The 53083-nt window shown below is 41.3% G+C and overlaps 2 protein-coding genes and 1 long non-coding RNA gene across 4 annotated transcripts in view; 1 reads left to right on the plus strand and 2 right to left on the minus strand.

The window, feature by feature from the left end:
• Positions 1–9038: 9038 nt before the first annotated feature.
• Positions 9039–18027, minus strand: LOC148360301 (uncharacterized). The gene is made up of 2 exons (XR_015851315.1): positions 17996–18027; positions 9039–9309 (listed from the first exon to the last, which is right to left on the minus strand). It is a non-coding gene; the product is annotated as an uncharacterized LOC148360301 (long non-coding RNA).
• A 2485-nt stretch (positions 18028–20512) lies between these two features.
• Positions 20513–42144, minus strand: cnot6a (CCR4-NOT transcription complex, subunit 6a). Of its 2 annotated transcripts, none has more exons than XM_088343887.1 (12): positions 42016–42144; positions 38843–38964; positions 35472–35658; positions 33258–33343; positions 33075–33179; positions 32921–32989; positions 29608–29765; positions 29374–29528; positions 27796–27950; positions 27488–27721; positions 25031–25233; positions 20513–23554 (listed from the first exon to the last, which is right to left on the minus strand). In XM_088343887.1, exons 2-12 carry the CDS (start codon positions 38952–38954, stop codon positions 23336–23338), a joined length of 1683 nt encoding a protein of 560 aa, XP_088200013.1. In that variant the 5' UTR covers positions 38955–38964; positions 42016–42144; the 3' UTR covers positions 20513–23335. The 2 variants fall into 2 exon arrangements, with proteins under 2 accessions (XP_088200013.1, XP_088200011.1); XM_088343885.1 differs by lacking the exon at positions 42016–42144 and adding an exon at positions 40852–40965.
• A 5455-nt stretch (positions 42145–47599) lies between these two features.
• Positions 47600–53083, plus strand: part of LOC148360303 (uncharacterized) — a 24303-nt gene continuing 18819 nt past the window's right edge. The window contains exons 1-3 of the mRNA XM_088343866.1: positions 47600–47792; positions 47876–47893; positions 51252–51557. Of these exons, the coding sequence (XP_088199992.1) occupies positions 47744–47792; positions 47876–47893; positions 51252–51557 (373 nt within the window). The 5' untranslated portion in view covers positions 47600–47743. The remainder of the gene's footprint in view (positions 47793–47875; positions 47894–51251; positions 51558–53083) is intronic.

Consider the following 53083-nt stretch of genomic DNA (forward strand, 5'->3'; position numbering starts at 1 on the left):
CTACTGTACTGCCGATGGGTATCTAGGCTGTAACATTACTATACCCTCTCACATATACTACTAAACTCACTTACACACATTTTTATACTCTCATTCACACTTTTATATGCTTTAACAAGTGTGTGAGAGGCTATAATAGTGTGTGTGGGAGAGTATAGTTGTATGTGTGAGAGACTATAGTGCAGACAGAGTACATAGTATAGAGATGATTTAGTATATATCCATATAGTGAATATATAGTAGTATATAGTAAGTATATAGTGACAGAGTACAGTCGTATGTGTGTTTTGAGGTGTGTGTAGGAGAGTATAGTAGTATGCATGAGAGAGTACAGTTGTGTAGGCATGAGAGTATAGTGGCATGTGTGAGCGAGTATAGTAGTGTGTAAATGAGATAGAGTAGATTATCTGAGAGTATATAGTATGTGTACAGTTTTGTGCACATGAGAGTATGGTTATACGCTTGAACAAGTATCGTAGTGGTGCATGAGAGTAAAGAAGTATGAGTGAGAGTATAGTAGTTTTGTATAAAAGTAAATATGTGTGAGAGACCAAGCGAGAGAGAGAGAGAGAGAGCTATAGAGAAAGAGCGAGAGAGAGAGAGAGAGAGAGAGAGAGAGAAAGAGAGCAAAAGACAGAGAGCGAGAGAGCGACAGAGAGAAAGCTATAGAGAGGGAGAGAGAGAGCAAGAGAGAAGTATATAGTATAGTGACAGAGTACAGTCGTATGTGCGTTTTCAGGTGTGTGTAGGAGCGTATAGTAGTTTGCGTGAGAGAGTATAGTTGTGTAGGCATGAGAGTATAGTGGCATGTGTGAGTGAGTATAGTAGTGTGTAAATGAGATAGAGTAGATTATGTGAGGGTATAGTAGTATGTGTGTGACAGCATTGCAGTGTATGTATGAGAGTATGGAATACGTGTAAGAGTATAGTTCTGTATACATGAGAGCATGGTTATATGTGTGAACAAGTATCGTAGTGAGTGTATGAGAGTAAAGTAGTATGAGTGAGAGTATAGTAGTGTGTTTGAGAGTACAGTAGTATTTGTACGGACCACGAGACAACAACCAGAGAAGCGCAAGAGAAAAACAAGCTGGAGGTTGAAATAGGTCCACTTGATGTTGCCAAAGCCAGGTGCCTCCAACAAAGACACTGTACTTGTATTTATTTATTTATTTCTCTCTCTCTCTCTCTTTTTTTTCCACCCCTTTTCTCCCACTCTCTGTCTCTGTCACTCTCTGTGTCTCTCTTTTTCTCTTCCTTTGTTGCTCTTTGTCTCTTTCTCTCTGTGTCTTTTGCTCTAACTTCCTTTTTTCCTTTTCTCTATTTTCTCTTTCTCTCTTCCTACCCTTGGCGCTTTATTTTCTCTTTTCTCTCCTTCTGTCTTTCTATTTCTCTTTGGATTTCTTCCTTCCTCTCCCTTTTTTTTTCCCCCTCTCTCACGACTTTTTATCTTTTGTTTCTCACGCTCTCTCTTTTTCTTTCTTTGTCCCGCCCTCTCTCCTTTTCCCTCCCTCTTTCTCTTATTTCTTTCTCTCTTTTTCTTTCTCTTTCATCTACTAGTCCGGCCCCCGACAGAATGTTTGTTCTATGGTGTGGCCCCCGAGTTCAAATGAGTTGGACACCCCTGCCGCAAGGCCACCGATCTGGTCCTAAAGGCCTTTTCTTCTAACTGCAACAGAGATTGAAGTCACATTGACATTTATATCTCGCCGTTTTAAAGGGACAGTGTTTATCAATTCACCACTAGATGTCGCTGTACGACATAGTGACCCTCTGGGAGCCTAACGAAGCCAACGTGACACGAAAAAAGCGTCGAGAAACGGGGATAACAGAAACAGCCACCGGCGAGTGCCGTATTGCGGTGGTTCCGGATCGATATTCCGTAAAGGTTTCTGGTGTCTGGGTTTGAACCCGCATTAAAATTCTGAAAGGTGTTTCGGGGGGGTCCGCACCTGGCATGAGAATGAATCTCTGCCCTCTGATCGCTTCTCATTATTCCGCTCGCTATGTAAAAAAAGACAACTTTCGCTTTATTCCGAATAAAGCGAAGCCGACTGGAATAAGCGGCAGTGAGATGAGGAACCCGAGCCTCTTAATCCAATTATTAGCCGTCCAACTAAAGCAGGGGTGTCAAACTCATTTGAACTCAGGGGCCACACCATAGAACAAACATTCTGTCGGGGGCCGGACTACTAGATTCAAGAGAAAGAGATAAAGAAATAAGAGAAAGAGGGAGGGAAAAGGAGAGAGGGCGGGACAAACAAAGAAAAAGAGAGAAAGGGAGAGAGAGGGAGAAACAAAAGATAAAAAGTCGTGAGAGAGGGGGAAAAGAAAAAGAGAGGAAGAAAGAAATCTATAGAGAAATTGAAAGACAGAAGGGGAGAAAGGAGAAAAGAAAGCGCGAAGGGTAGGATGAGAGAAAGAGAAAAGAGAGAAAAAGACACAGACAGAGAAAGACACAAAAAGCAACAAAAAAAAGAGAAAAAGAGAGCCACAGAGAGTGAAAGAGACAGAGACAGAGTGGGAAAAAAGGGGTGGAAAAGAAAGAGAGAGAGAGAAATAAATCCAAGTGCAGTGTCTTTGTGAGAGGCACCTGGCTTTGGCAACATCAAGTGGACATATTTCAACCTGCAGCTTGTTTATCTCTTGCGCTTCTCTGAGTGTTGTCTCACAGGCCGGATTCTATCCCTCAGCAGGCCTGATCTGGCCCGCGGGCCGCCTGTTTGACACCGGTGAACTAAAGGAATAAACGGGTTCTGTTTTGCAGTCAAGATTTTAATTTTTTTATTTATTTATTTTTTTATTATTATTTTATTTTAAAAAAAAAATGTATAAGATTTTTTTCTTTATTGTCAGGAACTCATCTAATACCATAGTGCATTTTCACCGCATCTCTCTCCAACGTGGGGCCGGCGAACATCTCGACCATCGCCCTGTACTGAAAAACACTCACCAGTGCTGGGTCATTGTGATTTTCTAGTAAAATGCGTCATGAACACGCTGTCTAAGGTTGCTAGGATGACTTCAAGCCAGGTGATGGCGACAGAGAGTGACACTTTCAAATCATGCAGCCCATCTTTAAAGAAAATTGAGTAATTCTATATATGCTGTTTATCTTTGAATTTTATCAGCATATTTGGAAAAAGTCATCAAGTTACATGACTTCAATTATATAGTATTCGAATTAGCACGCAACAAGCACTCAAAAAGCCCTGAAAAAGCAAGAATAAAGCAAGCAACAAGCAAAGAAAAAACATGTAAAAAAAAAAAAAAAACATCGCAACAAGCACGGAAAAACACACAAAAAGAGCATTCAAAAACCGTGAAGCAAGCACGCAACAAGCACAGAAAATGTCATGATTTGTCAACTGCCCCTCACTCGTTCAGCCCCAGATGCCACTCGTTCCCCAATTAGTCCTCCTCCTATTTAAGCACGTCATTCTCGATGACTTATGGTCATAACGTCAGCGAACCTCTGCACATGCAAGGCAAGCATTTTTTGACTTTTTGGCTGCCGTTCTGTTCCCGACCTGTCCCCGTATCATATTCAATTTCGTCCCGGTTTCCTGTATCGATCCCCGATTTAAGCTCCGTTCTCCTGTTCCGTCTACCGGTACCCTGCCTGATTCAGTTTCCTGTATAGATCCCTAATCCAAGCTCCGCTCTCCTGTCCCAGCTCCCCGTATCCTGCCTGATTCAGTGTCCCGTATCGATCCCCAATCCAAGCTCTGTTCTCCTGTCTCGGCTACCCGTATGCTGCCTGATTCCGTTTCCTGTATTGATCCCCGGCTACCCGACTTGTTCCAATCTCCAACCACACTCCGTCTCATATCCCGGCTGCCTGACTTTCTTCTGATCGCTGACCATGCTCCGTCTCATATTCTGGCTGCCTGACTTGTTTCCGATCTCTGACCACGCTCCGTCTCCTGTCCTGGCTGCCCGACTTGCTTCTGATCTCAGACCACGCTCCGTCTCCTGTCCTGGCTGCCCGACTTGCTTCTGATCTCAGACCACGCTCCGTCTCTTGTCCTGGCTGCCCGACTTGCTTTTGATCTCCGACCACGCTCCGTCTCCTGTCCCGGCTGCCTGACTTGCTTCCAATCTCTGACCACACTCCCTCTCCTGTCCTGGCTGCTCGCCTTGCTTCTGATCTCAGACCACGCTCCGTCTCCCGTCCTGGCTGCCTGACTCCGATCTCAGACCACGCTCTGCCTCCCGTCCTGGCTGCCCCACTTGTGTCTGATCTCCGACCACGCTCTCGTCTCCCGTCTTGTCTGCCTGACTTGTTTCGATCTCCAACCACGCTCTTTTCTCCCGTCCTGGCTGCCCGACTTGCTTCCGATCTCTGACCACCACACTTCGATCTCCCGTCCCGGCTGCCCGGCTTGTTCCGATCCACAATCACTATCCGGTCTCTGGTCCCGGCTGCCCGACTTGTCTGGTCCACAATCACAGTCGGCTCCCTGTACCACCTGTCCAGTGAGTACTGGATCGCGGTCTTCTTCCTTTCGCCCTGACTTCCCCGATCCCTCAATAAAGCATTGTGTTAAACGTTATGCATTTGGGTCCTCTGCACGTACCGGTCGTGACAGGAAAACACACACACAAAAAAGGACGCAAAAAACATACAATAAGAAAAAACATGCGAATAAACATGAGAAAAAAAATAGAAAAAAGCACGCGACGAGCACAGATGACGTTACTGATTAGGTAAATGTTCCCGTTGCTAACTAGTAACTATACCGGGTTCCATTTTTTAAGCGACCCTCCCGACCCGGTTTAAGAAGATGATGTCGGAAAGGAGCTCCCGCCCGGCAGCCGACTTCTTTTCAATTTTCCGAGCGGTCGTCAGCACTCCGCTTCCCACTTCCCTTTTCCGAAAGCGAAGACGCGCAACTCCGGCCTCTCCGAACGGGAATCGAACACGGTAAGCGGAGCGTGGCCGTTTCCCTCCCGTCCGGCGAAGTCTCGGAAGGCGTTTTTGGCCTCCAGCTCGCCCTCTCTTGCCAAATATGCGCATAACGTCCGCCCATTCCGCACGCCACACGTGACTCCCGTTGATCCCGACGTGGCCTCCTTCCCGTAGGACTTCGGGAATTCATTTCTATATTTTCACATTTCTTTCCCGATTTTTATTATGTATGAAAAACATTTTTTCTTCTTTCTCATAATGCTTTTGGAAACTTTTCTTTTATTTATTCATATATTTCCCAAAAATATGATATCAATATATAGTAGGGCACAGGTGAAAAACAGGCAGCCCGCGGGCCGGATCAGGCCCGCTAAGAGATTGAATCCGGCCCGCCAGACAACAACCAGAGAAGCGCAAGAGAAAAACGAGCTGCAGGTTGAAATATGTCAACTTGATGTTGCCAAAGCCAGGTGCCTCCAACAAAGACACTCTACTTGTATTCATTTCTCTCTCTCTCTCTCTCTTTTCCACCCCTTTTCTCCCACTCTCTGTCTCTGTCTCTTTCACTCTCTGTGTCTCTTTTTCTCTTCCTTTGTTGCTCTTTGTCTCTTTCTCTGTCTGTGTCTTTTAACCTCTTTTGCTCTAACTTCCTTATTTCCTTTTCTCTCTTTTCTCTTTTCTCTCTGACGTTCTATTTCTCTTTGGATTTCTTTCTTCCTCTCCCTTTCTTTTCCCCCTCTCTCACAACTTTTTATCTTTTGTTTCTCATGCTCTTTCCCTCTCTCTCTTTCTTTGTCCCGCACTCTCTCTCTTTTTCTCTTATTTCTTTCTCTCTCTTTTTCTTTCTCTTGAATCTACTCGTCCAGCCCCCGACAGAATGTTTGTTCTATCGTGTGGCCCCCGAGTTCAAATGAGTTGGACACCCCTGTTCTAAATAAAGTTGAGTAAAACGAACGCAATTGGGTCCTGTCTCCGTTCCTGGTACGTGACAGAAAACCCTTCGATGTGGCAGATTTGAGGCAATTTTGCAAAGAAGAGTGGGCCAAAATTCCTCCACATGGTTGTGAAAAGCTCATTAGTTCTAGTAAATGTTTGTTTTTTGTTATTGCTGCCAAGGGTGGCCAGAGTTACTTTTTCACATACAGTAGGGACAGATAGGCCTAGATCACAGGTGCCAAACAGGCGGCCCTTGGGCCAGATCAGGCCCTCTAAGGGATTGAATCCGGCCCGCAAGACAACAACCAGAGAAGCGCAAGAGAAAAACAAGCTGCAGGTTGAAATATGTCAACTTGATGTTGCCAAAGCCAGGTGCCTCCAACAAAGACACTCTACTTGTATTCATTTCTCTCTCTCTCTCTCTCTTTTCCACCTCTTTTTGTCCCACTCTCTGTCTCTTTCACTCTCTGTGTCTCTCTTTTTCTCTTCCTTTGTTGCTCTTTGTCTCTTTCTCTCTCTGTGTTTTTTAACCTCTTTTGCTCTAACTTCCTTTTTTCCTTTTCTCTCTTTTCTCTTTCTTTCTTCCTATCCTTTGCGCTTTCTTTTCTCTTTTCTCTCTTTCTATGTATGTCTCTTTGGATTTCTTTCTTCCTCTCCCTTTCTTTTCCCCCTCACTCACAACTTTTTATCTTTCCTCCCTCTCTCTCTTTTTCTTTCTTTGTCCTGCCCTCTCTCCTTTTCCCTCCCTCTTTCTCTTATTTCTTTATCTCTCTCATTCTTTCTCTTTCATCTACTAGTCTGGCCCCCGACAGAATGTTTGTTCTATGGTGTGGCCCCCGAGTTCAAATGACTTTGACACCCCTGGCCGAGATGGTTTTTGTTCCCTAATAGAAAAAAAACTTTTAAAAACTACATTTTTTAAACCTCTCTGAGTGCTAGAAATGCAAAAACACAAAAATCAGGAATGGGGCAAATACTTTTTTAACAAATACGGACAACTTGGATCATAAGAAGAGTTTTTGAGAGACGACACTGTATTTCCATTTATCGTACTCATTGTACTTCTATTGACCTCATTTAAATGAGTCCAACTTTTCTAAGAGTTCTAAATATTTGACGCTATTTTCCAGTAAAATAAGGAAAGCGATACAAAAAAAATTTCAGACATGACTAAAAATGGTCACCGTCACAAGTTACCCATCAAATCCTACTCAAAGATTCACTCGTATCTGTATACTTGGTGTAAGTATCTGTTATCTGTTATTAACCCCTAAAAAAAACACAAAGTTTACATTCCTTAAATACGGCAGCAAGCAAATATTTGTACTTTGTTTATTTTAAAGGCATCCGGCTGGCGGGAGTTCCACACGGGGGAGTGCAAGACCAGACGCTCCTAATGAGTCTTGCATCACCGACGGTTTGTATTTGGCGGGATCTGCACGCACGCGAAAACTACACAAAAAGTACACGGAAAGTACACGCCTCTCGCCGTTTAAACAAACCTCGACGAACTTTTGAACCGGCGGCCTGGATTAACGAGGTCTAGAGAAACTGTCATTAAGTTCGATTCAAGAACGATCCTGGGGTCCGTATATTGTAGGGCTGCAACTAACATTTATTTTCAGAATCGACGAATCGAAAATCGTTAGGATTAAAACGAATTATTCTTTACTGCAATCAGTAAACGAATTTGCCGCTAGGTGTTGTTTTTTTTTCTCAGAAGGATGCTAGAATTTTCTACGGTGATAAACAAATTAAATTACGTTATTACTTTGAGTTCTGATATGAATTATTGTCAGGTTTTCAATGTAAATCTCTTGAATTTCTGTCTCAAGGTAATGAGCTTGTTTTTATATTACTAAATATAAAAACAATGTTTCTCATACACACACATAAAGTAACGTTTCAACAATGAGTGTAATTCTATCTCTTGTACGTTTATCAATCTTGTATTCTTTTATTTTGAAGTCGTGTTCTTGTCTGTACTGATTCCTCCGACGTAAAATAAACACTCGCTCTCTCGGTTTGGACTCCATCCAGAACGGACGTAAGTTCTTGTCTTCCACCATCATGTATTTTATCTGTGCAAATATAACCACTAAATAGTCTTAATAATGTCAGTACCTGACAATTATTTTTCCTAAGAAAATAGAATCAATGAACCAGGCCGATTGAAATAGCGCACACAATTTATGAACACGGAGAATAAATGATAGGGGAAGAAAGTCTGGAAGTTACTAGCACAAAAAGAACATTTCCATTTTAATGCTAGTTGATTTGTGGGGATTCTGTTGTACAGGAAAAAAAAAACACTTATTCCCAAAAGCCAGCAAACATGGAGTTGAATCTATAGCCGTCACCTTACTTGTTGTCTTGGAGAGATTTGGTTTTGTGCTCCGAATGGTCGCAACGTAAGGCCCACGTGCTAAATTCAAAGCCGCGGTGCAGGCCCGCGCAACCGTCGCGCGAGTTGATCAAGCAAGCAAGCAAGCAAGCCAGACAGGCAGAAAAAAAGAGAGCGGGCTATCGATCAGCTCCTTTTTTTATATGGACCAGGAACGCTTGACCATGTCTCTTTGGGGCGTAATCCCAGATATCTGAGACCACCAGGATCAGATGACGGTGTTTGAGGTTGCTAAACTTGTGAAGTGAGGAATTTGCGTCATGTTCTGTACTCGAGAATGCCCCTCGGCTCTACCGGTCCTAGCTTGCAGCAATATGCGATAAGGGATAGGGGATCCCGGCTGCATGATTTGTAGCGCGGGACCCAACTGCAAAAGAAGATGCAAGGCCCGACAAAAATGTGCTGTGTTGGCCCCTGCTCACTGAATATGCGATCAGGGATAATGGATCGGTGAATGTTGTTTAACCTGCGATGCACTGAGGTACTGAAGTACAAAGCAAGGAGCAACGAGGGATTACAGTATACTGTATATATACAGTTTATAGATAACTACACTGACACAGTTGAATTTCCCCTCACCTATGACAACCACTGACTCTGCCAAGCCAACGTAAGACCCACAATTTGTTCACAAGACCTTTAATTTTCCCTAAAGTGCACACAAGAGCAGGCACACCAGGGCCCCTAGAAGTTTTGTAATCAGAAGATAAATGGTTTGCATATATGTGTCATGTTTCATGCCAGAGATTTCTTGAATTGTGTGCCCCAATCAATTTTTGCCTATCGGACCAATTGGTGAATTTTATTTTGAAAAGCATCCACAGGAACTCCGGCGAGTTGCAGGACTCACCTCCGGTGACTGACGACATCGGCAGTATTAAAAGGCGGGACTCTCTCTCTTTTCTCCTCGCTTGCTACCAGGACAACGGCCTGAAGAGGGTGCCTGAATGGCCTTTGCCCCCCAGGGTAATAGGGACAAAGAAGGCAGAGATTCACTGGCTTGGCCCCCTCAGTGATGCAGGGTTTTCCCATGATTCTCTCTCACCCTCTAGATCAGCTGGAACAAAAAACATGATGGAGTCAACAAAGGGATAGAGAGAGAGATTGTTCTGCGGAGAGGGTGAGGAAGCGCCATGCGACCATGTGTGTGTCTATATATTTTTCCTCTCGACTGATCAATCATGATCAATATCAACTACAAAATCGATAATAAAAAGCTAAAGTACAATACGTTTGGGGGATTGCTTGTATGTGTGTATCCCTTAACCTCACAGGACATAGGGCAGGGGTGTCAAACTCATTTTATCTCAGGGGCCACACAATAGAACAAACATTCCAGACTGGACTAGTAGATTAAAGAGAAAGAAAAAGAGAGATAGAGAAATAAGAGAAAGGGGGAGGGAAAAAAAGAGAGAGGGCGGGACAAAGAAAGAAAAAGAGAGAGAGGGAGAGAGCGTGAGAAACAAATAATAAAAAGTCGTGAGAGAGGGGGAAAGAAATCCAAAGAGAAATCGAAAGACAGAAGGAGAGAAAAGAGAAAAGAAAGTGCGAAGGGTATGAAGAGAGAAGAGGAAAAGAGAGAAATGGAAAAAAGCAAGTTAGAGCAAAAGAAGTTAAAAGACACAGAGAGAGAAAGAGACAAAGAGCAACAAGGAAGAGAAAAAGAGAGACACAGAGAGTAAAAGAGATAGAGACAGAGTGGGAGAAAAGGGGTGGAAAATAAAAAAAAAGAGAGAGAGAGAGAGAGATAGAGAGAGAGAGAGAGAAATATAAGTACAGTGTCTTTGTTGGAGGCACCTGGCTTTGGCAACATCAAATTGACATATTTCAACCTGCAGCTTGTTTTTCTCTCGCGCTTCTCTGAGTGTTGCCTCGCGGGCCGGATTCGATCCCATAGCGGGCCTGATCTGGCCCGCGGGCCGCCTGTTTGACACCTGTGACGTAGGGGCACCTTTTCCTGTGGTGTGTCTTGGGCAAGTACAGCTTACTTCAGACAAAAAGAGGCTTTTTTGGAAACTTATTCCTTGGGAGATCGTGAGCACCACCTGCTGGCCGATTTGGTAACCACCCACTTTGATTCTAAAGCAAAGAAATATCATCTAAAGCAATTCACCCTACATAGATCTCATCTCATCTCATCAACTACACCGCTTATCCTCAGTAGGGTCGCGGGGGTGCTGGAGCCCATCCCAGCAGTCATCGGGCAGTGGGCAGGGGACACCCTGAACTGGTTGCCAGCCAATCGCAGGGCACACGGGGACAGACAACTCACTCGCTCATTCACACCTAGGATCATTTTAGGACCGGCCAATTCACCTGAAATGCATGTTTTTGGAATGTGGGAGGAAACCGGAGTGCCCGGAGGAAACCCACGCGAGCACGGGGAGAACATACAAACTCCGCACAGGAAGTCTGGTAGCTGGATTTGAACCCACGACAGGTTCCCATGACATGAACTGTGCTAACCACTGCGCTGCCGTGCTGCCCCCCTACATAGATATTGAATAATATTTTCATACTATAAAATTATATATGAATGAATGAATGACAGAATCGGAAGATAAATATACATACATATTGATAATATTAAATCGCAAAAAATATCAAAATAGGGTAGCCATTGCTGACGTCAATCGTTACTACGGTGGCCACGGAGTGACACACAGGATTGGACCTCGATTCTACTTTTAAACCGGACGGACTAAACACCAGTTCAGGAAATCACGATCGCCGTCTTTTTCTCTCTTCTGACCGCAAGTCGACGGCACGACCGTCAAAATCGGGTCATCGAAACCAATATTGCCTCGCTTGAGAGACTGCGATCGTGTCATCATAGGACACCTCGGTATTTTCGAGGATTTATAGGCAGCGACGCTACCAAAGCTCCTCAGAAGAGGGCGCCGTTTACTCGACAATCTTCCAAATTCACCTCAAATCCCGATCCAACACCTGACCTAAATCGGATGCTGTTGTCGAAGACTTTGGAGAATCTGGGCGGTTTGGGTCTCTTTTGACAGGAAACACTCTGAAATTTTGTCCCCAACTGCAACATTTACTGATCGAAGTTAGAACACGCAAAAATAGTAGGTTTTTTATTCCCGCCTTTTTTTTTTTTCTTTTTTTTCTTTTTTTTGCAATCACCTGTTGAGTTTAGCCTGCGCGTCTTGGCTGGAAAACTGTCGGGATGAAAGCATGAAGCCTAACCTGGTCCCAGGTCCGATTTGATCCCAATCTGGAAAACAGAACTTTAGTATTTTCTAAAGTTTTCTCAGGGTACGTTCCAAAAGAGGCTATTCTGAGACTCCGAAAGGACCAGTGACTGATGACATCAAAGAAAGAAAGAAAGAAAGAAAGAAAGAAAGAAAGAAAGAAAGAGAAAGAAAGAAAGAGATGGGGAGAGAAAGAGGGAGGGAGAGGGAGAGAGGGAGAGAGAGAGGGAGAGAGAGGGAGAGAGAGAGGGGGAGAGAGAGAGAAAGAGTGAGAGAGAAAGAGTGGGGGAGAGAGAGAAAGAGAGGGAGAGAGAAAGAGAGGGAGCGAGAGAGAAAGAGTGAGAGAGAAAGAGTGAGGGAGAGAGAGAAAGAGAGGGAGAGAGAAAGAGAGGGAGAATGGGAGAGAGAGAAAGAGTGAGAGAGAAAGAGTGAGGGAGAGAGGTAAAGAGAAAAAGAGAAACAGAGGAAGAGAAAGACAAACAAAGAGAGAAACAAAAGAGACAAGGAGAGAAAATGAAAGAGAGACTAAAAGAACAAGAAATAAAGAGTCAGAGAGAGAAAGGTAGAGACAGAAAGACAGAAATATAGAGGAAAATAGAGAAAGAGAGGGAGGGAAAGAAAGAGAGAGCTAGAAAGAGAGAGCAGTAGAAAGAGATAGAGATAGAGAAAAGAGATATAGAGCTCAGGGGAAGGGTAAAGGAGAGAAACAGAGAAAACAGAGAGAGGTAGGCAGAGAGAGAGAAGAGCAAGAGGAACAGCGAGACAGAAAGCGAGAGAAAATGAGAAAGAGACAGAAAGCAAGAATGAAAAGAGAGAAAATAAGAGAAAAAAAGGGGAAATGAGTGCAAAAGAGAGAAAAATAGATTGAGAGAAGGAGAAAGCAAAAGAGAGAGAGATACGGCTTCAGTTCCTCTGGGAGTGGCGCCTGGCTTTGCCAACATCAAGTGGCTCATTTTTCTCTCGTGCTTCTCTCGAAACCCTTCCGGCCCGCATGTTTGACACCCCCGCCCTAAATCCAAGCGGCCATTATTATTGTTGCGCTTGGACGAACAAAAAAAACGAAACCTCCTAAACGTAAAAGCGACTTTCGGGGCTTTCCTCGTTTTCCCCTCGGATTTTCAGCGGCACGCGGCGTCCCCGAATATGCCCGTCCCGATGTCTCCGCCATAAAAGCGAGTAAATAGGAAACAGCCCTGAAACGGCTGGCCGTGAAAGAACTTCCAGGGAGAAAAAAACAAACTGGCACGCATTATGGCCGACTCCGCTAACCTCGATTGAACCCTCAAAAAACGCGAGGAGGCTCGGATCAGGAATTCCAATTTTCGACATTCGGACGTGAAATGTATTCTCGTTTCGCGTATTTTCCGGACTACGAGTACCTCCGGAGTATAAGTCGTCATAAAAACGCATAATTAAGAAGGGAAAAAAAAACATATAAGTCACTGTCAGAGTATAAGTCGCGTTTTGGGCGAAAGTCAAAAACATACACTTCTTAAAAACGACCAAAAATACTACAACAGAAAGCGTAACAACAGAAATACAGGGAGTGCAGAATTATTAGGCAAATGAGTATTTTGACCACATCATCCTCTTTATGCATGTTGTCTTACTCCAAGCTGTATAGGCTCGAAAGCCTACTACCAATTAAGCATATCAGGTGATGTGCATCTCTGTAATGAGAAGGGGTGTGGTCTAATGACATCAACACCCTAAATCAGGTGTGCATAATTATTAGGCAACTTCCTTTCCTTTGGCAAAATGGGTCAGAAGAGGGACTTGACAGGCTCTGAAAAGTCAAAAATAGTGAGATATCTTGCAGAGGGATGCAGGACTCTTAAAATTGCCAAGCTTCTGAAGCGTGATCATCGAACAATCAAGCGTTACATTCAAAATTGTCAACAGGGTCGCAAGAAGCGTGTAGAAAAACCAAGGCGCAAAATAACTGCCCGTGAACTGAGAAAAGTCAAGCGTACAGCTGCCAAGATGCCACTTGCCACCAGTTTTGCCATATTTCAGAGCTGCAACATCACTGGAGTGCCCAAAAGCACAAGGTGTGCAATACTCAGAGACATGGCCAAGGTAAGAAAGGCTGAAAAACGACCACCACTGAACAAGACACACAAGCTAAAATGTCAAGACTGGGCCAAGAAAAATCTCAAGACGGATTTTTCTAAGGTTTTATGGACTGATGAAATGAGAGTGAGTCTTGATGGGCCAGATGGATGGGCCCGTGGCTGGATCGGTAAAGGGCAGAGAGCTCCAGTCCGCCTCAGACGCCAGCAAGGTGGAGGTGGGGTACTGGTATGGGCCGGTATCATCAAAGATGAGCTTGTGGGGCCTTTTCGGGTTGAGGATGGACTCAAGCTCAACTCCCAGTCCTACTGCCAGTTTCTGGAAGACACCTTCTTCAAGCAGTGGTACAGGAAGAAGTCCGCATCCTTCAAGAAAAACATGATTTTCATGCAGGACAACGCTCCATCACACGCATCCAAGTACTCCACAGCGTGGCTGGCAAGAAAGGGTCTAAAAGAAGAAAAACTAATGACATGGCCTCCTTGTTCACCTGATCTGAACCCCATAGAGAACCTGTGGTCCCTCATCAAATGTGAGATTTACAAGGAGGGAAAACAGTACACCTCTCTGAACAGTGTCTGGGAGGCTGTGGTTGCTGCTGCACACAATGTTGATCGTGAACAGATCAAAGCACTGACAGAATCCATGGATGGCAGGCTTTTGAGTGTCCTTGCAAAGAAAGGTGGCTATATTGGTCACTGATTTGTTTTTGTTTTGTTTTTGAATGTCAGAAATGTATATTTGTGAAAGTTGAGCTGTTATATTGGTTTCCCTGATGAAAATAAATCATTGAAATGGGTATACATTTGTTTTTTGTTAAGTTGCCTAATAATTATGCACAGTAATAGTCACCTGCACACACAGATATCCTCCTAAAATAGCTAAAACTAAAAAAGCCCCACTCCAACTTCCAAAATATTCAGCTTTGATATTAATGAGACTTTTGGGTTCATTAAGAACATGCTTGTTGTTCAATAATAAAATTCATCCTCAAAAATACAACTTGCCTAATAATTCTGCACTCCCTGTACAGTGAAAAAAGATACAAAAAAATACTTCAGAAATACTACAAAATGCTACCATGGAAATACAATACTTCAACAGAAATACTACATAATTACCACGACAGCATTACTATACTACATACTAATGAAATATTCCAACAGAAATACTATTAAGAAACAATACAACGGAAATACTAGGAAAATACAACTACAGTAATGCTGCAAAAACACTAAAGATATACGATAAAGATGATACAATGGAAATACTACGAAAATACTACTAAATAAATATGACATAAATAAACAAATAGCGCTACAGCAATCCCATAATCCAAGTATATTGTTAATTATATATTACAGCGAAAATACTACAACAGGAATACAGAGAAAAAAAATACAACTACAAAAAGAAACTTCAGAAATACTACAAAAATGCTACTATGGAAATACAATACTTCAACAGAAATACTACATAATTACCACGACAGCATTACTATACTACATACTAAGGAAATATTCCAACAGAAGTACTATTAAGAACAGAAATACTACGAAAATACAACTACAGTAATGCTGCAAAAACACAAAAGATGTACAACAAAGATTATACTATGGAAATACTACAAAAATACTATTACAGAAAAAATACAACACAAAAACTACAGATATACTAAAAATATGTACTCATTGAAAAAATACTACTGTGGAGATACTGTAAAAATATGAATGTAAAAATACTACAAAATAAAACTACAGTTATACTATAATCATACTACACAAATACTACAAAAATTTGACTGCAGAAATACAAAAAAACTAGTATAGAAATATTATGACAGAAATACTACTAAAATGCTATTACAGTAATAAGGATACTACAGATATACGACAAAAGGTGTACTATTGAAATACTGCTACGGCAGAAACACTACAAAAATACTATTTAAGAAATACTACTGCAGAAACATGACAAAAATACTACAATGAAATGATTTTAAAAATACTTCTGCATAAATACTACATAATCACCACTACAGCATTACTATACTACATACTAAGGAAATATTCCAACAGAAATACTATTAAGAAATAATTCAACGGAAATACTACGAAAATAAGACTACAGTAATGCTACAAAAACAGTAAAGCTATACTTCAAAGATTATACTATGTAAATACTACAAAAATACTACTAAAAAATATGACATAAATCAATAAATAGCCCACCAGCAATCCCATGATCCAAATATATTACTCATGAAATATTACAGCAGAAATACTAGAAAAACACTATTACAGAAAAAATATGACAGAAATACGATACAAAAACTACAGATATACTAAAAATATGGACTCATTAAAAAAAATACTACCGTGGAAATACTATAAAAATATGACGGCAGAAATACTACAAAAATCTGACAGTAAAAATAATACAAAAAACTACTATAGAAATATCATGACAGAAATACTACTAAAATACTTCTACAGTAATAACCACAAGGATACTACAGATATACTACAAAAGGTGTACTGTGAAAATACTACTACTGCAGAAACATTAGAAAAATACTATTTAAGAAATACTACAAAAATACTACAGCAGAAACATGAAAAAACACTACTATGAAATTATTTTAAAAATACTTCTACAGAAATACTACATAATTACCACTACAGCATACAGCATTACTATAATGCATACTAATGAAATATTCCAACTATAATACTATTAAGAAATGATATGGCGGTAATACAAGGAAAATACAACTACAGTAATGCTGCAAAAACACTAAAGATGTACTACAAAGATTATACTATGGAAATACTACAAAAATAATACTAAAGAAATATGACATAAATAAATACATAAATAGCCCTAGAGCAATCCCATAATCCATTTACATTACTAATGAAATACAGCGGAAATACTACAACAGAAATACTGAGAAAAAAAACAACTACAAAAAATACTTGATAATACTACAAAAAGAGATACGTTAAAATACTTCTACAGAAATACTACATGATTACCACTACAGCATTACTATAATACATACTAATTAAATATTCCAAGAGAAATACTATTAAGGAAGGAAATACAAGGAAAATACAACTACAGTAATGCTGCAAAAACACTCAAGTTATACTACAAAGATGATACTATGGAAATACTACAAAAATACTACTAAAAAAATATGACATAAATCAATAAATAAATAGCCCTCCAGCAGTCCCATAATCCATTTATATTACTAATGAAATATTACAGCGGAAATACTACAAAAATACTACTACAGAAAAAAATATGACAGGAGATACAATACAAAAACTACGGATATACCAAAAATATTATGATATAGACTCTTTAAAAAAATACTACTGTGGAAATACTATAAAAATGAATGCAGAAATACAACAAGTTATACTATAAAAATACTACATAAATACTACAAAAATCTGGCGGCAGAAATAATACAAAAAACTACAATAGAAATATTATGACAGAAATACAACTACAGTAATAACGACAAGGATACTACAGATATACTACAAAAGATGTACTATGGAAATACTACCAAGGCAGAAACACTAGAAAATTACTATTTAAGAAATACTACAAAATACCACTGCAGAAATATGACAAAAACACTACTACGAAATTATTTTTAAAATACTTCTAAAGAAATTCTACAAAAAAATCCCTACAGCAATACAATAATGCACCTATACAATTAATAAAATAATACAACTGAAGTAATATGACAAAAATACTACAAAAACACTACCAAAATTGTATTATGGAAATACTCAAAAATACTACTGCAGAAACAAAGACAAAAACACTACAAAAATACTACAGACATAATACAAAAATTACGTATGGAAATACTAAAAAATATACTACTTTAGAAATACAACAATTTCCTTTATTTATGGTAGTTTTTGTAAACATTTCAATACATAATAAAAATATCATTAGTAAGAAATATGTATTCTTTTGTTGTGTTTTTAATATTTTTGGGGTCAAAACGTCGTTTACATAAATCGCATTTTGGCACTCTTGGGTTGCCATACTTGAGTCCTCTCAGTCACGCTAGGCAACACAAACGAACGAGGGTCCTGAACGCACCACGGCCAAGCAAAAATGGCGTCGGCCCCTAATGCAATTTTCCAGTAACATGCTTTATAAAATTGTACGTCTTTGTAATTTAAGGGGTGCAAAATACGATTCTCCCTATTTGGAGTCATAAAGTTTCAAATTTGGATTGACATAAGTCACAAAACTACTGATTAGAAGTATCCAAGCCATCTATAATTGTTTTCTTTCCATTGTATAACGTGTAAGTACTCAAAAATGACAACAAAGCGCTCCAGAATGTATGAATATGGAATAATATACATAATAATTTGAGTATTGTGATATAAATGTGAATTTTTGAAGTTCTATAACTACCTGCTGCTCTTCTAACGAGTTTGTTGCTGCTCACGAAGCTCATATGTGAATCATTAGCGCCCTCTAGTGTTTAGAAGCGATACTGCGTGATCTCTCATGTACGTACGGGTGACTCGTCTTACGACGGGATTCCCGACTATACAATAATGGGGAATAAAAACAAAAACATTTCTTTATCTCTTGATTCGAGGACTTGTTTTCAAATAATGAGATGAAACTATAATTGTTCAGCGCCCTCTAGTGGTTCAAAGTGATTCTAGATGCTGGTTCAATGTACGTACGGTGAGGTCCTCGTTCTACGACGGTGTCTCTTCGGACGCTATTTTGACTTTTGTTTTTTAACATTTTATTTTAAAAATACATAAAATACAATCATTTTAAAACAACTAATAAAATAATTAGTTTTTTACTCACCCAGTGACAAAAATGTTCCGCAATTAAAGTAAATAAATGAAAAATTTAAAAAGTGTTGGTGTTCGGCAGCGGACGTGCTTAGTTAAAAACGTCAACTTTGTTTACTAACAAATTAACAATATTTAGTATCTCGTCAGTGTCACTACTACTTTTTTACGAAATTATTAACTTTAAAAAAATGACACTTTTGTCAATTGGAAATATTCGATTAGTTCCGGGATTGACACTCAAATACGGAAGCCTATTTGGGCCACACAAATAATGGTAACTAAAAATAAGGATAACGTAAACTAAGTTGGACAAATACAAACATGCCAAAATTTGACATTAAAAGCTAGTAGATGCTATCGAACACTTTTTATACGCAAAACAATCGATCGACAGGATATTGTTTTAAAATATGCTTGGTTAAAGGGACAGTGTGTAATATTTAGTGCCTCCTAGAGGTCCAAAACTTTCATTCAGTAAAAAAAGACATTGATTTGAACACATGAAGCGAAACCAATGAAAGTTTTTATTTAAAAAAATAAAATCAAAGGTTGAAGAAATGTGTATTTCTCCTACATAGTGGAATCCCGACTTAGGTGGCTGCCATATTTGTCTGCCGTCTCGTTTTTTTTTTGCTGATTTTTGTGAAGATTAAACGGTGCTTTTTAGTGATTAAATAATGCACACTGGGCCTTTAAAACCAGAAGGGGCAAACTCTTACCAAAACAAAGATCCAAGATTGAATGCAATTATTCATGCGCAAAGACGTGGCTTCTCTCCAAGATAAAGCAGCTAAATGACGAGTTTCAGGGTTCAAATGGTCAAATTCAAGCGCTTTAAAGGACTTGCAAAGCAATTTTTCTTTTTTTCCAGTACCATTAAAAGAAAAAAAACAACGCTGATCAAAAGAAAGAGAACCCAAACTTTAGTTTCAAACCCCAATCTTATTTTAGAACCCTAAAATCAGTTTAAAACCTTAACTTGCAGCCCAAACCCCAGCTCTCCATCGAACACTAACCCGGTTTTAAATCGTGACCCTCGCTCTAAGTTTGTGGAACCCTACGTTCGGTTTAGAATCCTAACATTCATTTGAAATCCTAGTTCCTAACCCTAAATTAACACCTAACTCTAGCCCCAACCCTATTTCAGAACACTAAATTAAATTTTACACACCAATGAGTTGCCTAAACTTAGGTTTTTAACCCAAGCCCCAATCCTATTTTGCAGTTTTACGGAAACGTGGCTCACGTCTAGCATCCCGGACGCTAAGGTGGAGCTACCCGGCTTCAGCGCTGTTAGGGCAGAGACACAAAAGCCTGCGGGAAGCGGACTCGCTATCTAGGTGAACACGAGGTGGTGCAACCCTGGGCACAAAGATTTCAATCTGCTGCAGGGACGTCCAACTTTTGGCCTAGCGTGTGACGTCATCCACTCCGCTGTGGCTAACCTACAACACAGCACCCCGACCGAGGCCATCCTGTTCATCTCTGGGGCCTTCAATCACGTGACTCTGGATACAACACCGCCTGCTTTCTTTATCATCTTATTTTTTAACACAAAGATATTGGTAAGTATATATTCATTTTGCAACAATAAAAGTTTAAAACCCTTATTTGAAGACCAAACTTTAGCTTCTAACCCTTGCACAACACCTCACCTAAGAAACATGGCAATAATTGGAAGCATTTACAAGCACCTCACGTGAGATACAAGCACTTTTCAAACCTCGAAAACACACGAGAATTCAAGCATTTTCAAGGATTTCAAGCATCCGTACGAACCTTGTGGTTTCGAGTAAAAGTAAATGGTCTGCATTAATATAGCGCTTTTCAAGTCATTGAAGACCTCCCAAAACACTTTACAATGTGCTTCACACTTTTCTTTTTCACACTAACTGATAGGGATTCGGTGTCTTCGGAGCCAGGAAATGAACCTGCAACCTCTTAATCCCAAAATGAGTGCTTTAACCCCTAAGCCAATGCCGCCCCAAGTGAAGATGTTTTATTATTTAAATTTGCAAAAAAAATATATATTTTTTTTAATCTGCAGGCTTTTAAAAAGGAGAAAATCAGAATGATGAGTGTCGGCAGGTACGGCTCATAGAACAAAAACGTCTTGAAACAGATAATATAGAATTTATTCTGAACAAGAAGTAGGAAAATACATAGGTAGGTGAAAAGGAAACAAGCAGAACCTGTAGTCAATGAAAGAAAAAACAAAAACAAAGGTACAAAACTAGTCCAAAGAGAATCGAAAGGACGGCTAAGTGTACAACAGAAAACATTGTTTACCATTCAGTTCCTTTTTTTTCTCGTTATTTTCTGTTTTTCAAACGATAAGCGATGATTGGAAAAGAGCTGCCTTGATTTCTCGTCTCGGTTCGCAAACATTCTACGACGTTGTGCAAGAGTCTTTTGTTTTTTCTGGTCTGTTATTAATTTCCATCTTTTTTTTTTTGCTGGTATTTCATGAATGGTAAACAATAGTTGGTCCAGTGCATCAACACAGTGACAGATCAATAAAAATGGACTCGGCCGACCACAGAAAAGACGATCCCGATCATCCCACGACTAGCACGGAGTCGGCGGAGGAATGAGGAAATATACAGGTGAAATCGATGGCGAGTCAGCGCGGTGAGAACGGATGAAAGAAGCTACATTAGTCTCCACCTAAAAAGCCGGGGGAGGAACGGTGAGTATTATTGCCGTTTTTTGGAAAGGGATGCTAATTAATTATGAGTTAACTCGGTCTGAAGAAAGTGTTCCTTGTCAGCCTCCGTTGAGCAGGACTTGGATGGGTTAGGCGGGAAAAATAGGGAAAGAACGGTTACTACGACAAGCTTTGGTGTGCAGCAACAAAAAAAATACGTGATGGAAGAAAAAAAATAAAAAATCAGTCCGTGCCTAAAAAGAAGCACAAAAAAGCAAGGAAAGCATCACAGTCTGGCGACCAGCGGCACAAAAACCCGGCAGCCACCGGCACTCTCCAGCGAGTGCCGGCAAAAGCCGGAATTGCAAAAAAATGACGGGGACGGGGGTGGGGGTTCGAGTCTGTACAACTAAATAGAGGCGTCGCCCTTCCATCCTTCATTCCTGTACGAATCTAGATTTGGTTTGTGGCGCGGCGGGGGGAGCTCGGCGAAGCGCTAAAAAGTAGCAAACCGTACGGTCGCGAAATGCGGTTTTCGTACATCAAACACAATATCGTTTTAGAAAGCAAACATGAGATACATCTTTTATTCACACTTTACAAAAAAAACAAAAAAAAAAAGCTAACCTTTTCATCTACTACAATACTAATGCCATTCAGGAACAAAGAAGAAAACAAAAGCGAACACTCGGGTTTCTTTTGAGTTAAAAACATCCGGCGGGGGGGGGGGGGGGGGAAGAAAACCGACGAGACGGGAAAGAGCTCGGACCGTGACGCTTCCGATTTCTTTGAAAATAAAAGTGGGCGGGGTTCGAGGAGGAGGGGGCGGGGCCTAAGTGCTCGGGGGGGTTTCTGTAGCATCCGAAGCCGGGATTTCGCCAACGTTCCGGGACCTTTTTTCGGGGGTACTCCGATGGCACGGTAGCTGCGAATTCACCAATCGTTTTAAAAAGACACGGCTCGACGGGGAAAAGTGGGCGTGTCCCCTTTTTTTCTCAATCCCGAGATGACTGAAAACAAACGGAGCGGAGCTGTGCTAATGTACAATGACAACTTCATAAAAGACCCTCGTGGGCAGTGGGAGAGTGAGGGGAGGGGGGGGGGGGGGGCACACACACCCGATTGAGGAATACACAACATTGTCACGGCTTGTAAAAACTGAAAAAAAAAAAAAAAAGACATAAAAGCTTCACAAATGTCTCAATAGTATTTAAAAATAAAAGCGGGGAAAGGTTGTTCAGGCGTCCGTCCGACGTTTTTTTTTTATAGTGCAAGACGACGCGGCACCGATGTTGAGCCGATGGAGGGGGCGGGGCTTAAAAACAACACGAGAGTGCAAAAAAATGACGGGGTGCGGGGGCGCGACGGGAAAACGCCCTGAACAACCTCCCGCTCGCGCGGTTTTCGTTTGTACAAGTCGTCGCCGATAAAAATTGAGCCGTATTTTACATACAATCGTCTTCTTTCCGATGGGATTAGAATCGACTCCGGGTACAAAAACGCAAGCCGGGGAAACGAGTCTTCTGTGGTTCATATACAATCGTGGAAAGACTCGAATCGGCGCTTTCGGATTCTGTACAAACGGTGTGAAAAGGGGGGGTCGGGGGGGTAAAGGGGACAGAAAACCGGGACGGTGTGCGGGATCGAAGCAGGGGGGCGGGCGGGGGTCACTACTGGCCATCGAGACAGCGCTACAAACCCGTGTACAAACGTGTGGTTTTTGTGTGTCGCGCGAGACGAAAATACTCGTCCTGCCCCCCAAAAAATTAAGTGCGGGCCCAGAGTGCACCCAAAAACAGTCTAAAATGAGCTCGCTCGCTGTTTTTTTGCGTCTCGCTAAACGGGTTTCGCAGCACCTTTCCCTCGGGGCAGGGGCTGTAGCACCACGGCGGCGACGAGCGCTCGACAAAAAAAGAGAGAAAAACCATCCGGGGGCGCCGCGTCCGCCGTCGTTGCTGGTTTTCGGGTTTATACAGGACGGGCGGACGGGCGAACCCTCTTCCCTTCCGAGAAAAACCGGGCCGGCTAGCGCCCCGTGTGGCGTGACGGGGATGTCTACAGGGCGGGGAGGGGGAAAGACGACACAGAATACACAAAATTGGACTGAAGTGAGGAGTTTAAAAAAAAAAAAGGGGGGGAAAAAAAAGAAAGAAAAATAGAATATCTATAACATCATAGGAAATCCCTGTTGGCCAGACCTCACTGTAGGAATATTTTACAGGTGTTTTTTTTTCGCCTCCTTCTCCGAGACGTCGCCCCCTTCTGGCCCGGCGGAGTGGGCGGGACTCACTACCTGCGGGCGGGCAAGTGCAGGCCGTTGACTTGCGGGGGGGGCAGGTTGGGCAGGAGGAGCTCCAATTGGGTGAAGAGACTGAAGTGGTCGGAGGGGATGTGGGGGTGCGGGCAGCCGCTGACATTGTTCTCCACCAGCCAGTGGGGGTCCAGGGGCCCCAGGATGCCCAGGACGTTCAGCTGAGGCTTGGAGTAGAAAATGTAGTCAATCACGCCCTGTCAGGACGCAAGCAAAAAAAAACATCGAGGCTTCCTTAGAAACAGATTTGGTATCCAAGAGAATTTCGGCATACGAGTTCCATCAAGTTCGCGAGCAGCCCCCGAGGCTAGCGTTCACCCCGCGGGATCTCGTCCAGTTAGAGCAGGCAAACTACTACGGGCAAAAACAAATGTTTCTGTGTGTATGTTCGAGGAATGCTACGGTAATTTAAATTTGAAGTGGACAGTCAGTGCTTACGTATCAACAGTCCCTTGATTTCGTTCCCGTCGACCCCCCCACCCATCGCACAACCTCCCCGTTCACGGCAAGACAGACTATGTGACGATTTTCCTGCGGCATACACTAGGGCTGTGATTTTTCAGACCGCGGGGTTCCTAGAGCTTAATACCTCTTGAAATCATAATGAAGACCAAGTCGATCCAAAATAAATAAATAAATGACTATGTCTGAAGTTGCTATGTGTGTTGTGTGGGTAGACCTAAGAATCAGGTCTTCTCTGAAAAACCCGACTGAAACCACATCACCATTTTGATAATTCCGTAATTGGGTCACGCCGTGTTGTCACAGAGGCAAAGCAGGGAATTCTCATTAAAACATAATTGATATACAATGCTATATCTTTATAGTTCAAACAAACATAAACCTTAGCAATGTGTTTCTATTCTTAGGACTTGAAAATTGGATCGAAGACATTTGAATGCCCATGAAGGCCTTATTTAAAGAATCATAAATTGAACGCTTTCTAAGAATTTAAGGATCTGCAGGAACTCTGGACACATTGAATCAAGCCTGCGAGAAAAGGCGGAGAGAAGCGCAAGAGAAAAAAAGTCAAAATACAAGTTGCGGTTTTAAATCAAGCCCTTTTTTCTTTCTTAGTCTCTCTTCATTCTTCCCTCTCTCATGCTCCCCTTTTCTATGTCTTTATTTTTTCCCCCCCACTTCATTTTTCTTTCTTTTCCCACTATTTGTTATTTTTTCTTCTTTCTTTCACGCTTTGCATTCCTTTTTTCTATTTCTTTTCTGTCCTCCTTTCTCCCTCTCCCTTTTTTCCTTTCTCTGCCTCTCGCTTCATTATACTCTCTCTCATGCTCCCCTTTTCTCTAGTATCTCTTTCTCCGTCTTTCTGTCTTTATTCTTTCCCCACTTCACTGTCTATTTTGATTTATTTTCCCGCTTTTCCTTTATTTTTTATTTTTTCTTTCACCCTTTGCATTCCTTCTTTCTATTTCTTTTCTCTGTCCTCCTTTCTCTATTTATTGTCTACTTTTTCCCTTCGTCCGGCCTGCAGTGAATTTTTTTCTTCTTCTGACTATCTGGCTCTGAGCTAAAATGAGTTTGACACCACCACGTCACGTGGAAGCTCACGAAATAACGCGTGCTCACGGTTGAGACACGATGGCGAAAACCCACAGAACAAACCGCAAACATCCCAAAACACCCAGAGCAATGGAATCCGGCGACGTGCGGCTGACCTTGAAGTCAAAGGTGTAGTTGGTGTAAGGCATGAGGCCGTCGTCGTAAGCGCTTTTGAGCTTGAAGCCGTGCGTGATCCTGCCGTTGGAGGTGCTGCTCTTGCCGTTGCAGTTGAATTTGGTCAGGCTGTCGCTGTAGCGCAGCTCCTTGAAGTCCTTGTGGGTGCAGTCCACGCCGCCCGTACTCAGGTACTCCACCACGCCTGCCGGAGGAAACGGAAACAAACGCCGTTTTGAAGTGACGGTGGACAAGAATGATAGATAGATAGATAGATAATTAGATACTTTGTTCATCCCCGAAGGGAAATTCACATTTCCAGCAGCATCCCTGAGCTAGAATGGCATCGAAAGAAAAAGCATCCCTAAACCGGATTTTCCCAACCAGGAGTCGCCCTTTTTTGATGTTTACTATGTTTGTGTACAGTAACGCGATGCTAAATCTATTCCACCCTGGTCATCCTGGAAGGGGATTACCACTTGTGAGGCCCCTTTAAGGTTTCTTGTTTCCTCACGCTGAGGTTTTGAGTTTTTCCCTGCCCGCATGTTGGTTTAAGATCAGGTCATGGTGTCATTGTAATCCTGTGCAGTCCTTTTTGTGATTAAGGGCCAAAGACTTGACTTTTGCCACGCGTTGGACAGGGGTGCGACTTATACTCTGGCGTGTGTCACCATCTATTGCAAAAAGTCCATTTGTCAAAAAGTAAAACCTTATTCTTTCTAAAATAGGTTAACGGTTTCGACTTCATATTTGAAACAAGCAAAATTATGAAATCAATAATATAAGTCATCAAATTAGACTTAAAAATGTAGATAATTGTATAAAACAATTACAAATTAATTGTTTCGAGTCAGAAATGTTTCCTCATTTTAATAAAAAAAAATATAAATTTAAATGATTTAACAGTTAAGGCAACACGGCGGCGCAGTGGTTGGCGCATGTGGGACACAGTTCTAAAGTTGTGAGATCGAACCTCCTGAGTGGAGTTTGCGCGTTCTCCCCGTGCCTGCGTGGGTTTCCTCCCACATTCCAAAAACATGCATGTCAGGTTGATTGGCCAAACCAAATTGTCCCTAAATGTGAATGAGCGAGTGAGTTGTCTCTGTGTGCCCTCTGATTGGCTGGTAAGCGGTTGTGGGTGTTCCCTGCCCACTGCCCGAAGATAGCTGGGATGGGCTCCAGCACCCCCGCGACCCTACTGAGGATAAGCGGTCCAGATAATGGATGGATGGATTTTACAATTACATTTTTAAAATGTTTAGATAAAAAACAAAACGAAAGAATAAGTAAAATGAGGCATATTCTTACATTATTAAGAAAATATATATGACTAATTTAATTTTGGTAAAAGTTTTTTTTTCAATAATCAAGTATTTATATTCAAATAATTTTCCTAATAGATTTATTTTTGTTTCATAATTTATTAAAAATTAATAAAATATATATAATTCCAAAGACATGCATTTCAGGTGGATTGGCCGGTCCAAAATTGTCCCTAGGTGTGAATGAGCGAGCGAGTTGTCTGTCCATGTGTGCCCTGCGATTGGCTGGCAACCGGTTCAGGGTGTCCCCTGCCCACTGATTGCTGGGATGGGCTCCAGCACCCCCGCGACCCTACTGAGGATAAGCGGTGCAGCTGATGAGATGAGATATAATTCAACCAAACTGTCCCCAATATTTGACAGTTATGTACTTTTTAATATAATGTATCAAAACGTTACACATTAAGTATCCAGATTGTAATACCCATTTTAAATATAATTTTCCTATTTTACCAGAAAAAAACTATTCAATAAGTAATACATTAAATAAAGTAGGAAAGAAGAAGACCATTGTTTTCCTAGTAAAACAATAAAATATTATATTGAGAAAGATTTGTTTGCCCACAGATGTCTCAGTCTGGCATTTACATTTTATATAAATATGTATTTTTGTCCCGATTAAAATTCACGTCACCTTTTTTTCCCCCTAAAGATTCTTAACGCTCTCCATTTAAATCTTTTCGGGGTTTGCCGATTTCTTTGAACTGTGTACAGGTTAGATACATAATGTTGCTTCCCCCCCCCAAAGATACTTCAAAGCCATGACGTGTACTATTTGACCACTCGATGGCACTGTAATGTCTAATATGAACAAAAAACAGTGCCAAGAGCACATCAAAGCAGCAAGATGAAAGACAAACATGGTGGCGACTTATAGGTAGGGAATCCGCTATGTAAAAGAAATACCAATTTCGAGTTTTATAAAAATTAACGTTGGAATGATGGTTTATGTATTTTGCCTAATTTTTCTACCACAGAGGGGCACTAAATATGACACTGTCCCTTTTTTTTTTTACCACAGCATCGTTTTATATCATGAATTGCATTTTTCATGACAGCCCTGGTACTGTTCCTTATTTCCTATCAGTGCCGTCTCCTAAACAATTAGAAGGGATTCCAAAGCCGCGGTTCACGTACCCGAGTCGGGCAAGGAGTTGAGATCGGCGCAGAGCACCAGCGGGACGCCGTTGGTTTCTCCGGAGACGGAGGACAACTTGAGGCTTCGGGTGGCCTTGTCCACGATGCTTTTCACTTCCGAGAGGAACATCATGGTCTGGACCAGCTTGACGTCGGAGTATTCCGGGTCCCAGTGCATGTGAGCGTTGGCCACCAGGAGGAGCTGCTTCTCCATGCCGTGAAGCGACTTCCCGGCTGAAGGGACATCGGACCAGACGGGAAGACAATTTCCCCGAAAAGGACACCTTTGCAAAGCGGCGTCTACTCACAGGAGACTTCCATCATCTCCTTGCGGACTTCCAGCAAGACGGCGACTCCGATGTTATCCTTCGTCATCACGCGGTTCAACATGGCCTCCGAGCCTTCAGAGTTGGCCATTGCGAGCTGGTTGAACTCCACCGTGTGCTTCTGCACTGCGCCGAACCTGGAAAAGGTGTTCGAGCGTCAATAAAATGGATTCTGATGGATAAGAGAAATGACGAAAGAAGAAAGAAAACCTAAGGAAGATCGAAACAGAAAACGATGACAAAAAACAACAAAAGAGAGGACAGCAGAAAAAGAAAGGACTAAAAGAAGCACAAATGAAGACAGGAAGGACAAAGCGAGAAAAAGAAAGGAGCAAAAGAAACTAAACAAAAGAAAAGGATAAAAGAAAGCAGATACGAAAGTAAGTAACTTAGCAACATAGTTAGTGGAAAAGAAAAAAGGAAGTTGGAAAGAAAGAAAACAAAACATTTAGAAATTTAAGTGAGAAGAAGTAGAAGAATAAGGACGACATAATAGGAAAGGACAAAATCCGAGGCTCGGGACGTGCATCTTTTACATCGGGCGTACAACTGACAAGACGTCTCCGCCCGGGTGGCTGACAACTTTTTCAAGAAAAAAAAAGAAAAATAAAACGTTTGCTTTATTCCGATTTCGAAATCTTCATTCGGTTTGGAAATTTAGGAATTTTGGTTCGTTTGGCAATTTGCATACTCAGCAGCCAATCAGAAGACCGCATCGAATAACTTTGTGCTTGTGGACTTTCCTGAGCGTTATGTCGTGCATTTGCATATCATTTTCCAAAGTAGACAGAGAACACAAGAAAAATGGAGAAGTGGTTAGGAATCAAGCCAGAAGAAAGATTCAAAAGAAGCTCACAAAATGGATGACGCTACAAAACATAAACGTACATTAAAAGCATCCTGGAAAGAGGAGTTCATGTGGCTTGTAGCAGACGAGGCAACGCAAACATTACATGAATGAAGATGAATCAATACAGGTACATACTGATGGCAGATAGAAAACATGCAATGAATGTTATAAGTAGATTTCTAATAAACTTCATTTTAAAGTGTTGTTCTGTTATATATTCTGATTATCGATCCTTATTGTTTTTTTTTGCGATGGGTCGTCTTATTGTGTTTCAAGTTGTGAAAAATGGGGCAGGCAACTTTTCAGAGTTGTCTGCCCCGGTGGCCGCTAAGTTTTTCTCATGACTTTCAGACACTGATTATAGCCAGTTTTGTAGTATTTAAAATGCCAAAACGCGATTCAGGTGATCATTTGTACATTTTCCATGCGAGCGAGTAGGGGGGAACAAAAACTGCTATTTTTAAATCAAGGTACAGTGAAATCTAAGAGATTTCTTCTTATATTTTAATTTGTGCATTTGGAGGGGTTTGACAGAGGTACTTTTGTTGTTGTTGCAATAAATAAATCAAACTACACCAACTTCGTACTCTAAAGTCTGGACACAGAAGTGAAAACCAAAGTGTGGCAATCTAGCACCATTTATATTCGTGATATCATATATTTTCCGATTATTCGCCACTTTTGATGTCGCCCTTTGTAAGCCGACTCACTTTTCCGTCTTATAGAAAATTGCACATCCGTCCACGTGTTTGCGGTCCGACTCCGACATGGTCCGAGCGCGCGACTTTGGACTGAAGAAGCCGTCGTAGCCCTGCTCCTTCAGCTCGGGCAGGAAAAAATTGTAGTACTGCTCCGTCTCCACTTCCTAGGTTTCCCACAAACAAGAAGGCGATGAGAACGACGTAGCTCCGCAAAACAGGAGAGGGGGGCGATAGGCGGCGTACCTGCAAACTGATGATGTCCGCATTGCAGCTCATAATCTCCTGGATGATGGATTTTTTCCGGTACTCCCAGTTAAGAGCCCAAGAGGGGCAGTAGCCGTACAGCTGCCTTGTGGCGTACTTGTCACACAAAACGTTGTAGCACATGACGGAGAACAGCGCTGTCAGAGGGAGAAACGGATAGCGTGAGTTCGAGTAGGCAAAAAAAATCAAGAGAATGCACCATTCACACCTTTGGCAAGCACAAAATATTCAATTCATTCACGTCGTCGGACGGGTATCGAGACCAGGGCTGCGAAATCTGTGATTAAAAGCGACGGCACCTAAATAGATCAGCGATTCGTTGCGTTACGTGATTCATGAGCCACCGAATACGTTAAATCAATGCGACTGAGAGTGAAATGAAATGATCTGCATTTCTATAGCGCTTTTCAAGTCAATGACTTCCCAAAGCGCTTTACAATGTGCTCCACATTTCCCAATAGCGACCTTGCAGCCATGTAAGGCGCTAACCTGCTTATTGGGGGTATTAGGGGTTCACCGTCTTACCCAAAGACACTTCGACATGTAACACGTAGGAGCCGGGATTCGAACTGCGATCCCTTGATCCCAAGACGTGCGCTCTACCTCCTGAGCTACTGCACGCCATTGCGTTGTAGTACCGCTTTTGTTCAGCAGTGAGTGGATTTTTTTTTAATGAAAAAGTCATTGCATGAAAGTTTCGACTCATCACAGAACAAAGTTAACCATTTTCAAAGGAACAGATGGTGCTGCAGAAATAGAAAACACAATTCTGAAAATAAGTTAATAACATGAATAAAGTAAAAATGAGTTAATGGCACGTTTAACTCTACCCAAGGGGCAAATTTTTAAGCGTACATCGTTTTCATTTTGGGAATGTTTATCATATTCAATAAAACCAACCAACCATGATGAATCCAAACTAACAGGTGTAACGCAAACATTTCTATGTATTTTGTTTATCATCAAGTTGATTGACAAATTTGAGTTTTTCCTTGCCCTCATGTAGGTTTTAGATCAGGAAATGGTGTCAATAGTCTGTGGTTTGCAATAATCAGTAACCTGTGCAGCCCTTTGAGACTCTGTGATTAAGGGCGTCACAAATAAACTTGACTTGAAAAACACAGAACATTTTGTTGTTTTGTGCATTATTTATCTTTCAGTCAAAGACTTCAATATTTGAATGAGGAGAAAGTCATGAATGTCTTAGAAATCCCACTCACCCATTAATCTGAAATAAATAAGGTAATAAAAATAATCGTCCGATTCATTGATTATGAAATTAATCGTTAGCTGCATCCCTAATCAATACCACATATTGATACTGGTGCCGGTACCAGTCTTATGGCAGACACCTTTGAGACTCTTTAAGATGAAGGGCTTCTTAAATAAATGTGACTTGGATTTAGTCATTAGTACCAATAATGACAGGGGCCGATACCAGTATTGGCTGCCCGTTGATGACAGTTTGACTATCAGACTCACTAGAAGTTATACAAATGGAACACATTCATTAAAGGCGCTGCACTGAATTTGAAACGCTCTGCCGCCATTTCTTGGCTTATGTCATCGTTGCAGTGTCAGTCAGCTTGTTCATGATGCGCCTAAGTATGTGCACTCAAATAAACTGTTCTGTTTTCATCTTTTTGGGGGTTTGTTCTCAGAATAAAGTGGACCTTTTCCTACTTTCACCATTTTTATGCAACACTACCAAATTGAAGAAAATAAAAACCCCGTGGGGCGAGCATTACATCACCTTCCAGCACTCCCATCCTCCTTTGTCCACCCCAATGTGTTGCGTGGCCTGAATAGCTTTGCTAAAAGTAACATAAAAGCAAATGGACGTGCTGGAAAATAAAGCATAAAGGCTCTTTGAACTTAGCTGGGCATTGTTAACGAATACTGAAAGAGAAACCATTCAACATTTTAAAAGGAACCTCAAACGACGCACCTCACCTATTAATATTAAATCAATTGCATTAGTTATTATAGATACGCACAAATGCGCACTCTTCAAACATCAACATGAATGGAATAGTTATATTAAAAAGGATAAAAATTAAAATGTACTAAAAAGGGGAAAGGTCTGTTTGCGATAGCTTTAAAAAGAAGATTTACATTAAAAACGTTTGAAAATATGCTTTAAAATGAAAAATAATAATACATTGTACTTTGAAGGGCCTTTCAGGACACCCAAGGTTGCTGTACATATAGTAGGACACAACCATAAAACAAGCAAGTCATAAATAGCAAATAAAACACTATGTGAGCCAGATAGTCAAGAAAAGTCTGAAGAGGTGAGTTTTGAAGGTGGACAAGGGTCGCAGAATTTCAGCCGGCAACGAGTTCCAAAGATGGGAGGCAGAGCGGCTGAAAGCTCTGCTTCCCGTGGCGCAAAGGCGGGTATAGTGAGATGGAGAGGGGAAGATTACCTAAGGGTGCAGTATGGCAGTGCAAAGGAGTTGGGAGAAATATATAATTTTGATATAGCAATTTCTTGGACATGAAGGGACTAATTACAATAAAGAAAAAAAAATTCTGAAGATACATTAAAAAAAAAAAAAAATTGCTGTGTCCTCTTGATAGCAGCATTTGGGGGGGCGCATGAATGGAAAACGTAGGATAAAAAGTGAAAGAAAAAAGATAAATATTTATATTTAAATGCTCACAAAATTATATAATTATTTTATGAGATAACACCATTTAATCTACTTTTCTTCTTTTTAATCTTCATGAATGTATGAATTTTCACAGTTTTTTCCCTCAAATAAAAAAAACAACACTTTTTAAGAGATACATCTTTTTGAGATTGCAGCATTTGTTAGGCTTTTTGGACTATTTACGATAAAAAGTAAAAAAAAATAGTTCAAAAAACACAAACTGGAAATCTGTCTGGTTGAAAGAGCAGCAATGATATTGAGACTCCTAGCAATCCACTTGACAAAATACAATTGATTACATTTTTCAAAACAAAAAAAACCTTTAGAGCCACATTAAACTTCATGAACAAGATTTGAATGTAAGCCTGCGGTTATAAAAGCTAAACGATGCTGCATTTATTATTAACGCTAACCCGCACGGCTGCTAGGGTGAGAAGCGACCTGAATCTCACCTTTCATTCATTGAATAAAATATCAATTAATGAATAAATAAGTGATATGCCCCACGGCTTAGCACCATTATTTTTTGATTTGGCGGCGCACTCGTTTGACCTTTCTGCTGTCTTTTGATGACATTTGAGTACCCTTAGCGAATATTTAACCGGATTGCAGCTATAAAACAACCGTCGCCTCACCTGACGGCCGGGCTCTGTCCGGTTCCTGGAGCGAGATCCACGACCGGGCCGGGGGTTGCTCTGTTGGTACTGAAAAAAAAAAATAAGAACGGAGGTGATGAAGAGAAGACTTTTTGGATCATTCAAAAATTGGCTTTTCAGAAAGAAGACTCACTGCGCTTGATGGCCCCCGCCAGATTGTCTAACAAGTAGTTGAGCAGCCTTCGCGTTCCGTCGGGTTCCTGGTAGAGGCTCATGATTTCTTGTGCAAGTGGGTTTCCTAAAGCAGGGGGAAAGGAAAGTCAAGAAAATGAAATGTAGAGTAGAAAAATTCGCTTATGAATAATAAGCTCCTCACCTTTTAACCCCAGTGTTTGTAACTGAAAGAGTTTCCCCAATTCAAACGGCAGAACCCGTAACTGGTTGTTATTTAAAAGCAGTTCCCTGAGAAGAAGAAAAAAGGGATTTTTAGAAAATTTGAATAACAGAAATACAAAGAGCAAATACAGTAGAAGCCCGGGATGCAACAGTATGTCGTTCTGAGGTGGGGAGCGCAGTGGCTACCTATTGTAATTAACCAATGCCCCCCGAACCCCTAGCACCCAGATTAAAAAACAATAAAAAAAATATCGTTAAGTACCGCTCATGTGCAATAGACGTGTGGATGATTATAAACGTTATACATATACATGTAAAGGAAATATGTCTCTTTGTTGCCATACTGCAGAAGAGCCATCAAAATCAGCTTTATTATCATTTTAATAATCATCTACGTTGTTCATTTATAAACTGCTGCTGCTTAATGTTACTGCACTTATTTACAATGCAGTATTGTTCATTTCATTATTATTATTATAACTTATGTCAGTTTTTCCAAGTACTATGTTGTAATTATTTCCTTTTTGCCTATTCATCTTAAAAGTATCTTATCTTTTTTTTTCTCTTCAAAGTCTCCATTTTACCCTGGAGTGCCATGTCTAATCTAATTGAATACAATGTTTCACAACCTTGATGTCAATGACAAATGTAATCAAAATGATCAAGGACTCTTCTAACCCCAGGCACAATCTGTAGGACCTACCAGAAGGCAACCGGTCCCTTAAAACAAGGTCATACAGGCTCTGAGACACTTTCTTCCAAAGGCCACCACCACCCTAAACAAGCACGCAAAACTGAAACTATGTGACTGATTTTTTTTTAATTGCTGCTAAATGTTATTGCACTGCTTTACATTGGACTCTTGCTACCAGGTACTATTTTGTCATTTCACCATTTTGTTATGACTTAGGCACGTCTGTAAGCGTTTGTTGGTTGGAGCACTAGGGTCGTAGGGGCAGCATTTACTGTGGTGTGTCTTGGACAAGTACAGCCTGGTGGCACCCAAGCACGACGTTTGTAAACAGTCTGTAGTTTGCAATACTCTGAGTTGTGCAGCCCTTTGAGACTCCTTGGGATAAAGGCCTTTACAAATAAACAAGACATGACCATTTAATGATGGGTCTTATTTTTCTCTTTAAAGTCTTTATGATGCATTTGCCTTGACATGAAAGACAATTTATTATGAAATCACCATTGTAAATTGAAAACATTGTATGGCGGTAGTTAAAGAACCAAGGGAAAATGTGAAAATGTCGAAATGCGGGGAAGCCATATCTCAGGGGGTCTACTGTAAGGATCGACCGATATCCAATATTTGGAGCTGATATTTACTGCAAAAGCTTAAAAAAAATGGGTAAATACATTTTGAATAATGCAAAAAGAAACAAAGAATAGGTGAGATAGATTTGAAAATACTTCAGCAGCTCTCTGAAACCTTTAACAGTAAATAAATTAGAACTTCAACACAACTAACATGACTTATCTTTCAGTTAGACCAAAAACTAAGGGTACAGGAAACAAAATTAGGCTTAGCAGCCACTCATATAAGAAAGTACATGAATACTTAAAATAGCTCCCCTTTTTTAAATGTACAATAAACCAATAAAAATGGTAAATGGTCTGCATTAGTATAGCCCTTTAAGTCACTGGATACCTCCCAAATCAACTTTTAAACAAATGCATTGAAATTTCAACAAAGCTGGGGAATTAAAAGGTGTGGTTTTCGAGCTGGATTGACCAACTCATGTTACGGTAACAGCTAATCAACCAGCCTTCCACTTAAGCTTACTTGTTATGCCCTTTCAATCACAAACACACACGCTTGATTGACAAACTAAAGGTATGACAATAACCAATACATCAGTCCCTACCTAGACGTGCCTCTCTAGAACAAGTTAACTACACATTTACTTTTTTCTCTTCATTAAAAACAGGCCTTTCTACCATGAACTTTTTAAAATCAATATTAAACCACAGGCATGACAGGGCGCTGATTGGGTAGTGCCCGAGGAGTGAGAGGAGCAGAAGAGAGGGAAAGTGAGGCTCGGCTGCATCTGAGCCAAAATACCAGTTTTAAAAAATGTTTTATCGGGCCGTCGAAATGAATAAAATCGCTGATCCCGATAGTCGTAAATTTCCCGAATATCAGTCGACCCCTAGTCTACTGTCGGGCGATACGGGGAAAGCGTCTGACCTGAGAGACACCATGTTGCCGAGCTCCGCCGGCAGGCTCCTGATCTTGTTGGACGAGAGATCCAAGTACACCAAATTGTGAAGTTTGGCAATGTCTGGCGGGATGCGGGACAAGGAATTGTCGCTGAGGTGAAGGGCGGTCAGGTGGGTGAGGGACCACAGGGCTGTGCTCAGACTCCTTACTCGACCTTGAAAAAAATGAAAAAGATCCCGTTGGGGTCACTATTGTCCATGTTACAAAAGGATAAATAGTCCACAGCATATTACAGTTCAAAATAAATAACCTGCTAAAAAATGCATAACTTATATAAATCACATTTTTGGAGGAAATGTATTTGACAAAAATCCAACACCAAAAACATACATGTCATTTTGAAAGCCAATTTTAAAGAAAATACTGAAAAAAAATTAAAATACGCTTGTACTGTAAACGGACATAAGGTTACATAATTGACATGCCTGTTAATATAGAGATAGATAGATAGTGTTCTGGTTTGCCTGCGTCCCTGCGTCCTAGACGCATCATTTTTGCTGGGGACGCATAGTCTCAAATCAACGTGCGTCCCCGGGACGCAACTTTTTTTTGACACCAAAAGTCATTATTACCTGATTACTTTTTTTTTTAAACAAAGATTTACCGCACTCCAAACTTTTCGTCAGGCAGATCCGCCATTGTTGTTTTGGTCTCGCGCCGATCTCGGCAAACGAGATCTCGTTGCTTCGAGATGACGTCATTGTTGTGGCTTGTTGTCGGGTGAAAGAGAAGTATGCCTCCGTAAAAACAGTTGGTATTAGGTGCAAATCAACAAAAAATTGGTCATTTCTTCGGTGTCGGTAATAAGTCGAAACATAATGCAGAAAGTGGTAACAACGGCAATGATTCCAGCACGAAAAAACGGCGGAGAAATTCCTCAGAGACCGCGAAGGCAAGGAAGACACGTGTTTTGAAGCGAACGATTCGACGAAAGATAAACAAAAGAATACTCCGAGCAAGAAAAGGACTTTTCTTCCAAAATGGACTCAATTATATTCCTGGTGACGCTATGAGGAGGATGATAATGAAGGCTACATGTTCTGTGATGCGTGCACCCAGCGTGACAAAAAAAACTGGATTGCATAGATCATTTCGCAATACGAACTTTCAGAAAAGCACATTGGATCGGCACATCGACGATGAAAACCACAAATTAGCTATGGAAATTCCGTTGCTGCAATTGGACCTTGAGAAGGCATTACAACGGTGGCGGGACAGCAAACCACTAAGATTATATGAACTGAAAATTCTGAAGTGATTAAAACTGCATGAATATATAGACTAGTATTTCAGCAATATTATTTTGTATGATGTACAATATTTTTGTGAACTGAAAAATCTGAAGTGACAACTGCTTTGCATTACCAATTAAGTGTGATGATTAAAACTGAATGAATATATAGATTTATATATTTATTTCTATATTTGTCGCCGATTCACAATTTCAACCTCGATAACACTAAATTTTGGGGCCTGTTGGGACCCATAGATTTTTGAGCATGCGAGTCCCCGGGACCCATCACTTTTCACAGCTCAAATGAACACTGTAGGGAAATTCACACTTCCAGCAGTATCCTTGTGTTGAAAAGAAAATAATAATAAGTAAATAAAATAGAATACAGAAACGCCCAATATTACATAATATAATATTTAATATAATATCAGTAAAGACAACACAAGATAAATCTAGCATAAAGAACATGCTTTCTAAAATATCATTTATTAATCCGAATAACTAAATCCAATGAAATTTTCAAAGCCAGGGGGGAAAACCAGCAAGGATGAAATGATCTACACAGGCCTCGGGCGCCCTCTTGCGGTTTAGCGTGAAAATGACATTTTAAGTCAAACCTGGTAATAATGTGTTATCATTTCACATATAAGTCGCACCACAAGCCAAACTCGTGAATAAAAACTGACATATAGTCCGTAAAATATGGTAAGCGTTCAATTCAATGGTCCCTGGGAAATAGTCTTTCATTATTCTACCTTTGCGATACCGAATTTGTCACAGTGATTTATTAAGATTGTTTTCCAAAACTCTCAAAATGAGATATGATAGCTTTCATGTCATATGAGAGAGCGAGAGAGAAAAATAAACGGGCTATACAGAATTTTGAACATGTTTTCACTCGCTGCCACCATCTCCTGGCTTCTGTTATCATTGCAGCCTTTGTCAGCTTATTCGGGATGCGCGTCCAAGTAGTACATTTCTTAGACGAGCTTGAACGAAGACCTCTTTTTTGGGGTGTTGGTTGGCATATGGACTCTAACGCCCCCTTTCATACTTACACCATTTTCATACTAACAAATAGAAATAAAAAAACGAGGGGACAAACATGGCGTCACTCTCCAGCACGCCCCACTCATCCTGCCTAATGTCTTCCGCCCCAGAGAGCTTTGATAAAAGTAAGATAAAAGCACATAAGCACAGTGGCAAATAAAGCAATAAGGGCTCTTTGAACTCAGTTCGGCATTTTTAACACGTACTTTGTAGAAAAGATATTTGACTTTCAACTTTTTCAAGGGAGACGCACCCCACCTTTAAAGCTAATTTCCAGCAAATCAAGAAATAGATTCAATTTTGAATTCATCATGGCCCATTCAATCAATGCATTTTAAGATACTGCTGCAAGCTGCAGGATTAGTATTGTATAATAAAAATATGTTTACACCAAAACAATCAATTTGCAAAAAGATATTCTGTATTTTATTGCAATACGTCATATATTATGTTATTCCTTTGTTATTACAGTAAGGTGGCTTTTCATAACAAGATTTTTTCCAAACAAAATCCCTTTCGGGGATCCAGTCAAATCACAACTACTAACACCTCTACTAATAACAATGACGACTATGCTTGCATGCAGTCAAGCTCCGTTCAAGATCGGAATACTTCACAATATTCTTGGTTATATTCTTATTTGAGTTTTCTAATCAACCCGTTAAACAGGTGAGTTACTGTTTTTAGACACAAGCCTCAATGATGGTAAACACATTTCATTTATCCGATGCATGCTTTCGAAGCTATTTTTACTTCTCAAATGGATCCCAAATTATCCTCGGTCTAGTGGTATGAAAATGAATTATAAATGCCATCTATGGCTAACTCATCACGCGAATATAATCATTCCTCTGCTAATATTTCATTTAATTTTTTGTCATGATTCCAAAAATATCTGTCAAATTTACACAAATATTGTAAATCAATCCTCATGAGTGATATACAAGCATACAAGACTGGGCAACAAAGCTAATTTTTACGGCAGAGACGATACCTCGCCCGCATTTAAACGTACCTGACAACTTCCAAAATCCCAAAAACTTGATCAACATACCACTAATTTCCAGCTCGGCCCAGTACGACTTCTTCCCGTTGGCTGCCTCCTCGCTGGACATTATGGTGTACATCCGCCTTGGATCCGGCGGGTCATATTTTTCCTTGGGCATTCCTGGAACACTAGAGACGGGACGAGAGACGATCAATGCCATTAGAAGTGGCTGCGAACGGAATTAGAACGTTGCGTCATGGTTCGGTGGATCGCTCCGCAATAAAGTCTACGGCAGGTGGCTGGGACCTGGCTCTGATGGGAAAAAAACCGTATCATTCAGGAAGTGAATGCAGGATTGTTGTTTTTACCACTAGCAGGAGGAGCACTGTAGCACTTTTAATGTCAGCAAGAAGAAACCTCCTTCTGAGTTTTCTAATAATTTCTCTGTGTCTCTAAGCCGATGAGATGCATCAGAATAAACAAGCCAGTGCGACGTATGCCTTTTGGCATTTCCGAAATATTTTCAAAGCGTTCGTTTTGCGCTAGGTATGAAACCAAAACTACAATTGGTTAAATGACAAAGGTTCAGAACTACAGTACGGAATAAAGGACAAAAGACCAAAATTATGGTAGAAATTAACCTCAGATCTTACGTAAGACAAACGTCTAGTGGGATATTTGTTATGGAGCACAGACTGTCATAATAATCGTTTTATTAAATCAAGCACACAGTATAAAGGATTAGCTTTGGTGTAAAGCGCGAGTTATAATGGTATAGTAATACTATTTTTTATCTTGAATTATCACTATTATCTCAAACAGGTGGTGAATACGGTGAAATTACATCAGAGCCCTGTGGTGTTCCGAAGGGTTCAGTACTTGCCCCCCTTCTTTTCAGCATTTACATGCTTCCATGAGGTGATATTATTCGCAAGTATAGTATCAGTTTTCTGCAACCTCAGTGGAAATGTTTAAACCTAAGTTTAAAACACACTTCTATATCATATGAATAACCTATATTTTGTTGATAATATATGTATAATATTTGCCCTCATGTAAGTTTTATTTTAGGTGATGGTGTCATAATAGTCTGTGGTTTGCAATAATCTGTGGTCTGTGCAGCCCTTTGAGACTCTTTGTGATTAAGGGCCAAACAAATAAACATGACAATTATATGTTATGGCGTGAAACTAGCAGAAATGTATTCAATTCTTGTTTTGCTTTGTTGCAAAAAAATGCTCTGTCATTCAAAACAAGTGTTTAAATCTTAGCCGGGAGGAAACATTCAGTAGATCACCAGTATACAGCAACCCCGCCTGCCTTATGACGTTTTCCCGATACAGTGTGGATTAACATGTGTTTACAGACCCTTTTTAATGGAATTTCCCCCGATATACAACATTGATAAAGAATTTGCTTGTCAAAAAAACTTCCACCTTTGCAGCAATATTTTACATAATCAGATAGGTGTCTTTAAAGGTGATTGTCGTCTGCCATTAGTCGATGCTATATACAAGTCTGCCGTTACGGTTTTACGAAGATACTAATATGCTTTTGGCAGAATTCCCCCCCACAATGACCGTATTTCTCTTCTTTCAAACCAGAATGTTGTGCGACACCATGTTGTACTGTATCTTATCACCCGGAGTCAAAGTATGCCAAAATGAGACGCAAAAACAAGATACCAATGAAAAATAAGCTTGCGTTTATCAGTAAAAACAAAAAAGGAGCACAAATCACTACCTTCACCTTGTTGCCATAACCAATATGATATTAAACAGTTTTAAAATAAGTTTGATTTTAAATCGGTCGTATTCGTCATCCCCTTCCCCACTCTGCATCCACCCGCTACTTCACTTACCCAGTATTAGTCACATCAAACCAAAAAGTAAATACAATTATTTTTTCCTTTACATGTTTGGATTTATCTATAAGAAGCCTTATGAAATATGTTTACTCCCTATCCACAATCTCCTGGCTTTTGTCATCATTGCAGCCTCAGTCAGCTGCAAGTTCTTTCACCTTTTTAATGCTACACAAACAATTAGAAACAGGGTTTTATTAAAGAAACTCACAAGAATGTGCGCGTCCATTTCCAGTACTCCATATCCACAATGCCTGCTAGCTAATGTCAATAAATGTGTTCAAACCTAATGTGTCCTGCCCCGAATAGTTGTGCTAAGACTAAGATAAAAGATGATATGCACGGTGGAATTAAAGCATAAGGGCTCTTTGAATCAGTTGGATCTCTTTAATACATACTTAATAGACCATATTTAGCTTTCAACTTTGGTTTAAAGAAAACGTAGATGATGCAACCCACCTTTAAACGTATACTGCACATTTACGTCGAAGTTACCATTTATTAGTTTGTTATTTTCATGTTTTGTTTTGAGTATGAGGCATTATTTATAGATTTGTATCCTCGGGGGTTTACAGCATTATAAGGGAATTGTAAGCCACCCAGATTTCTCCCCACTCCATAGAAATGACACAAAACAATGTCAATTTTGACGACTTTTTTTGCAAATGTCTGCAAATATTAAAACAGAGTCTCGATCATTGCACGTGCTTGATAAATAACAGCGCAAGTTGTGCCAAACTATGTAGCACGGTCGTTATCCTAGATCAATAAACGAAATGAAAATCTGTAAATCATAATAAAGAAATTGTGTTTATGACGGTTAGTTTCAGGTCCTGCCTCGGCGATGTTTCCCCACTTCATCCACGATTAGCCTAGCTTAACCTAAATCGGTTTTCTTGGCCAGCAAACTCCACCGATCACACACGCCACATTGAGAACGTCAACCCGAACAACACCGAACCCCAGAAGGGATGGGATCCCCAATCCATCCCGTCCATCGTCCCCCGAACCACATTTACGACCGGGATAACGTCCCACTTGTTTACATAACAGCCTCGCGAACAACAGCAGGCCGAGAAGCATCGTAGCAGTAAGCTAGGCTAGTTAGCTCACCTTAACCAAGATAAAAACGTGTCTTGAAACAAGAAAAACACAAACTAACTCCGCGAAACACCAAAACGTCGCCTTTAACTTTCCTTCCGTGTTGTTTTAGCTTTAGCACTGCTGAGCTAGCTAGCAGCAAGCTAACAGATCCAATTATTCGAAGCCGTGTTAACAAGTCGGAGAAAAAAACAACCCTGTTTTTTCTTTGTGCGTTTATTCGATTCGGTTTGAATTCGGAGTGGATGCAGAAAAGAAAGAGTTTGTTGAGTACCTGCAAGAGCATACCAAATGGCGAGGACGACTGCGTGCTCTCTTTTGTTTTCCAGCCACTTCTCAGCCGTTTCCGCTGTTGCTGTATTATGGCGACGCTGGGGATTTTTTTTCTCTTTTTTTCTCTTTCTGCTGATAACAATTGGATGGCGTTTAACGGACTCCGACGGCTGTTAAAAACAAATAAAAAAAACCTTGAAAAATGTTACGAAGATGACATGGGGTTGCTCTTATCTTTAAGGACGAAATAAGAATTTCCGCTGCGGTTTCACACTATAACCTAGAATTCAAGATACAAAATTAACTAACTCTGAGACATAATTATTATTGAAGTACAGGGGCAAGAATTAATAAGAATAAGTGAATTTCCCTACGGAGATGAATAAAGAATATCTATCTATCTATCTATCTATCTATCTAGACATCTATCTATCTATCCATCTATCTATCTATCCAGACATCTATCTATCTATCTATCTATCTATCTATCTATCTATCTATCTATCTATCTATCTATCTATCTATCTATCTATCTATCTATCTAGACATCTCTCTAGACTTCTCTCTAGACTTCTCTCTAGACATCTATCTATCTATCTATCTATCTATCTATCTATCTATCTATCTATCTAGACATCTAGACATCTAGACATCTAGACATCTAGACATCTAGACATCTATCCAGACATCTATCTAGACATAATAATAATAATAATTTCCTTGTATTGTCATTCTGTGTAACAATGTACACAGAACGAAATGTCGATTGCACCTGACCCGTTGTAGCCAACAGAGGGCGCCGCCGACCACTTTTTAAGTCTTAGGAATGACTCGGCCGGGGCGCGAACCACCGACCTCCCAGTCTCAAAGCGGGCGCCTTACCATCTAGGCTACTGACTATCTCTCTAGACATCTATCTCTCTAGACATCTATCTCTCTAGACATCTATCTCTCTAGACATCTATCTAGACTTCTATCTAGACTTCTATCTATCTATCTATCTATCTATCTATCTATCTATCTATCTATCTATCTATCTATCTATCTATCTATCTATCTATCTATCTATCTATCTATCTATCTATCTATCTATCTATCTATCTATCTATCTATCTATCTATCTATCTATCTATCTATCTATCTATCTATCTATCTATCTATCTATCTATATGCTACTTCAAGTAATTTCACACAACAAAAGTAAACAGTTCAACAATATAAAATGTGTTTAGCACTGCAGTGAAAAATCAATAAATCTAACGCCTACAACCTGGGACAACTGGTCAAGTAGACATAGGAAAATACCCTGCAATCATATTGTTCACAACTAAAGTCAACAGGAAAACAATGTAAAGTGACTATCCAATCCCTCTCTCTATGTGATGTTATGTGCCTAATAAAACAAGGACTACAATACCCAAAATGCCACATTGTTACTGAGCACAAGCGGTGTGTCCCCTAATGTTTACAATTGTACTTGCGAGTGACACGAAAGTACACACCTGTCCACTTCAACACACCTCGTCGTACTTTATTGAAGGTACCGGATCAGGACCCAATCGCGTGACGTTCTCACACAAGCCTTTTATTTTACGGGAAATGGGGAGTCATGCACGTTAGGCAGCCGGTCTGGCGTGGGAAGACAGGAAGCCAGAGACCGACGAGATCGACTCCAAATGCGGGAGCAGATATCGGACAGATGGGGTCGATACCGGACAGGATAGATAACGAATCAGGATATCGAAAATAAACAGGAGAAACTAGATGGGAACGAAAACTGGAGAAAATAATAAACAGGACCAAAATAGGCGGAAACAAAACTGGAAACCGAAATTAGACAGGACAAAGTAAACGGGAACAATACCGGACAGGAAATAACCCACGTCTTGCGGTGCAGAGGTTCGTTGACGAACTAACTAAGGGTGAGTGAGAGCACTGAGCTTAAATAGGAGGGAAGTCAATCTGTTAATGAGCCGCAGCTAGCGCCACGCGGGCGGGGCCAATTGGGCGCCATGGCAACCGTGACACACTGTGTGGCGCTTTTTCAATAAACCACAGCCCCAACAACCTCGCCCAAGGAGAATGCCCAACAACGCCATGGCGGCGCATGGATACATGCTTGCGGCTCGTTGTCCAGCTAATCTTCTATTTATTGCCGTTCTCTTGTCTTTTTTGCTTTCACTTTTGGACACATGTGTGGCCAAAAACACTTACAGTAGGGACGAACTTATTCGGTTGGGTGGGCGTCTAAATTTCGACTTTTCGGGCACTTTTTATAACGCCGAGCGAACTTCAAAGAGACCCGGCATCCTTGTGGACAGCTATTCCTCTTAATAAACGACGGCGGCGGCCCCGTAAAGAAAGGAAACAGAAGCGTGGTTGCCGTGCAGGTAGATGTGTGAAGCGTGTGAAGTCCAAGCAGCAAGATGGACGCGAGGATGGACGCGAGGATGTAACTAATTCCACCATTCATTCCTCGCCGGACAACCGACGCTTTAAACTCAGCGCTCACGAGCGGCCACAACGCCGGGAGCTTTTGAAGATCTCGACAAAGACTACAAAGAGTTCAGCTAAGTCAAATGATTCAGCAAAGCTGAAATTTGGTCTGTTAAATATTAGATCGCTTGCTCCAAAAGCTTTACTTGTTGATAACATTATTCGTGATTATAAACTTAACTGTATGGGTCTTTGTGAAACGTGGTTACGCCCGGATGAGCACTTAGCGCTAAATTATGCCTCTCCCCCAGACTACGAGAGTAGTCATATAGCACGCACGCTGAAAAGAGGTGGTGGTGTTGCGCTAATCTCTGAAAAATCGCTCAAATTTAATACACGTACCTCTAATAATTACAAAACGTTTGAGGCTCTTGTGATGCGGTCCCCTCAATTGTCAATTGATGTAATAACTATCTATCGTGCACCTGGGCCATACACAACTTTCTTAGACGAATTTGATGAACTTTTGTCTGAACTAGTAACCTATGCAGACAAAATTATAATTATGGGAGACTTTAACATTCATATGAACTCCCCACACAGTTCACTTACTATTGCGTTTAGTTCTCTAATTGATGCATTTGGTTTTACTCAACTGGTTGACTTGCCAACCCATAAAAATGGGAACACGCTAGACTTGATTCTGACTCGAGGAGTTTTAACCTCAAACATTATGGTTCTACCGTGTACTACTGTTATCTCCGATCATTATTTAGTGACATTTGAGGTGCTAACTAAATGTAGAGTTAATAAAGCTGAGGGATTTAGCGGACGCAATATAAGCACTGGCACAGTTTCTGAGCTCTTTGAACTCCTTCCTGGAGCAGTTGCGTCCTTTCCTAAATACAATGGCTCGATTGACTCACTCATGAATGAGTTCAATACCACCCTGACTAGTGTGCTGGATTCAATAGCGCCCATAAAACTAAAATCACGTCCTAAAAGACGCACACCTTGGTTTACTGATGAAACTAGAGCCCTTAAAAAAGAATGCAGGAAATGGGAGAGAAAATGGCGCGCTACCAAGCTTGAGGTTTTCCATCAAACCTGGTGTGACAGCTTGTTAAAGTATAAAGCGGCCCTTGCCTCTGCTAAATCGGCCTACCTTTCGAAGGTGATTGCGTCTCAAAAGAACAACCCCAAAGCCCTTTTTGACACTGTAGCATCGCTTACAAGGCAACAGGCTATCGCAGACAGTTCGACACACTCTGCTCAGGACTTAATGGTCTTCTTCACTAAGAAGATTCAATGCATACAGGAAGAAATTGCAAAAGATATTGTTAGTACCACACGTATTAAAGGACTGAAATTTACAGATGCACGACAGGGTGGCTGCCCTGGGAAAATGGCCGGTTTTAGTGAACTGTCACTTGATGATCTCAAACAAGTGGTGAATGCGGCCAAACCGACAACTTGCCAGTTCGACCCTCTCCCAGGTTCACTTATTAAAAGTCTTTTTAGCGTCCTTGGGCCTTCAGTTCTAAATATTATAAATACATCACTCTCCTCAGGTGTAGTTCCAGCAGCTTTTAAGTCCGCCGTTATTAAACCCACACTGAAACGACCCAACCTTGATCCAGAAATATTAAGTAATTACAGACCTGTGTCAAACCTACCTTTCCTCTCTAAAGTACTCGAAAGAGTAGTGGCACAGCAGCTGAATGCTTTCATATCCGAGAATAACCTTTTTGAATCCATGCAATCAGGATTCAGGGCTAACCACTCTACTGAGACAGCTCTGATCAAGGTAACAAATGATCTCCTAATGTCAATGGATTCTGGCGCTTCATCACTTTTGCTGCTGCTGGATCTTAGTGCTGCTTTTGACACAGTGCGCCACAATATCCTACTAGAACGGTTGGAAAAATGGATTGGTCTCTCAGGAGCTGTGCTCTCGTGGTTCAAATCCTACCTCTCAGATAGGACGCACTGTGTTAAATATGGTGAAACGACATCTGAGCCCTTTAATGTTACCTGCGGTGTTCCGCAGGGTTCAGTGCTCGCCCCCCTACTTTTCAACATTTACATGCTTCCATGAGGTGATATTATTCGCAAGTACAATATCAGCTTCCATTGCTACGCAGACGACACTCAACTATATCTTCCGTTGGAGGAATCTTCCACACTAAACTGTGGAAATTTGGAGGCCTGTCTCACTGAGATAAAAGAGTGGATGTCACTCAATTTCTTGCGTCTTAACTCTGAAAAGACCGAAATGTTAGTCATTGGTCCTTCTAAATGCCGGGACTTATTCTCAAAAACTGCTGTGAACATTGACAAATGTCACATCACACAGAGTGACTCAGTTAAAAATTTAGGTGTCATATTTGACCCTGATCTATCCTTTGAGATGCATGTAAAGCAAATTACTAGAACTGCCTTCTTCCATCTTCGCAACATTGCTAAAATCCGTTCAATACTGTCTCAGTCTGATGCGGAAACAATAATTCATGCATTTGTTACCTCCCGTCTCGATTACTGCAATGCACTACTCTCCGGTCTCCCGAAGTCCAGAATCAAGTCTCTTCAGCTAGTACAAAATGCCGCAGCGAGGCTTTTAACCAGGACAAAAAAGTACGATCACATAACACCGATTTTGGCTAACCTGCATTGGCTCCCAGTTAGCCAAAGATGTGACTTCAAAGTTCTCTTAGTATTGTACAAAATCATACATGGACTTGCTCCCTCTTATCTTTCAGATCTGATCTGCCACTATGTCCCGGTCCGAAGCCTACGATCTGAGAGTGCCGGTCTTCTGATGATCCCGAGAGCAAAGAAGTCTTCTGCTGGTTCGAGAGCGTTCTCCATCCGGGCACCGGTGCCGTGGAATGCTCTTCCCCCTGAGATTCGATCTGCAACCTCAGTGGAAATGTTTGAATCTAAACTTAAAACTCACTTCTACTCCATTGCATACGAATAACCTACTCCTCTTGTCGGTTGAAAATAGTTTGTGTAATATAGTGTAACAATCTGTGAAGCCCTTTGAGACTCTTCGTGATTTAGGGCGTCACAAATAAAAATGACTTGACTTGACTTGACAACGCAGGGCCATTCTGCTCATACGTTTGATGTAAATCTGTAGTGGTGACTGTCCACCAGGTGGTGCTCTTGCCTAAAATCTTTAACCATAAAATAGACAAAACAGGAAGTGAAACCTCCCCTTCCTTTTGAGCAATCAACTTTAAGAGAAAAAGACAAATATAACTGCTCAGAGTGTTTTGATCGTCAAAGATATGAACTCTCCGACTCTTCTCGTTGTATGGTTCCTGACAGTTGGTCAAGGTCAGTTTTTAAAAGAGGAAATCTAGACGAAGAATTGGTGAGTTTTTGATGTTGAGCCTGTTTCTTTTTGTTTTTTGAAACAGTTTCGGCAGAAGAGGCGGGTGAGTCAAGAAAAAATATAGAATATATTCCATGTCTGTTGTTGAAATATCAAGAGGATTCTGTGTCCTGAAAATATGATATGGAAAAGAGTTATAGGAATATTTTGTAGCAAGCCACCAAAATAATCCTGACTCATCTAAAAAACATTAGAATTTACAGAATATTCTTTTATATTTTTCCCTCAGTGTCACTTTTAATGTCAAAACCAGAACGGAGACAGGACCCACGTGCGTTGCGTTTCTCACAAGATTTATTAGAAGAAAGAGAAAGGGTTGCGCCCACCGTCCGGGGAATGCTGGACGCGGGAAGCAGGTCGCTCTGATACTCGGAAGTGGAACTTCCGTGGCGAGCGATGGCGGTGTCGGGAACAGAAACGGGTCAGTAACCGGGACAGGAGAGCAAAAACGTGGTCGTAAGCGAGTCGTAAGCCAGGAAAGGAGTAGACGTGGCCGGGGACAAAAAGAGTTCAAAAGCCGGGACGGGAGAGTAGTTGTCAGGATCAAAAACGGGTCGAAGCCTGGGAACGGACGGGAGCAAAAAACAGGTGGGAGTCAGGGTCGAAAAAGGCTTGCCTAGAGTAAACTGAGGTTTGCAGACGGACTGACAAAAGGGGACGGATAGGAGTGGGTTTAAATAGGGACAGAGAGCCAATCAGAGTCTCAGGCAGTTGGCGCCAAAGGAGCGGGCACAGGTGATGCACATCAGTAATCATGACATCTAGTTTTCAGTCCAGAGAAGGCCTTGAGTTTTATCAGTACTTGCCAGACGCGGTCTGAAAAAGGGCTGGTGCGAAGTCGAGGTTTTTTTCCACTACCTCCAAAGTTCTGTTTTTGTCCCAGCTGATACAATTGATTGTCAGCGTTCTTACCTGCTCACTTGTTAATCAAAAAGCTCTGCTCTGCTTCTCACTTGTGCTCAGAATATTCTGTAGTAAAAACCTCAACGGTACAGCGCCTAGTAGACTCAAGCAGTCAGGAAACCAGTGGAGGTGAAAGACAGATGTAGCAGTATGATACTCCATACCCATCATCTCAGCATTCTGCACAAAAAAGAATAAAGTGAATTGGGGCATTGGGATGGAGGGTCTGGCCTGCATGGGGTCTTCCCCTGATTAATGTCCCTCTTACCAGGTCCACAGTTTCACTAGGATAAGTGTCTATCTTCATCTAAAACTAAAACCCTGAAGGAGAAACACAGTACATCAGAGAGTAGCACACCAGAAAACCATCAGAAACAGGTGAAGATCTTTCAACCAGGACCGGGTGGGGCAACAACTTCTCACATGAAGCCCCAGCAGCACCAGGGCACGCCATTCCCAACCCACTCAGCAGTGCCCACCGAAAAGCTGAAAAGGTTGATCAGAAATGGCTGAGGGAACTTCACCTCATCGTCAGGACAGGGAACTGAAGCGGCGAAGGGACCCTTTCCTCAGGGACCAGATACAACCAAGGGACCTTCGTCTTGACCATGGAACAGGGAACTGAAGTGGCTCAGGAACTTTCTCCTCGCCGTGGGAGCAGGCGGCCTGATGCGGACGAGGGACATTAACCAGTCTTCTACAACAGGGAACTGAAGTGGCTGACCTTTTCCAAGATTACGGAACTAGGGACCAAACGCGGCGAAAGGAACTTTTGACTCGTAGCCAGATCAGGGACCGGATTCAACTGAAGGAACTTTAGCCCGGTCCTGCAACAGGGAAGAGAGGGACCTGCTCTTTGTTTCTGGGACAGGGACAGGATGCGACTGAAGGACCTTCACCTCTGCCCTGGAACAGGGAATTTATTTGGCATAGGGACCTTCTCTTTCACTTCTGGAACAAGGAACAAAAGAAACTGAGGGACCTTCTACTTGCAGCCAGGAGAGGAACCGGCTGCAACTGAGGTATCTTCACTTCTGACCTGGAACAGTATCTGACGCAGCTGATACACCTCCTACTTGCTACCGGAACAGGGGGATCGAAAGTGGCTGAAGAAATTATTATCCGCAGATAAAACAAGGAACAGATGCAGCCGAGGGACCTTCTGGAATGACAGGCCACCTCAAACTGGAACTTTGCTTACTTTGTCACTTGTCCAGGTTGCTTGTTTAGATAATCAAAATGTTTGTGAGATAAGTTTACCTGCCGCCCATACAACGTGCATTCCTGTTTTGATTTCGCCACCTTTTAGGTTGGTAATGATATTGTCGGGAGAGCTCACCGTTAGCAACAGAGGGCTGCCGAAGGCTCCCCGTTTCAATAGGTATAGGTTAGCAGTTGGCTAGCTGGCCAAATCTGTCACAAACCAGGACAGGAGACAGGAATGAGAACCCAATCGCGTAACGTTACTCGCAGTTTATTGGAGAGAGGATGAAAGAGCGCACACTCGATCCGGGGATCGATGGTGGCGGAAGTAGATTGAAATCAGAACTAAGGGGTGGTCAAAATCAAACAGATCGGGCCGAAAATAATCAAAACACAGGCAAAAACGGAGATTCAAAGGACTTGGCATATCACAACGGAGTCTAGCAGGAGTTTCGCAGACGCTCTGACACCAGACGACTCACAAGACAGCGTTTAAGTAGTCCGGCAGCAATCTGTCAACGCGTTTCAGTTGGTGTCCATGGGCGGGGCCAATTGGGCGCCGTGGCAACTGTAACAATATCTGATGTTTTTTTCTCTCGTTTTTTTCGTTGTTTGTAATGTGGAAACAGCCCGATCAATTTGCCCCACAATATACTAATAATACTTGAAAAACAAGGTGCAACGGAGTCGTGACGTCAGAGGGAGAGTTCGTTTATTGCAACAGGAATCTCAAAGTCTCTCCTCGTCTTCATAGACGGGTGGCTTTTTATATCCTAATACAACATCGGTATTCGTTTTCGTCCGTCCCCCTTTCACGTGTACATCCACGCCACCGGACCGATTATTTTTTAATCTTTCATATAACTTCCACGAATTGTTTTGGGGTCGGCTTCCAAGAAACGTCCTGGGTCGGTTTACCTGGCCTGCTCCCTGCCAAGAAATCTTGGCAGGGCGAACGCCAGTCCTTCGTCCAAGGCGATCGTTAATAATATTTGCCAACATTTGCACTCGGGGTAAACAAGTTGGAATTTCCCTTTTTTCTATCCTAATGCGTTCCTGATGCAAGCCGACTCCAGACAATCCACAACATTGGTTCTCGGGTAGTCTGGCTGCTTACTGCACGTTTTCGGTCATTCAGCCGTACGATTTTCTGCTGATCGGTTCCGGTCTAGCATCTTTTATCTTGCATTCGGCTAGCCTGTTGTGTTCTTTTGTTTCATGTTCAACGTTTGTTGCCATGGTTTGAGACCCCCGCTTAAATCACAGGTTTGATCGTTTCAATTTTTTTGGAACAGGTGCCGGAAAGCCCTGCGACGGCCGAGTCAACGGAGCTAAGTGTTACGGACCCCTGGGAGGGGAGATGGAGATCCGTTTAATGGACAAGGTCCCTCTGAGATACACCTGGCTCAAAGGGAAAATACTTTTCCTTGAAGGATTTGGGAGCCAAGTTCAGTCGAGTCCATTGAAAAGATTTCAATTCGATGTCAGAAACGGAACGATGAAAATCACAAAAGTCAAGAGGACGGATAGTGGGATTTACACGCTTCTGATGTTTGATACTCAGGGGGTCATTGAACGCACCCTGGAGCTGCTGGTCCAAGGTCGGTATGATACTTTTTCCTCTTTTGCTACTTGGCAAACTGCAGTGTGTTCTGCATTGTGATAGGCTAAAGCAGAGCCGAGCAACCCAAAATGTGGAAAGAGCCGTGTCGGACCGAGAAACTAGACGGAACGTACGCTACGTACCAAGACGATAGCGTGTTCCGTTCATTGAATGAGTTGCAAAATCAATAGAAAATAAATTTGAGACACAAGAGAGTAAAAATTGTATTCGTAAAAAAAAAAATGATAACCCTCAAACTTTTCTAAGAGACCCCAATTTGTTGAAGGGTTGTGAGCCACAAAAATGAAAAGCTTTCAAGGTTCAATGGCCTTATGAGGAAGTGTGTATGTATATTATGTATATTTCTCATCCCCCTGTTTCTTTCTCTCTATCTCTGTGTCTCTCTCTCCCTTTATCTCTATCTATCTAGACATCTATCTATCTATCTAGACATCTATCTATCTATCTAGACATATATCTAGATATATATCTATATAGAGAGCTATCTAGACATCTATATATCTATCTATCTATCTAGACATCTATCTAGACATCTATCTATCTAGACATTTATGTATCTAGACATTTATTTATCTATCTATCTAGACATCTATCTAGACATATATCTAGATATCTATCTAGATAGAGAGCTATCTAGACATCTATCTAGACATCTATCTAGATATCTAGATAGAGAGCTATCTAGACATCCATATATCTATCTATCTAGACATCTATCTAGACATCTATCTGTATCTTTGTATCCCTGTATTTCTGTATCTCTCTGTATCTCCTAATCTCAGCAATGTAACAAAAATACAAACCCTGTAAAGCACGTTAGTCCAAAGTTTGGCCCGGGGGCCAGTTATGGCCCGTGAACACATTTTTACTGGCCTGCACCCTCTGTCAGAAAAATATGATGTGGCCCGCCAGTAATATTGACTGCAGTATAAAATCAATTTGTACTCCGGAAAAAAAACAACTCACCATTTCCCCAGATGATGGCAGTAGCATTTTGGCCAATTGTCCTTCAGCTTTCTGTCTTTTAGCCCACCCCTTTTCCAACTGTCAATAAAAAAAGGAAAGTTGACTGCGGGGGCTGCGGCTTACTATGGCTGTTTTCAAAGAATATAATCCAAAGAGGGGAACCTTGTTGACTTCAAAAAGCGAACTGCTTAAACAAACACTGTGAAAAGGTGAAGCAACTGGGAGTTGTTTTAATGGCACCGCAGCGCTTTTTTACCAGACTCCATGACAATTCTAGAAAGGTGAGCTAAGAGGTCGATCGCCAAGTACCACAAACCTTTCCCGGAGGGTGAATTTCTGAAAGATCGTTCGAAGAATGCCAGGAACCTCGCACGCTTTCCGTAAAGTTTGGACACCTCTGCCGTATGTCAACAAGACGACTAAAATACTTCCCATGAAACTGAAAATAGAGACTGCAGTGCACTCAAATAGCCATTTACCACGTTAACAAGATTCAGAGTCTGTTCTGGTGAGTTCTATGAAATCAAACGGTGCTGT

Source organism: Urocampus carinirostris, chromosome 9 (genome assembly GCF_059441175.1).
Source record: "Urocampus carinirostris isolate Australia breed hairy pipefish chromosome 9, RoL_Ucar_1.0, whole genome shotgun sequence".
NCBI lineage: Eukaryota > Metazoa > Chordata > Actinopteri > Syngnathiformes > Syngnathidae > Urocampus > Urocampus carinirostris.

What these genes read in the sequence shown, in the direction of transcription:
- cnot6a (XM_088343885.1), bottom strand. Translation starts at nt 40,883, where the DNA reads ATGGAGTACTGGAAATGGACGCGCACATTCTT. An exon ending in GGCAACATGGTGTCTCTCAG is followed by an intron (nt 33,344 to 35,471) that starts GTCAGACGCTTT and finishes TCTTCTTCTCAG; the next exon opens with GGAACTGCTTTTAAATAACA. An exon ending in GGAGATGATGGAAGTCTCCT is followed by an intron (nt 27,722 to 27,795) that starts GTGAGTAGACGC and finishes ATGTCCCTTCAG; the next exon opens with CCGGGAAGTCGCTTCACGGC.